Source organism: Lonchura striata, chromosome 30 (assembly GCF_050655825.1).
Source record: "Lonchura striata isolate lonStrDom1 chromosome 30, ASM5065582v1, whole genome shotgun sequence".
Lineage (NCBI taxonomy): Eukaryota > Metazoa > Chordata > Aves > Passeriformes > Estrildidae > Lonchura > Lonchura striata.
Window position 1 is genome coordinate 131,692 of NC_140732.1, and position 72,089 is coordinate 203,780.

The following is a 72,089-nucleotide window of genomic DNA, read 5'->3' on the forward strand; positions in this document are numbered from 1 at the left end:
TCTTCTTTTGCAACGGCGCAGAAAGACAGAGACATTCTACAATCTCTGAATCACCAATACCTCAGATTCTGACACTTAGAGCTTTTATACACAAGAGCTCAGTAGTGGCTAACAAAGAGTCCAAGAAAACACGTGTCTTTGTTACCCAGGTTAGTTTCACAGATAGCAAACTTAGCATCTCCAACAACTACGCTTACCAAAACTTACGCTGGGATAACTCCCAGAGACATACCATTGCATCACAAGAGTTGTAAAACCATACACGTGTCTCTGGCAGTCCCACAATCTCTCTACAACACTGTGCAGATCTCAGACCTGAATTTATTTTCTTGTTAATGCATGCACAAACTGCCTCGAGTTTACCAATACCTTCTACACATTTTGCACTCCTACACATTAACAGAGCAAGGTCTTTTAAGAAAAAAAAAATGTCACCATAATTCTTCTTTGCTTTTTCCATTGCACTATCCTAGTCCAACCGGAGACCCAGAAAGAATCTTACCCTACAATCATAACAGGAACAAACAAAATTCCTATAAGGGCAGATCTTCTTTCATATGTTCTTTGACATCCAAGCAAAATTTCTAGCTGCTTTAGACAGCCCAGGACCTCACCCTTGTTTTTGGAAAGAGTGCCAGTGCTGCTGAGAGCCTACAAAGAAGATCTAAACAACAAATACAAAAGAATGAGAGAGAAAGAGTAGCTTGAGAAAACGTGTTACAGCATTTGAAACCAGAAGTATTTTCTCATGACAGAAGGGCACCAGCACACTGTGGCACTCAAACAAAATCAACACCAGAGCCAAAGGATATGGGATAATGGAGAACGGGAATTTGGGACCTGGATTCCCACATCTAAGGCCCTAATTCTGTTTGCTAGCTCCGGTGTAGTGTGCGCAAAGCAGCCGCTTCTCCTGCTCCGGGAGCCGGACAGAGCCGTAGCTTGTACGAGGGCGAAGAACGAAGCCGCAGACCACCGGACTTGTGTGCACAGCCTACGGGCTGCTAGAGGAAGGTGGCTGCAGCTCCCTAACCTATCAATTCACAGCTGGCATGCTCTATGGAGCTGTTCCAGGACAACTTTCATTGCTTATTGGTTCGTCCTGATACAACCCCTCCTGGGAAATTCATGCTCGTCCCCTGAGGCTCCGACATGGAGAAACATCGATGGCAGCTGCAGAAAAGAAGGGCTGCGTTGAGTTGTCGAGAAGCAAGAACATAGCCAGCGCCTAGCGTCTGGGAGTCAGCAGCTGCTGGACTTTTGCGATTGCTTTCACTGTGCACTGAATGTCGAGATATGTGCACGCTAAAAAAACAAGGTGGGCAAGAGGAGGAAGAGAGCACGGGCATCAGAGAGCATCTGGCATCTTGCCCTGGAAAGAGCACTGTTTTTGGAGAGTGCAGCAAATCCGTGTTTCTGGACAAGGGAGGCATAAGTGCGCTGCGCTCCTAAGCTATCTCCCTGCTAAGACACACTGCCAAAGCTTTTCGCTATGATGCAGTCCAGTGCAGACGCACACTACGGCTCTCCGAAGCTGTCCGAAGCCAAGCGCCGGTCGCCGGCGTCTTTCGGCTGAAGCAGCGCTTCGGAGCGTACGGCTGCCGCTCCGCTGTTGTGTGCGCGAAGCAGCCGCTTCTCCTGCTCCGGGAGCCGGACAGAGCGGTAGCTTGTACGAGGGCGAAGAACGAAGCCGCAGAGCACCGGCCTTCTGCGCGCACCCTAAGGACTGCTAGAGGACCGTGGTGGCCGCTCGCCTGCTTCTTCAATTCCATTCTAGCATCCTTAGGGAAGGTGTTCCAGGACAATTTTCCTGAGTTTTGAATTCGTCCTGATGATGCCCCTCCTGGGAAACTCCTACTCGTCCTCTGAGTCTCCGAGTGCAGAGACCTCGATAGCAACTGCAGAAATGAAGGGCTGCGTTGAGTTGTCGAGAAGCAAGAACATAGCCAGCGCCTTGTGTTCGGGAGTCAGCAGCTGCTGGACTTTTGCGATTGCTTTCACTGTGCACTGAATGCCAGGACGGCATGTGCACGTTAAAACAACGAGCTGGGCAAGAGTAATCGAAAGATCACGGCCGTCAGAAAGCAGCTTATATATTGCCCTGGAAAGAGCACTGTTTTTGGAGTGTGCAGTAAAATCGTGTTTCTGGACAAGGGAGGCATAAGTTCGCTGCGCTCCTAAGCTATCTCCCTGCTAAGACACACTGCCAAAGCTTTTCGCTATGATGCAGTCTAGTGCAGACGCACACTACGGCTCTCGGCTGCTGTCCGAAGCGAAGCGCCGGTCGCCGGCGTCTTTCGGCTGAAGCAGCGCTTCGGAGCGTACGGCTGTTGTGTGCGCGAAGCAGCCGCTTCTCCTGCTCCGCGAGCCGGACAGAGCGGTAGCTTGTACGAGGGCGAAGAACGAAGCCGCAGAGCACCGGCCTTCTGCGCGCACCCTAAGGACTGCTAGAGGACCGTGGTGGCCGCTCGCCTGCCTCTTCAATTCCATTCTAGCATCCTTAGGGAAGGTGTTCCAGGACATTTTTCCTGAGTTTTGAATTCGTCCTGATGATGCCCCTCCTGGGAAACTCCTACTCGTCCTCTGAGTCTCCGAGTGCAGAGACCTCGATGGCAACTGCAGAAATGAAGGGCTGCGTTGAGTTGTCGAGAAGCAAGAACATAGCCAGCGCCTTGTGTTTGGGAGCCAGCAGCTGCGGGACTTTTGCGATTGCTTTCACTGTGCACTGAATGCCAGGACGGCATGTGCACGTTAAAACAACGAGCTGGGCAAGAGCAGGAAGGGAGCACGGGCATCAGAGAGCATCTGGCATCTTGCCCTGGAAAGGGCAGTGTTTTTGGAGTGTGCAGTAAAATCGTGTGTCTGGACAAGGGAGGCATAAGTGCGCTGCGCTCCTAAGCTATCTCCCTGCTAAGACACACTGCCAAAGCTTTTCGCTATGATGCAGTCTAGTGCAGACGCACACTACGGCTCTCCGGAGCTGTCCGAAGCGAAGCGCCGGTCGCCGGCGTCTTTCGGCTGAAGCAGCGCTTCGGAGCGTACGGCTCCCGCTCCGCTGTTGTGTGCGCGAAGCAGCCGCTTCTCCTGCTCCGTGAGCCGGACAGAGCGGTAGCTTGTACGAGGGCGAAGAACGAAGCCGCAGAGCACCGGCCTTCTGCGCGCACCCTAAGGACTGCTAGAGGACCGTGGTGGCCGCTCGCCTGCCTCTTCAATTCCATTCTAGCATCCTTAGGGAAGGTGTTCCAGGACAATTTTCCTGAGTTTTGAATTCGTCCTGATGCAGCCCCTCCTGGGAAACTCCTACTCGTCCTCTGAGTCTCCGAGTGCAGAGACCTCGATGGCAACTGCAGAAATGAAGGGCTGCGTTGAGTTGTCGAGAAGCAAGAACATAGCCAGCGCCTTGTGTTTGGGAGTCAGCAGCTGCTGGACTTTTGCGATTGCTTTCACTGTGCACTGAATGCCAGGACGGCATGTGCACATTAAAACAACGAGCTGGGCAAGAGCAGGAAGGGAGCACGGGCATCAGAGAGCATCTGACATCTTGCCCTGGAAAGAGCACTGTTTTTGGAGTGTGCAGCAAATCCGTGTTTCTGGACAAGGGAGGCATAAGTGCGCTGCGCTCCTAAGCTATCTCCCAGCGAGACACACTGCCAAAGCTTTTCGTTATCATGCAGTCTAGTGCAGACTCAAACTACGGCTCTCCGCTGCTGTTCCGGGGGAAGTGCCGCTCCCCGGCGTCTTTCGCCCGAAGCTCCGCTGTTGTGTGCACGAAGCAGCCGTTTCTCTTGCTCCGGGAGCCGGAGAGAGCGGTGTCGTGTACGAGGGCGAAGAACGAAGCCGCAGAGCACCGGATTTGTGTGCACAGCCTACGGGCTGCTAGAGGATGGTGGCTGCAGCTCCGTAACCCATCAATTCACAGCTGGCATGCTCTATGGAAGGTGTTCCAGGACAATTTTCCTGGGTTTTGAATTCGTGCTGGTGCAGGCCCTTCTGGGAAATTCGTTCTCAGGCTGGCTGCTCCCTCTGAGCACAGATAAAGCTCCTGGAAAATAGAAAGGTATCTGCTATCAGCAGTAGACAGACATGGCAAGCTCATGAAGTAAAATTCATATATTAACAGGGAAATGTCCTCAAAACAGGAAAAGATGGAGTCACGATTTTGGGTTTGATCACAGAGTGGCCCACTGGAGAGACTGGCCTGCTTGCAAAAGTTGGATGAGTAGTCAGATTGCAGCTTTGAACACACAAAAGATACTCAGAAATGGGCAGTGGATTCAGATACAGCATCAAATGGGCTTATGTTTTTCTACCAGTACTGTGTGCAGAATAAATGTGAAATAAATTCAGATCACCCCCATTACAGAGGAGAAAATATATTAGTTTCCCCCACTGTGCATCTCATATCTAGATCACTTTGAGAACTGATAACTTCAAAGCTGAGAATGCAGCTGTTTGTAAACAGTTTCAGGCCCAGTTTGCTCAGTCTGTATTTCACATCATCTCAGTTTTTCACACAACATACACGTTCATACTACTTTAGGTAAATACTCCATCCAATCCCCTCCTGAAATTTTGGAACTCTTTTGGTTCCCTCATAAATTACACAGAAAATAACAGAAATTTAAAAAAAAAAAAAATCTGTTGTAAGCATTTGGCTATTGAAACACAGAGCAACCAGAAGATTTACACAATCCTCCAGATGTAATCTTGGTATGAAGATCATGGTAGTTTTATCCATGACAGAGCAGAATACAAAGAAATTGTGTCATGTGTAAGAGAAACCCAAAAGCATTTAAACTGGTCATTGCCCAGCTTACTTCTTCTCCCATTACAGAGAAGGCTTTTCGCGGCTAAAATAGTATCTCCAAAGAATCCAGATTCTTTCAGAGCATTTCTGCATCAGTTTACTGGTCCTCTTGTGATGATTCCACTCCTCCCATGTTGAGGGTTGGGACTGGATGATCTTTAAGGTCCCTTCCAACACATAACATTCTATTATTCTGGGATTCCATGTTGCTGAACTGTGGAGCTCTCCACAGTCATGGTTTCCTTTAGGATGGAAACTGAAGAGTGATGGAGTGGACAGGAAAAAGGAAACAATACCCCTCAGAAGGAAGGACAGGAAATCTGAAGTTGGTTTTGCAAGAGAAAATATAAAAAATCTGAGAATCTAAACACTATATTTTGACAGTATCAAATGAAAATTATCTTGACTGCAGACTCAGAGATCTTTGGCTCTGTCTACATTCTTAAACTTCTACATACATTTGAAGTCTAAAAAGAATGAATCCTGCAAGACTGAGTTTTCAAATTGCAAGAGGGAGCCTTGAAGCTGTCCAGATTCTGAAAAAGAATTGCTCGAGACCTTACTTGCTGCACCTTTAACATTGTCATCCCCAGAGCTATTCAGATAGTGTTCCAAAGCTGTGACTCAGAAAATGAGGCCTCCAGGGAGTTTTTCTCACCTAGTAAAAGCAGCCAAAATCCAGGTTTAGCACCAGAGCAGGCTTCTATTATAAGAGTGTTAGTGTAATGATGGATCCCTCTGAGACACTCTAGGATGACATCTGTGATGATAAGAGCTCTCCCCAGTCAGTTTTTATCTGTCTCTGTTCAGTGACCCTCAGAAAAACAACATGAAATCTGACAAACACATTCCAGGAACATTACTTATGGTACATTTTAGTGACTTCAGCTACAAATATTTCCTCCTGTTTTTCTCATTGTTGTAATCGTTGCATGACAAAATAGCTCTCAGTATTCACTATCACAATTGATTTAACCTATCTGTTTTATACAAGCCAACCTATCTGAGTCTAATTTCATTTTGCTTTCAAAACAAGTTTATAGAATAGGCTAAGATATTTTTTTTGTAATTTATAACAACTCCAGACAACCCATCTAGACTTCTATGTGTGGGAATGCAGAGCTTCCCTCTGGCTGCCCTGGAAGGTCTGGGACCCTGGCAGGGGGTCAGGAATCCCTCTGTACAGAGCCCCCAGAGACACTGTCTGTGATCTCTGTCCATGGAAAAGAGTTTTCAATCCTACAGGATGAATTACAAGCTCTGAGTGTTTGATATAAGTAATAATTAAGTGTGGCATGGGTGCAAAAGTAAAATTTTAGGATTCTAGATTAGGGGTCAAAGGGGACAAGATGGAGGAAATTGGGTGTGTCTTGTCCTTTTTCTTCTTCTTCATGCCCTCCATGTTTCACTGTAGTGTTGGCATTTTTCTATTGGTTTAGGCTGGGGACACGCTATTCAACGTAGGTGACAGATATTGGCACATTATTGTAAATATAGCGCAGGTAGTTTCTGGTATATAATGTTTGTAACATCCCACTGAGGGCAGAGCTCCACACGCTGCCCTGCAGGACAGACCTGCGGCAGGGCAGCAGAACATGTTAGAGATAAGCAAGAATAAACAACCTTGGAAAGAGCACAGATGAATTATGACTTCTTCTTTTGCAACGGCGCAGAAAGACAGAGACATTCTACAATCTCTGAATCACCAATACCTCAGATTCTGACACTTAGAGCTTTTATACACAAGAGCTCAGTAGTGGCTAACAAAGAGTCCAAGAAAACACGTGTCTTTGTTACCCAGGTTAGTTTCACAGATAGCAAACTTAGCATCTCCAACAACTACGCTTACCAAAACTTACGCTGGGATAACTCCCAGAGACATACCATTGCATCACAAGAGTTGTAAAACCATACACGTGTCTCTGGCAGTCCCACAATCTCTCTACAACACTGTGCAGATCTCAGACCTGAATTTATTTTCTTGTTAATGCATGCACAAACTGCCTCGAGTTTACCAATACCTTCTACACATTTTGCACTCCTACACATTAACAGAGCAAGGTCTTTTAAGAAAAAAAAAATGTCACCATAATTCTTCTTTGCTTTTTCCATTGCACTATCCTAGTCCAACCGGAGACCCAGAAAGAATCTTACCCTACAATCATAACAGGAACAAACAAAATTCCTATAAGGGCAGATCTTCTTTCATATGTTCTTTGACATCCAAGCAAAATTTCTAGCTGCTTTAGACAGCCCAGGACCTCACCCTTGTTTTTGGAAAGAGTGCCAGTGCTGCTGAGAGCCTACAAAGAAGATCTAAACAACAAATACAAAAGAATGAGAGAGAAAGAGTAGCTTGAGAAAACGTGTTACAGCATTTGAAACCAGAAGTATTTTCTCATGACAGAAGGGCACCAGCACACTGTGGCACTCAAACAAAATCAACACCAGAGCCAAAGGATATGGGATAATGGAGAACGGGAATTTGGGACCTGGATTCCCACATCTAAGGCCCTAATTCTGTTTGCTAGCTCCGGTGTAGTGTGCGCAAAGCAGCCGCTTCTCCTGCTCCGGGAGCCGGACAGAGCCGTAGCTTGTACGAGGGCGAAGAACGAAGCCGCAGACCACCGGACTTGTGTGCACAGCCTACGGGCTGCTAGAGGAAGGTGGCTGCAGCTCCCTAACCTATCAATTCACAGCTGGCATGCTCTATGGAGCTGTTCCAGGACAACTTTCATTGCTTATTGGTTCGTCCTGATACAACCCCTCCTGGGAAATTCATGCTCGTCCCCTGAGGCTCCGACATGGAGAAACATCGATGGCAGCTGCAGAAAAGAAGGGCTGCGTTGAGTTGTCGAGAAGCAAGAACATAGCCAGCGCCTAGCGTCTGGGAGTCAGCAGCTGCTGGACTTTTGCGATTGCTTTCACTGTGCACTGAATGTCGAGATATGTGCACGCTAAAAAAACAAGGTGGGCAAGAGGAGGAAGAGAGCACGGGCATCAGAGAGCATCTGGCATCTTGCCCTGGAAAGAGCACTGTTTTTGGAGAGTGCAGCAAATCCGTGTTTCTGGACAAGGGAGGCATAAGTGCGCTGCGCTCCTAAGCTATCTCCCTGCTAAGACACACTGCCAAAGCTTTTCGCTATGATGCAGTCTAGTGCAGACGCACACTACGGCTCTCCGAAGCTGTCCGAAGCCAAGCGCCGGTCGCCGGCGTCTTTCGGCTGAAGCAGGGCTTCGGAGCGTACGGCTGCCGCTCCGCTGTTGTGTGCGCGAAGCAGCCGCTTCTCCTGCTCCGCGAGCCGGACAGAGCGGTAGCTTGTACGAGGGCGAAGAACGAAGCCGCAGAGCACCGGGCTTCTGCGCGCACCCTAAGGACTGCTAGAGGACCGTGGTGGCCGCTCGCCTGCCTCTTCAATTCCATTCTAGCATCCTTAGGGAAGGTGTTCCAGGACAATTTTCCTGAGTTTTGAATTCGTCCTGATGATGCCCCTCCTGGGAAACTCCTACTCGTCCTCTGAGTCTCCGAGTGCAGAGACCTCGATAGCAACTGCAGAAATGAAGGGCTGCGTTGAGTTGTCGAGAAGCAAGAACATAGCCAGCGCCTTGTGTTCGGGAGTCAGCAGCTGCTGGACTTTTGCGATTGCTTTCACTGTGCACTGAATGCCAGGACGGCATGTGCACGTTAAAACAACGAGCTGGGCAAGAGTAATCGAAAGATCACGGCCGTCAGAAAGCAGCTTATATATTGCCCTGGAAAGAGCACTGTTTTTGGAGTGTGCAGTAAAATCGTGTTTCTGGACAAGGGAGGCATAAGTTCGCTGCGCTCCTAAGCTATCTCCCTGCTAAGACACACTGCCAAAGCTTTTCGCTATGATGCAGTCTAGTGCAGACGCACACTACGGCTCTCGGCTGCTGTCCGAAGCGAAGCGCCGGTCGCCGGCGTCTTTCGGCTGAAGCAGCGCTTCGGAGCGTACGGCTGTTGTGTGCGCGAAGCAGCCGCTTCTCCTGCTCTGCGAGCCGGACAGAGCGGTAGCTTGTACGAGGGCGAAGAACGAAGCCGCAGAGCACCGGCCTTCTGCGCGCACCCTAAGGACTGCTAGAGGACCGTGGTGGCCGCTCGCCTGCCTCTTCAATTCCATTCTAGCATCCTTAGGGAAGGTGTTCCAGGACAATTTTCCTGAGTTTTGAATTCGTCCTGATGCAGCCCCTCCTGGGAAACTCCTACTCGTCCTCTGAGGCTCCGAGTGCAGAGACCTCGATGGCAACTGCAGAAATGAAGGGCTGCGTTGAGTTGTCGAGAAGCAAGAACATAGCCAGCGCCTTGTGTTTGGGAGCCAGCAGCTGCGGGACTTTTGCGATTGCTTTCACTGTGCACTGAATGCCAGGACGGCATGTGCACGTTAAAACAACGAGCTGGGCAAGAGCAGGAAGGGAGCACGGGCATCAGAGAGCATCTGGCATCTTGCCCTGGAAAGGGCAGTGTTTTTGGAGTGTGCAGTAAAATCGTGTTTCTGGACTAGGGAGGCATAAGTGCGCTGCGCTCCTAAGCTATCTCCCTGCGAGACACACTGCCAAAGCTTTTCGCTATGATGCAGTCTAGTGCAGACTCAAACTACGGCTCTCCGCTGCTGTTCCGGGGGAAGTGCCGCTCCCCGGCGTCTTTCGCCCGAAGCTCCGCTGTTGTGTGCACGAAGCAGCCGTTTCTCTTGCTCCGGGAGCCGGAGAGAGCGGTGTCGTGTACGAGGGCGAAGAACGAAGCCGCAGAGCACCGGATTTGTGTGCACAGCCTACGGGCTGCTAGAGGATGGTGGCTGCAGCTCCGTAACCCATCAATTCACAGCTGGCATGCTCTATGGAAGGTGTTCCAGGACAATTTTCCTGGGTTTTGAATTCGTGCTGGTGCAGGCCCTTCTGGGAAATTCGTTCTCAGGCTGGCTGCTCCCTCTGAGCACAGATAAAGCTCCTGGAAAATAGAAAGGTATCTGCTATCAGCAGTAGACAGACATGGCAAGCTCATGAAGTAAAATTCATATATTAACAGGGAAATGTCCTCAAAACAGGAAAAGATGGAGTCACGATTTTGGGTTTGATCACAGAGTGGCCCACTGGAGAGACTGGCCTGCTTGCAAAAGTTGGATGAGTAGTCAGATTGCAGCTTTGAACACACAAAAGATACTCAGAAATGGGCAGTGGATTCAGATACAGCATCAAATGGGCTTATGTTTTTCTACCAGTACTGTGTGCAGAATAAATGTGAAATAAATTCAGATCACCCCCATTACAGAGGAGAAAATATATTAGTTTCCCCCACTGTGCATCTCATATCTAGATCACTTTGAGAACTGATAACTTCAAAGCTGAGAATGCAGCTGTTTGTAAACAGTTTCAGGCCCAGTTTGCTCAGTCTGTATTTCACATCATCTCAGTTTTTCACACAACATACACGTTCATACTACTTTAGGTAAATACTCCATCCAATCCCCTCCTGAAATTTTGGAACTCTTTTGGTTCCCTCATAAATTACACAGAAAATAACAGAAATTTAAAAAAAAAAAAAAATCTGTTGTAAGCATTTGGCTATTGAAACACAGAGCAACCAGAAGATTTACACAATCCTCCAGATGTAATCTTGGTATGAAGATCATGGTAGTTTTATCCATGACAGAGCAGAATACAAAGAAATTGTGTCATGTGTAAGAGAAACCCAAAAGCATTTAAACTGGTCATTGCCCAGCTTACTTCTTCTCCCATTACAGAGAAGGCTTTTCGCGGCTAAAATAGTATCTCCAAAGAATCCAGATTCTTTCAGAGCATTTCTGCATCAGTTTACTGGTCCTCTTGTGATGATTCCACTCCTCCCATGTTGAGGGTTGGGACTGGATGATCTTTAAGGTCCCTTCCAACACATAACATTCTATTATTCTGGGATTCCATGTTGCTGAACTGTGGAGCTCTCCACAGTCATGGTTTCCTTTAGGATGGAAACTGAAGAGTGATGGAGTGGACAGGAAAAAGGAAACAATACCCCTCAGAAGGAAGGACAGGAAATCTGAAGTTGGTTTTGCAAGAGAAAATATAAAAAATCTGAGAATCTAAACACTATATTTTGACAGTATCAAATGAAAATTATCTTGACTGCAGACTCAGAGATCTTTGGCTCTGTCTACATTCTTAAACTTCTACATACATTTGAAGTCTAAAAAGAATGAATCCTGCAAGACTGAGTTTTCAAATTGCAAGAGGGAGCCTTGAAGCTGTCCAGATTCTGAAAAAGAATTGCTCGAGACCTTACTTGCTGCACCTTTAACATTGTCATCCCCAGAGCTATTCAGATAGTGTTCCAAAGCTGTGACTCAGAAAATGAGGCCTCCAGGGAGTTTTTCTCACCTAGTAAAAGCAGCCAAAATCCAGGTTTAGCACCAGAGCAGGCTTCTATTATAAGAGTGTTAGTGTAATGATGGATCCCTCTGAGACACTCTAGGATGACATCTGTGATGATAAGAGCTCTCCCCAGTCAGTTTTTATCTGTCTCTGTTCAGTGACCCTCAGAAAAACAACATGAAATCTGACAAACACATTCCAGGAACATTACTTATGGTACATTTTAGTGACTTCAGCTACAAATATTTCCTCCTGTTTTTCTCATTGTTGTAATCGTTGCATGACAAAATAGCTCTCAGTATTCACTATCACAATTGATTTAACCTATCTGTTTTATACAAGCCAACCTATCTGAGTCTAATTTCATTTTGCTTTCAAAACAAGTTTATAGAATAGGCTAAGATATTTTTTTTGTAATTTATAACAACTCCAGACAACCCATCTAGACTTCTATGTGTGGGAATGCAGAGCTTCCCTCTGGCTGCCCTGGAAGGTCTGGGACCCTGGCAGGGGGTCAGGAATCCCTCTGTACAGAGCCCCCAGAGACACTGTCTGTGATCTCTGTCCATGGAAAAGAGTTTTCAATCCTACAGGATGAATTACAAGCTCTGAGTGTTTGATATAAGTAATAATTAAGTGTGGCATGGGTGCAAAAGTAAAATTTTAGGATTCTAGATTAGGGGTCAAAGGGGACAAGATGGAGGAAATTGGGTGTGTCTTGTCCTTTTTCTTCTTCTTCATGCCCTCCATGTTTCACTGTAGTGTTGGCATTTTTCTATTGGTTTAGGCTGGGGACACGCTGTTCAACGTAGGTGACAGATATTGGCACATTATTGTAAATATAGCGCAGGTAGTTTCTGGTATATAATGTTTGTAACATCCCACTGAGGGCAGAGCTCCACACGCTGCCCTGCAGGACAGACCTGCGGCAGGGCAGCAGAACATGTTAGAGATAAGCAAGAATAAACAACCTTGGAAAGAGCACAGATGAATTATGACTTCTTCTTTTGCAACGGCGCAGAAAGACAGAGACATTCTACAATCTCTGAATCACCAATACCTCAGATTCTGACACTTAGAGCTTTTATACACAAGAGCTCAGTAGTGGCTAACAAAGAGTCCAAGAAAACACGTGTCTTTGTTACCCAGGTTAGTTTCACAGATAGCAAACTTAGCATCTCCAACAACTACGCTTACCAAAACTTACGCTGGGATAACTCCCAGAGACATACCATTGCATCACAAGAGTTGTAAAACCATACACGTGTCTCTGGCAGTCCCACAATCTCTCTACAACACTGTGCAGATCTCAGACCTGAATTTATTTTCTTGTTAATGCATGCACAAACTGCCTCGAGTTTACCAATACCTTCTACACATTTTGCACTCCTACACATTAACAGAGCAAGGTCTTTTAAGAAAAAAAAAATGTCACCATAATTCTTCTTTGCTTTTTCCATTGCACTATCCTAGTCCAACCGGAGACCCAGAAAGAATCTTACCCTACAATCATAACAGGAACAAACAAAATTCCTATAAGGGCAGATCTTCTTTCAAATGTTCTTTGACATCCAAGCAAAATTTCTAGCTGCTTTAGACAGCCCAGGACCTCACCCTTGTTTTTGGAAAGAGTGCCAGTGCTGCTGAGAGCCTACAAAGAAGATCTAAACAACAAATACAAAAGAATGAGAGAGAAAGAGTAGCTTGAGAAAACGTGTTACAGCATTTGAAACCAGAAGTATTTTCTCATGACAGAAGGGCACCAGCACACTGTGGCACTCAAACAAAATCAACACCAGAGCCAAAGGATATGGGATAATGGAGAACGGGAATTTGGGACCTGGATTCCCACATCTAAGGCCCTAATTCTGTTTGCTAGCTCCGGTGTAGTGTGCGCAAAGCAGCCGCTTCTCCTGCTCCGGGAGCCGGACAGAGCCGTAGCTTGTACGAGGGCGAAGAACGAAGCCGCAGACCACCGGACTTGTGTGCACAGCCTACGGGCTGCTAGAGGAAGGTGGCTGCAGCTCCCTAACCTATCAATTCACAGCTGGCATGCTCTATGGAGCTGTTCCAGGACAACTTTCATTGCTTATTGGTTCGTCCTGATACAACCCCTCCTGGGAAATTCATGCTCGTCCCCTGAGGCTCCGACATGGAGAAACATCGATGGCAGCTGCAGAAAAGAAGGGCTGCGTTGAGTTGTCGAGAAGCAAGAACATAGCCAGCGCCTAGCGTCTGGGAGTCAGCAGCTGCTGGACTTTTGCGATTGCTTTCACTGTGCACTGAATGTCGAGATATGTGCACGCTAAAAAAACAAGGTGGGCAAGAGGAGGAAGAGAGCACGGGCATCAGAGAGCATCTGGCATCTTGCCCTGGAAAGAGCACTGTTTTTGGAGAGTGCAGCAAATCCGTGTTTCTGGACAAGGGAGGCATAAGTGCGCTGCGCTCCTAAGCTATCTCCCTGCTAAGACACACTGCCAAAGCTTTTCGCTATGATGCAGTCCAGTGCAGACGCACACTACGGCTCTCCGAAGCTGTCCGAAGCCAAGCGCCGGTGGCCGGCGTCTTTCGGCTGAAGCAGGGCTTCGGAGCGTACGGCTGCCGCTCCGCTGTTGTGTGCGCGAAGCAGCCGCTTCTCCTGCTCCGGGAGCCGGACAGAGCGGTAGCTTGTACGAGGGCGAAGAACGAAGCCGCAGAGCACCGGCCTTCTGCGCGCACCCTAAGGACTGGTAGAGGACCGTGGTGGCCGCTCGCCTGCCTCTTCAATTCCATTCTAGCATCCTTAGGGAAGGTGTTCCAGGACAATTTTCCGGAGTTTTGAATTCGTCCTGATGATGCCCCTCCTGGGAAACTCCTACTCGTCCTCTGAGTCTCCGAGTGCAGAGACCTCGATAGCAACTGCAGAAATGAAGGGCTGCGTTGAGTTGTCGAGAAGCAAGAACATAGCCAGCGCCTTGTGTTCGGGAGTCAGCAGCTGCTGGACTTTTGCGATTGCTTTCACTGTGCACTGAATGCCAGGACGGCATGTGCACGTTAAAACAACGAGCTGGGCAAGAGTAATCGAAAGATCACGGCCGTCAGAAAGCAGCTTATACATTGCCCTGGAAAGAGCACTGTTTTTGGAGTGTGCAGTAAAATCGTGTTTCTGGACAAGGGAGGCATAAGTTCGCTGCGCTCCTAAGCTATCTCCCTGCTAAGACACACTGCCAAAGCTTTTCGTTATCATGCAGTCTAGTGCAGACGCACACTACGGCTCTCGGCTGCTGTCCGAAGCGAAGCGCCGGTCGCCGGCGTCTTTCGGCTGAAGCTGCGCTTCGGAGCGTACGGCTGTTGTGTGCGCGAAGCAGCCGCTTCTCCTGCTCCGCGAGCCGGACAGAGCGGTAGCTTGTACGAGGGCGAAGAACGAAGCCGCAGAGCACCGGCCTTCTGCGCGCACCCTAAGGACTGCTAGAGGACCGTGGTGGCCGCTCGCCTGCCTCTTCAATTCCATTCTAGCATCCCTAGGGAAGGTGTTCCAGGACAATTTTCCTGAGTTTTGAATTCGTCCTGATGCAGCCCCTCCTGGGAAACTCCTACTCGTCCTCTGAGTCTCCGAGTGCAGAGACCTCGATGGCAACTGCAGAAATGAAGGGCTGCGTTGAGTTGTCGAGAAGCAAGAACATAGCCAGCGCCTTGTGTTTGGGAGCCAGCAGCTGCTGGACTTTTGCGATTGCTTTCACTGTGCACTGAATGCCAGGACGGCATGTGCACGTTAAAACAACGAGCTGGGCAAGAGCAGGAAGGGAGCACGGGCATCAGAGAGCATCTGGCATCTTGCCCTGGAAAGGGCAGTGTTTTTGGAGTGTGCAGTAAAATCGTGTGTCTGGACAAGGGAGGCATAAGTGCGCTGCGCTCCTAAGCTATCTCCCTGCTAAGACACACTGCCAAAGCTTTTCGCTATGATGCAGTCTAGTGCAGACGCACACTACGGCTCTCCGGAGCTTTCCGAAGCGAAGCGCCGGTCGCCGGCGTCTTTCGGCTGAAGCAGCGCTTCGGAGCGTACGGCTCCCGCTCCGCTGTTGTGTGCGCGAAGCAGCCGCTTCTCCTGCTCCGTGAGCCGGACAGAGCGGTAGCTTGTACGAGGGCGAAGAACGAAGCCGCAGAGCACCGGCCTTCTGCGCGCACCCTAAGGACTGCTAGAGGACCGTGGTGGCCGCTCGCCTGCCTCTTCAATTCCATTCTAGCATCCCTAGGGAAGGTGTTCCAGGACAATTTTCCTGAGTTTTGAATTCGTCCTGATGCAGCCCCTCCTGGGAAACTCCTACTCGTCCTCTGAGTCTCCGAGTGCAGAGACCTCGATGGCAACTGCAGAAATGAAGGGCTGCGTTGAGTTGTCGAGAAGCAAGAACATAGCCAGCGCCTTGTGTTTGGGAGCCAGCAGCTGCTGGACTTTTGCGATTGCTTTCACTGTGCACTGAATGCCAGGACGGCATGTGCACGTTAAAACAACGAGCTGGGCAAGAGCAGGAAGGGAGCACGGGCATCAGAGAGCATCTGGCATCTTGCCCTGGAAAGGGCAGTGTTTTTGGAGTGTGCAGTAAAATCGTGTGTCTGGACAAGGGAGGCATAAGTGCGCTGCGCTCCTAAGCTATCTCCCTGCTAAGACACACTGCCAAAGCTTTTCGCTATGATGCAGTCTAGTGCAGACGCACACTACGGCTCTCCGGAGCTGTCCGAAGCCAAGCGCCGGTCGCCGGCGTCTTTCGGCTGAAGCAGCGCTTCGGAGCGTACGGCTCCCGCTCCGCTGTTGTGTGCGCGAAGCAGCCGCTTCTCCTGCTCCGTGAGCCGGACAGAGCGGTAGCTTGTACGAGGGCGAAGAACGAAGCCGCAGAGCACCGGCCTTCTGCGCGCACCCTAAGGACTGCTAGAGGACCGTGGTGGCCGCTCGCCTGCCTCTTCAATTCCATTCTAGCATCCTTAGGGAAGGTGTTCCAGGACAATTTTCCTGAGTTTTGAATTCGTCCTGATGCAGCCCCTCCTGGGAAACTCCTACTCGTCCTCTGAGTCTCCGAGTGCAGAGACCTCGATGGCAACTGCAGAAATGAAGGGCTGCGTTGAGTTGTCGAGAAGCAAGAACATAGCCAGCGCCTTGTGTTTGGGAGTCAGCAGCTGCTGGACTTTTGCGATTGCTTTCACTGTGCACTGAATGCCAGGACGGCATGTGCACGTTAAAACAACGAGCTGGGCAAGAGCAGGAAGGGAGCACGGGCATCAGAGAGCATCTGACATCTTGCCCTGGAAAGAGCACTGTTTTTGGAGTGTGCAGCAAATCCGTGTTTCTGGACAAGGGAGGCATAAGTGCCCTGCGCTCCTAAGCTATCTCCCAGCGAGACACACTGCCAAAGCTTTTCGTTATCATGCAGTCTAGTGCAGACTCAAACTACGGCTCTCCGCTGCTGTTCCGGGGGAAGTGCCGCTCCCCGGCGTCTTTCGCCCGAAGCTCCGCTGTTGTGTGCACGAAGCAGCCGTTTCTCTTGCTCCGGGAGCCGGAGAGAGCGGTGTCGTGTACGAGGGCGAAGAACGAAGCCGCAGAGCACCGGATTTGTGTGCACAGCCTACGGGCTGCTAGAGGATGGTGGCTGCAGCTCCGTAACCCATCAATTCACAGCTGGCATGCTCTATGGAAGGTGTTCCAGGACAATTTTCCTGGGTTTTGAATTCGTGCTGGTGCAGGCCCTTCTGGGAAATTCGTTCTCAGGCTGGCTGCTCCCTCTGAGCACAGATAAAGCTCCTGGAAAATAGAAAGGTATCTGCTATCAGCAGTAGACAGACATGGCAAGCTCATGAAGTAAAATTCATATATTAACAGGGAAATGTCCTCAAAACAGGAAAAGATGGAGTCACGATTTTGGGTTTGATCACAGAGTGGCCCACTGGAGAGACTGGCCTGCTTGCAAAAGTTGGATGAGTAGTCAGATTGCAGCTTTGAACACACAAAAGATACTCAGAAATGGGCAGTGGATTCAGATACAGCATCAAATGGGCTTATGTTTTTCTACCAGTACTGTGTGCAGAATAAATGTGAAATAAATTCAGATCACCCCCATTACAGAGGAGAAAATATATTAGTTTCCCCCACTGTGCATCTCATATCTAGATCACTTTGAGAACTGATAACTTCAAAGCTGAGAATGCAGCTGTTTGTAAACAGTTTCAGGCCCAGTTTGCTCAGTCTGTATTTCACATCATCTCAGTTTTTCACACAACATACACGTTCATACTACTTTAGGTAAATACTCCATCCAATCCCCTCCTGAAATTTTGGAACTCTTTTGGTTCCCTCATAAATTACACAGAAAATAACAGAAATTTAAAAAAAAAAAAATCTGTTGTAAGCATTTGGCTATTGAAACACAGAGCAACCAGAAGATTTACACAATCCTCCAGATGTAATCTTGGTATGAAGATCATGGTAGTTTTATCCATGACAGAGCAGAATACAAAGAAATTGTGTCATGTGTAAGAGAAACCCAAAAGCATTTAAACTGGTCATTGCCCAGCTTACTTCTTCTCCCATTACAGAGAAGGCTTTTCGCGGCTAAAATAGTATCTCCAAAGAATCCAGATTCTTTCAGAGCATTTCTGCATCAGTTTACTGGTCCTCTTGTGATGATTCCACTCCTCCCATGTTGAGGGTTGGGACTGGATGATCTTTAAGGTCCCTTCCAACACATAACATTCTATTATTCTGGGATTCCATGTTGCTGAACTGTGGAGCTCTCCACAGTCATGGTTTCCTTTAGGATGGAAACTGAAGAGTGATGGAGTGGACAGGAAAAAGGAAACAATACCCCTCAGAAGGAAGGACAGGAAATCTGAAGTTGGTTTTGCAAGAGAAAATATAAAAAATCTGAGAATCTAAACACTATATTTTGACAGTATCAAATGAAAATTATCTTGACTGCAGACTCAGAGATCTTTGGCTCTGTCTACATTCTTAAACTTCTACATACATTTGAAGTCTAAAAAGAATGAATCCTGCAAGACTGAGTTTTCAAATTGCAAGAGGGAGCCTTGAAGCTGTCCAGATTCTGAAAAAGAATTGCTCGAGACCTTACTTGCTGCACCTTTAACATTGTCATCCCCAGAGCTATTCAGATAGTGTTCCAAAGCTGTGACTCAGAAAATGAGGCCTCCAGGGAGTTTTTCTCACCTAGTAAAAGCAGCCAAAATCCAGGTTTAGCACCAGAGCAGGCTTCTATTATAAGAGTGTTAGTGTAATGATGGATCCCTCTGAGACACTCTAGGATGACATCTGTGATGATAAGAGCTCTCCCCAGTCAGTTTTTATCTGTCTCTGTTCAGTGACCCTCAGAAAAACAACATGAAATCTGACAAACACATTCCAGGAACATTACTTATGGTACATTTTAGTGACTTCAGCTACAAATATTTCCTCCTGTTTTTCTCATTGTTGTAATCGTTGCATGACAAAATAGCTCTCAGTATTCACTATCACAATTGATTTAACCTATCTGTTTTATACAAGCCAACCTATCTGAGTCTAATTTCATTTTGCTTTCAAAACAAGTTTATAGAATAGGCTAAGATATTTTTTTTGTAATTTATAACAACTCCAGACAACCCATCTAGACTTCTATGTGTGGGAATGCAGAGCTTCCCTCTGGCTGCCCTGGAAGGTCTGGGACCCTGGCAGGGGGTCAGGAATCCCTCTGTACAGAGCCCCCAGAGACACTGTCTGTGATCTCTGTCCATGGAAAAGAGTTTTCAATCCTACAGGATGAATTACAAGCTCTGAGTGTTTGATATAAGTAATAATTAAGTGTGGCATGGGTGCAAAAGTAAAATTTTAGGATTCTAGATTAGGGGTCAAAGGGGACAAGATGGAGGAAATTGGGTGTGTCTTGTCCTTTTTCTTCTTCTTCATGCCCTCCATGTTTCACTGTAGTGTTGGCATTTTTCTATTGGTTTAGGCTGGGGACACGCTGTTCAACGTAGGTGACAGATATTGGCACATTATTGTAAATATAGCGCAGGTAGTTTCTGGTATATAATGTTTGTAACATCCCACTGAGGGCAGAGCTCCACACGCTGCCCTGCAGGACAGACCTGCGGCAGGGCAGCAGAACATGTTAGAGATAAGCAAGAATAAACAATCTTGAAAACAGCACAGACAAATGATTGCTTCTTCTTTGGCAACGGGGCAGAAAGACAGACTTTCTACCATCTCGGATTCATCAATACCACAGATTCTGACACGATGGATCTCAATCACTTGTAGCTATAATAAGATAAAATCTCTGAAGGAACCTTTGTCATGAGAGCATTGTGGCAGGCCAAACTGCATAGATGGAGGGGCTTCAGAGCAATACTTGGCAGAAAAAAAATCAGTGTATTGGAGACTTACAACTGTTCAGTTCAGTATAATAGGACTGAGTCCAAAAGAAAAAGGGGGTGCATTAATGATTTTGGAATTGGAAGGGGGGGGTCTGATTTCAGCTCATTTAATTTGTCAGGATTTCTGATTCTTTAATGGCAAGCTTTTCAGAATGGCAGATATAGCTTTTAAATGCATTTAAAAGCATTAAAATGCAGTGGAATGGAAGCACATTTTCTGAAGGGTACAATTTCTGCCAAAAGCAGAGAGAAGAAGCTATGTCATTTTTACCAGATGATAGCTTTCTAAAGCTACCAAATTATCTTTGCAGCTACAAAAGTAACTCTATTCTCTTCCCTTCAGGGATTTGAAATATTAAGAGCCAGTTTAGTTGTCTTTTATTCCCCTGATTCTGTCTTTTCTAGCTTTTGTACTTTCCTTATTACTCTGCATGTCTCTGAGCACACTTTTTTCTGTACCATTTTCCCAGCTACTGAATGCAAAACTTTGTAAGAAAGTTTCATCCTGGGTAAACTAAACTTTCATCCTGGGGAAACTAAATTACAGATTTAAGAGCAAAACAAAACCGTATCTCAAGAGTTCTTTATCTTTACCAGAAGCATTTCAGGACAGTGTCCAAAATTCATAATGCAATTAAGATACTGTCTTCCGGCATTGGTGCAGTTGAGACTAATCCTCTTCAATGCTTTGACTCAATGATCAATATTGCTAATGGCTATCTTTATTGAAAACTTGGGGCTCCTTCTATCTGGACATGGATTCCTATCAGACAGTTTAAAGCCTTGGATTAACCTTCAAGCAATCAAAGCATTAACTCTTTTTGATTGTGAAGAGCTAACTTCCCCAGACATGAGTAAGTATATGGCTCTTGGAAGAGAGAAAAGTTTGGGCAAGGTTCACAATCAGTAACAAGCTGCAGTGATCGTAACTCCAGGAGAGCCTTGCTCCCCATTCACATACTGCCTTTGGCCTGGCCAGACTGAAGCTGTTTGCATGTTCTTGTTTTGGTCTGAAACAAAAAGACATGAAGAGACCAACTGTGGAGAGCAAGAGCTTGTAGGAAATTGCATGTTTTAATTTCCTGTACCAGTATTCTGCAATTCAAAATGTTGATCGTTTATGTGCCTACATTTTCAAACGTAGATTAAATACATCAGTTGTGCCTGGAACTAGCTGACACAACTGAGACGTACCATTTATTTTCCTTAAATAAACCAAGCTTATTTTCCTCATTTTTTCTTTAAGTTTTTATATGGTCCTATATTGTATATTGTAAAAAAAATGACATGATAAATGGATGCCTCTCCAGGGTGTTCCACTGCAAAGAATGCATCTGCCATTTGGTCATGAAAGAAGAAACAGCTTTTTGTTTCTTCACAAGCCAGATGCAAAAACATTGGATATTGAAACTGCAAATAGAGTAGGGACAAATGGTAGATATTTAGAGGTTGTGCTTTTCTCCTTTGAGGGAAGATTTTTTATTAAATTCTGAAATGTAAACTGAACATAAAAGTCTTTGAAGTACAGACACTGAGGCTGTCATTAAGTGAATCTCATTAGAGTTAAGGAGAGATTCCCTGCAATGCAAGCCCTTGGAATAACATTTTACCACTTCAGTCTGAAGCACAGACCTGTTTACATAAGCGAGTTGATCAGAAATAGTTTCTGGCCAAACAAATGTTCAAGAAGATTAATGGTGAACACATGTTGTATTTTGTTATCTAAAACAACACCCAAATTCTCAACTGAAATCTAGGTTATGTGATGACATAGAGTGTTGGTTAAGGGTATTTCCTGCTTTTGGAGTGTTAACTCTGTCCATTTTTATTGCCTTTTGGAGAATGCAGTTGGGCTCTTTGTAGAAGAATTTCACTCAATTACTATGGAAGGGATGAATTTTCTTTCCTGCTGTAGGGTAAAGACGTGTAGGCCTGAGAGGTGCCCCAAGTATGTACGTAGAGATCACAGAATTCTTTTATCCACAAGGACAACAATGAGATTACTAGCAAAAGCAGCTCCTCCCTCAATTCAAGCTATTCTATAGTGTTAGGATACCAGCGGAGCTTATGGCACAGCAAGAGGTTTGGTATTACCCTGGTTCACCAGAAATCACAGTTATGTGCTGCTGGTTCTAGGCGGTTGACTCCATTCTGCTGAATTGGTCTACAGCCTGGAGGCCTTAGTAGAGCTCCCAGTGTTACTGAATAATTAAATAGAACTGATGTAGAAACAGTCCATGATGTACAACAGACCAGGCATGTTTACCTTTGTATTAAAGAGAAACTCAAGCCATTAAATCAATGAAGCTAAAGGAAGTTGAAACTAGCCATTAATATGGAACTGGACATCAGATGGATATCCTGGTAGACAACAAGTTGAACATATAGAGATGTGCTTTTGCAGCAAAGGTGGCTGCTGCTGCTGTGTAAGGGAAGGGCATGGCCAGTAACTTAAAGAAGGTGGTTCCTCACTCAGCCTGGTGAGGCCACCTGGAGTGCTGGGCCCAGCGCTGGGCTCCTCACTACAGGAGGGATGTGAGCATGTGAGTATACCTCAGCCAGTCCAGGGAAGCAGCACAAAAATCACAAATGGATTGGAGCATCTGACATAGTAGGAAAGGCTGAGGGCTGGGATTGTTTGACTTTGGTAAGAGTAGGAGTAGAGGGAATTCTTAATAGCATGGATGGAGACCTGATATAGTGGGTGTAAAGAAAATAGAGCCAGACTCTTCTCAGTGGTATCCAGTGGAAGGACAAGAGGCAATGAGCACAAACTGAAATGCAAGAGATTTTGTTTGAACACCAGAAAGCTATTTTTTTTTTAACTGAAGGATGATTCAGGATTTTCATAGGTTGCCCTGTGAGGTTGTGAGTCTCTGTCCTTGAAGATATTCAAACCCAGTTGAGTATTGTCCTGAGCAACCTGTTGCAGTTGAGCCTGCTTTGACCAGGGGGGTTAGATTACATAAACTCTAGAGATTTCTTTTCATCCTAACCATTCTGTAATTCTGCAATTACAGACTTAGCCATGCAAGTGAGTGTGATACACTGGGGATTCATTGTCCACGTCTCAGCTGCACTCAATACAGACAGCTGAGCATTCCAACTCCTATGCGAGTGAATATCACCTACAAATTTACTCCTCAGGGTGTCTCTGGCAGCTGCTTTCTACCTTACAGTTCTGTGTCCTATCTGTCAGAAGGAGAATCATGAAAATGCAAAAGCAAGAGCTAGAAGAGTGCTGGAACTCAAAATGTCTCTCAGACATTTTTAGAGGTTCCAGGCCTTGGTCAGGAGTATTTTAGACCTTGGCAGGCAGCTGGAAACAGCTGTGATTTTGAGTTTGAGCCATGGAATGAGTTACCAACTTTGAAGGTGGAACAAGCAGTCACAAAGGGTTAGATAGTACAGTAGAAGTAGTTACAAAACAGAGGGAAAATTTTTTTAGTATTGTACAGGGGGGTTTTAGCACCTGTACAAGGGGGTTTTTATTTTGCACATGGTTCTAAGTTCCAAGAAGTTCTAAGATGGAGGAAAGTGGGCTGATCCTGTTCTTCTTCCTTCTTCTTCCTTGCCTCCATGTTCTTGGTGATGTTGGCACTCACAGATTGGTTTAGAGTAGAAAAGCACTTTGTAATATAGGTAGTAGGTATTGGGGGAAAAGTATAAACATGTAATACATAATGTATCATATAAAAGATAGCAGCAGCCCTGGGCTGGGGGAGAGAAGAAGAAGACAGCAGACAGAGAGGATGTCAGGGTGTGTGTGTCTCTCTGCCTGGGCTGCTGACCAAACAGCCGCAACCCGAGAAGACAATCTTTTAGATAACTCACAAGAAACTGCCTTGAGGCCGAACAACAAGAGGCTGCGGGGCTTTTCTTTGGAAGCACGGGTTGGAGGAGAGACTTTACCAGCACACGAGACCCCAGACCAAACCTGGGGTTCCCACAGAAGAGGTTCTAGGATATGTACCCACATAACACAGACTGCAGCAGATTGTCCTACCTGGCATAAGAATGACCAAATACATCATTGTTGCTGGATCTATGGACCAAAGTCACATTTTCAATTCAGCACGTCAAAAACTCTGCCTGCACTGGTTCTGTCCATGACTGCATTACCTATTTCAGGTTACAGAGCTGCCAGCATTAGTGTTGCCTTTCTATTATGTATTGTTTCTCTTCAATGAAAACTGAAGAAATACTAGCCTTTGGCCCACACCAGCAACTTCAAACAACCTTGTCACACACCAGTTGGTGGCCATCTCCCTTTTTTAGAGGGTAAACCAAAGTCAAAATATAATCCATGGCCTCCAGCTCATGGCTATGGGAGTTTCAAGGAGTGACAGCTGAATGTCACTCCCACAGGTTGCAGCTCTGTGCAAAAAAAGCCAACAGTGGGAATTGGGATGACAAAGGCTAAACCTGCTTTTGTCAGAGCAGCATAGGAAATGTATGGTATAGTGGAAAAAGAACCCAGGGGTGCCTGTTGCTGTATCTGATCTCCACTTTACATTTTGTTCAACAAGATGTCCATCCCTTGCCAACTAAGTTCTAAATGATTCATTTTGTTGCTGGATAGTCATATTTTGTGGGTAGCCACTAGTCAGTTTGAGTTATTCACTTCTACAAAATACTTCCTCTAGAAGGCACTGTAAACAGAATTAATTTTTAAATAGTTTGAGTTTTTTGAAAGCCATGAGCAATGGTTATTAATATTGGCACAGAACAAGTCACATACTGATGATTCAAGGGATAGAAACTGGAACATTTTGGACAGAACGGATGTTTTTATATTCACTTGCCTTATATCCAGACACTCTGGTGGTATAAGTGTTAATTATACCCAAGACAGCAAAGTGAGGAAGTCAGGTACTAATACGTGTGGTAAAATAAATCTTTAGATGAAGCAAACCTTGTATATTCAAATAATTTCGTTTCCATTTCTCAGTTACAACATGCAATTTTGTCATGCATCTCTTCTGCATGACAGAGGAGGAGGAAGGAGTTTGTCTCATTGAAGGCAGTGGAAAGTGTGCTTGATATAGCATGAACAAATATGGACATGAAGTTGTGAGGCTGCACTGCTCACTGCCCTTACAGATGCAAAGAAGCATGCACTCAGATTCCCGAACAACCTACAGTGATGTTTTCACTTGAAATTTTTTTGCATTGAAGCTCATTCTTGTGATAAAAAATGGTCACTCCCCAGCCAGTTAGCTAAACAAGCCAAGAAAACTGGACACTTGGTGATTGCAGCCTAGTTACTGCGAGCACAACTGTGCATTGTTCCGCTTCCCTAAAAAAATAAATTAAAAACTCTCCAAGGCTTGCCACTGTTTGGAAAGAATCTATAATTTTTTTGCACATATCTAGACTGGTTTACTGCTTTTCAGTGTGACTTCTTGTTATGGTATCAGCCAGCTGGTAACAGCCAGTATGTACTTTTTGACTGCTGCTGACCAAGGCAGACTCTGAGAAATCTTCAAAAGCCAAAGAATTTGCCAGTAACTGAGTCAGTTTAAGCAGCCTGCCATGAATTTGTAGCATGCCATACAATCAATTTTTGAGTCACCATCTGAAAACAGCCTTGATGAATAAGTTCTTGACAAGAAAATGGATCTGAAATTTCCAGCTGGTCTTATGCCAGGATTCTGCCATGCTCCCTTTGTCTCCAAAGTCAAGACACTTGAAGTGATCTCAGTATAAATGACTATTAAATATATCCTAATATCGCGTTCAATAAGGGGCTGCACAAGGGCTTTGACAATGCCACCTTCTGTGGAGACACACAGAATCTGATGCAACAAGACACACAAACACACACACACACACACACACACACACACACACACACACACACACACACACATTGCCAGGGACTGCATAGAAATGAGGAGTTGCTTGGGTGTCCGGAGCCATGAGGGTAATACCCACCTCTCTCTTGTTGCAGTCTGACCAAGGACAACATGCCTAAAACACTCGCAGATCCTAAGGGAAAGAGAAATTATTGGTGTTTAATTCACCACTAGGTGTCACGACGTCTTCATTTTTAACCAGACTACTGAGTTTTTCTATGCCTACCAGAAAGAAAAAAGCTTAAGATGAAGGCAGGAAGCCAGTGTATTAGCCAGATACCTAGGCCCGCTCCAATCTAAATTCTTTTAGTAAAGTCAGGTTAGTAGATAGCACATTCAAAAGAAATAAAAATAGAGAAATCAGCCCCATCCCTTTTGCAGATTACTTCTATAATTACTTCTATACTTCACTACACCATAGTGAAACACCAAGAATGTTATGAATACAGATGATTGTAAAGTTCAGCATGCTTAATACATCACAGGATTCCTTTTTATATTTGTTTGTATTACCCTGCCAGGAATGAGCCCCAGATGCAGTAGAATGACAGGTAGATGAAAGTGAAAAAGGTTTTCCCACACTTACAATATGATTCTTAGAAGAGCTGATTATTTGAAAGTCCATCTGTGTTGTTACTGACAAATACTGTAATTTTTTGTGGCTTTGTTGACCAATAAATATACAGACACAAATCTATGTACATATTTTAATATACATTCATGGGAAAAACATGGGTCAGGAAGAGTTAATGCAACTACCCCTCCCATTGCCACGTACATTTCCTATGCTGCCATGCTCTCCAGGGATGTTTCGCCACTTCCTGATCTGCTGGCTTTTCTATTGAAAAAGCTAGTTTCATGTTCTCCATTGAGCTGAGACTTTTATCTCCTTCCTTGCAAGTAGACAAATTCTCTTCAGGGTAAGGTTGGAACATATTGGATTTTCAAGTGTGTGTACTTGAGGCAGCCAGGAAAGGGGTGAGGAGCTTGCTCTCTCTCTCTCTCTCTCTCTCTCTCTCTCTCTCCCTCTCTCTCCACAGTTTCCACAATACCCTTCTAAACGGGATAAAAAAGAGTTGTGGCCTTGTCAGGAGAAGGACAAACAAATGGTTCATGAGTGCTTTGCCCCTTCTCTCTACATATTACATATCACATTTAATGCACAAGGGTCTGGGGTAGACATGAACCCACCAGCCCAGGAAGAGGCAGGAGACCTGATCCATCAGCCTAGATGCTTCTGGGCGCTTTTAGGAATTTGGCAAGAAGAGTGGACTGAAGCAGCTGCCCAGTATGGGCAGATGTTTTTTCCTCTGACCCCTTGTAGAGTACACATTTACTGGATGATGTACAGCTTGTTCTCTGAGCCAAAGGAAAAATCCAAACATTGCTGGCTGCAGTCAGATTTCTTTTGACCTCTTAAGTAGCTTAACATGGTACTGGCCTTCTTTCCCATTTTAGGTCTTTCCCTTCCTAAACAGCAGAAGGGATTTAATGATACAGCTTCTCAGGTACCTACATAATGCCCTGAGCTGGATTTGTGATAATTGTCTTTATATTTTGTTCACTTTTTGAGACATCCTAGAGAAACAGGGAAATACAGAAGGGAACCTCACAAGTTACTTTTTCTCTTCTAGGTGCAAAGGGTGTTTTTATTGCAATGTGCTATGAGTTTCCATCTTCCTATTCTTTAAGTTAGGAAATTGAGAATCAGCATTTGCACGAGAATTTAAGACTCTACAGTTTCCTGCATCCTTCAAAGTAAAGTCGCTGGGTGGTCTTGGCACTGAGCTCTCATATGGAGCCAGTAAAGGTGACTTTTAGAAGTGCAGAAACCAAGAGATCTGATTCACATTAAAAATATGTAATTAATCTACTCCATAAATTAAGATTGATTCATATTCCATATTTTGTGTGGAAGCAACACGAAAGACTTCACCACTTAGGATTCAGTGGGCATTTTGGATATTTGTTTAAAAGGGAGGCTGTTCCACTTTTTACTTTTCTTTTCATAGTTGTCTCTTAATTTAATAACATTGCCTTAATATTTCCTTTGCTATTACAGAAATTCATATAAAATTTTCTTACTATTTTTCCAGTTTATTTGCCTTGGGCTTTTGACAATATCTTCTGTCTGTCTGCTTCACTTTTGTAAAATTGGAAAGTGTTATAGTAAAATCACAGAAAAGCAGGGGAATTCAACAGCAGGTGCTGGGACTAAGAATATTTTCCACCCATTCTCTAAATTAATGGAGTGTATTTCAAACTGCCATAGTCTTTAATCTATAGATTTAGTTCATTAATCACCATTCTTAACAAATACAGGGCAAACTGAATGTCATTATTAATTAATTAATTTATTTATTGCACCTGATAGGAAATGGGAATATAATGCCTCAATTTATTTTCTGACCCCTCATTTTCAGGTCCTGAAACAAAGCCCATGCCTCCTAGATTGAAGAACCTGCCATTTCTGCTCTTTTTCCCGTTTCCCGGAATAGGAAGAAGTTTCCCATCCACATCTGTCTGTGAGTGACACTCACTTGCGAGATGTTTCCCTCTCCTGCACCGAGGGCAAAGGTCTGGTGGCTTGTTGGGCTTTGAAAGTTGTGGGCAGTTCCTTTTAATATGTCCTTGTGCCCCACACCCAAAGCACCGTCTCTCTGCATTAGGGCTGCTCTTTGTATAATTTGCAAGAGCTTCCCTAACACGTTTTTCAATTTGATCCCCCAAGTGTTCCTCCATGATGGAAGCAACATGTTGTGGTGTCCCCACCTTGCTGCACGCCTCGATCATGTCTGCCAAAGTGGCCTGGTGCGGCATCATGCTGATGGTCCGTCTGCACTCCGGATTGGCATTGGAGAACGCGAGGCTTTTGATCAGGTGTGGTTTTGCTCCCTCCTCGCTCACCTGCCGCTCCACCACCTGAGAAAGACGATCCACGAATGAAGAAAACGGCTCTGCAGGACCTTGTTTGATCTCGGTGTAGATTGTGTCCTGGACCCCCGCTGGAGCAATTTGAAGAATCGCCCTCCGTGCTCCGTGCCTCTTTGATGTCGCTGAGCACGTGACGCGGGAGCCTCACCGCCTGTTGAGTTGGATCGTCCTCAGGAGGATCACCAGCAAGCTGCGCCATGGTGAGGTTCGCATTCGGCCCGCCCTGGTATCTGGCTCTCAGCTCCTCCAGGGATCTCCTCCATGCCTTCTGCCACACGAGAGCTTGGGTGTCTGTAAGAACTGATGTCGCAAGATATTTAAGATCATACGGTGTTAAATCATACATTCCAAAAATACTTTTTAACATTTGCTTGAAATATGGTGATGACAACCCATTGTCCCGAATGGCCTTAGCTAAATCTTTGATTGCTCCACGGTCCAGGCGTTCCCATCTCGGGTTTTGGCCCTGAGCGTCATAGTTCACTGGCATCATTATATTTCCCGAGCCCTGCAATAAACCTTTCTCTTTCTCCAACTCTGCTCGAATGTCCTGCCAGTCCACTTTTGCGCTCTGCAAAGCTGTAAATTCAGTGGGTACTTGCCTGTAGAGTGGAGTCATCTGTTGTGGCTGCAGTTCTGGTGCAGCAGCACTCACCGATACCAATGGTGTCTGCAGCATCTGCGAAGATGAAGGCTGGAAGCCTCTGGAGAAAAGTGAAGCATCTGCTGTGGAGGAGAACACACGACTGCCTTGCATTATTTGGAAAATTTTTGGAAGATGAACCAACAGTTCTGGCTGTGACTCCAAGGCTGTGCTTAAATATCGTAAAAGAAATTCAACAACCCCCTTTGATATTAAAATTTACTCTCCCTGCCCTGAAAGTTTGGCAGACCTTGATTTTGGAATTGTCCAAGCTGGGACACCCTCCAAAGTGGTGATGCGTATCGTTTCCTCCCGTTGCTGCGCCTCAGCAGAAGTGTCCTGAGTCCCGCACTGTTCCGGTGTCAGTGGAGGTTCCTGCTGCCGTGCAGATGTGACTTTTTTCACCCTGGATTTTTTCTTATAAGAAACTGGAAAAAAGTCCTGCAATGTTACAGTCCCACCACTGGGTGGCGCAGTGCATCGACCGGACAAGTTCTGTGCCGCCTGTTGCAATGTTGTGGTTCCGCCGCTAGATGGCGCTGCCGCCTGACCAGCTGAGGTCGGAACCGCACTCTGCTCTTCAATCTGCACTTCTGACAAACATTTTAACACCTCTTCTGTCAACTGATTTACATTTGCAAATCCCGCACTAATTCCCGATAAACCTTTGAGCATTTCTCCTAACAACTGATTCACGTTTGCAATCCCTGCAGTTGATGAAACTGACTCTTGTTGTAACAACTGTTCTAATTCGGTCATGTCAGAAGCAGACAGGGATTGGCCGTGGGCTTGGGCCGTCTGTTGCCATGGGAACGATCCCTGCCTGCGTCATCTCAGGGGAGTGAACGCTCCTGCTCCGACCCTGGCTATGCTTTGGCCTCGCTCCGCCCCGCACCGCCTCCGAATCAGAGCCACTGCCGTCCCCCCCAAGGCTGACGCAATCACCTTCCTGTTCCCATTCCAACCCTGATGTTTCCGTCTCACTTTGCCCGTCTCCTGGCTCCATGCCAGCACCCACAGCCTGCGCGCGCCGGCTCCGCCCCCTGTGTGCCCGTCCCGCGCGTTCGAAAGGTGAGAAATCCCCTCCACCCGTGGCTGTTGGGTTTTGCTCGACCTTCACGCATGTGCCCGCCATCTCAGCTGCAGTGAGGAATGCCTCCCGCTGTCCCTCTGCCGCTTCCTCAGCAGCCCTGGCTGCCGCGGTCAGGGAGCTAAGTTCCCACGCCCTTTGGGCGGCCGCTTCTGCGGCCTCACGGATTCTCGACATTGAACGCGTCACCGGGCGCTCCGAGCGTACCACCGTCGCACTCGCACCCCCCGCTTTCGCCCCGATCCGTCCCGCCCCCGCCGCTCTCCCCGGCCTCGCCTTCTGCGCGGGCTGTTTTGAACTCCCAGCCTGCGCAGATGTGGAGGCGCTTTCCTCTCCCTCCTCCCCCTGCTCTGCACTCACGTTCGCACCTTCCCCCACCGGAGCTGCTGCCGCCGCCGCCGCCCCCCCCCCACCGTGGGTTTGGACTTGGGCAATGCCTTCCTCCCACTGAGGGTCGCGGCTGTGCCTGGCTCACCCGCCTCCGTCTGGGGAATTTCTGCGTCGGAGGAGCTTAGGGACTCTTGGGAAACTGAGGAACAGTGAGAACCCGGGGACACGGGACGCGATGGGGTATCATCTCCCTGATTTTCCACAGAAAGCAATCCTGCCTGTCCTGTGTCTGTGGTGAGAGGATCTGTCCCAAGCTGCTGGCCGGACTGTCCCCCCTCCTGTTTTTCACCAGGAGCCGTAGCTGCCTGGCTTGAGCTGCCGCGTTGTGAGAGTGACTCTAAAACTGTTCTTGCTGAAGATAAAAGTTTTGCGGCAAGCTTATTATTTTTTATAGCCTGATAATATAATTGCTTGTTAATTTCCTGCCAAAAATTTGGCTCATACAATAAATCTGGATCTGAGTGTGGGAAGTTACACCGCACCCATAATAATAAATCTTTCAACTCCTTTTGAGCAATCTCTACCGGATGGGCAGAGATGATGCCCTGGAAAGCAGATACTATTTCTTTTTCCTCTTGGGAGAATTCCCCCTCCATGTTCTTAATTTTGACCGTTCTCACCAAAAGCTGTGTCGGCTCGAGGTCAGTCCGGAGATGGCACTGATCACCGTCCAGCAGGTCACAGGTGAGAGATCCCAGGCGCGCTTCTGGGTCGTCTCCTCCCTGGAAAGTCCCCGAGACGAGTTGTTTCGTTGAAGGTCAGGTTCTTATCTCGAGCTGTCCGCTCCCTCTCGTCTTGGAATTTGCGGCGAGTGTGTGCTCTGCTCTTCTCTCTTTTTTTTTTTTTTTTCCTCCGCTGATGCAGGTTGGAGGTTGTTTGATGTTTCTTTTTGGTCTTCTTGCTGGTGCCCACCCACAGGGACGCCAGTTGTGAGAACCCCGGGTTTGGCTGGGGTTCTCGTGTGGTGGTAGAGCTTCTCCTCCAACCCGTGTTCCCAAAGGAAAACTCCGCAGTCTCTTCTTGTTCGGGCTCAAGATGTTTTATTGCTAGTTATCTAACAGATTAAGTTCTCGGGCTGCGGCCCTTTGGTCAGTGGCCCAGGCAGAGAGGCACACACTCCTGACACCCTGACTGACCGGTGTCTTCTTCTCCTCTCTCCCCGCCCAGGGCTGCTGCTATCTTTTATAAGATATATTACGTATAACATGTTTACAATTATTCCCCAATACCTATTACCTACGTTACCAAGTGTTTTTCTATTCTAAACCAATCTGTGAGTGCCAACATCACCAAGAACATGGAGGTAAGGAAGAAGAAAGAAGAAGGATGGGTTCAGCCCACTTTCCTCCATCTTAGAACTTCTGACCCCCATGTACAAAGTAAAAACACCCCTGTACATGCACTAAAACCCCCCTGTACACTACCAAAAGATATTTCCCTCTACTTTGTGACTACATTTACTATACTATCTAGCACTTTGTGACTGCTTGTTCCACCTTCAAAGTTGGTAATTCATTCCATGGTTCAAACTCGAAATCACAGCTAAATCCAGCTGCCTGCTGGGGTCCAGACTGCGTCTGACCACGGCCTGGAACCTCTAAAAATGTTTGAGAAACATTTTGAGTTCCCACAATTTCTATAGCTGTATGCTCCTTCTCTTCCAAATCTCTTCTAGCTATGTCTTCTCTTGTGCGGATGGGTTGTTTCTGGTTCAGTAAATACTTGTTGACTTGCATAAGGACAAATTATTTTGGAGCATTTTTGCCCTACAGGAAGTAATGCCTATCTAGTGAGAATAGAATGGAAACACCCTCAGGATATCCAGATGCGTTGCTTTAGCCAATTATATCTGAACATCAAGTATCATCTGAAGAAAAGAGGTACATAATTTTTTCAAGAATTTCACATAAACTAGATTACACACTGAGGAGGAAATGTTAGAAATTTCCTAATGTTCCTACAGAAACATTATTAACACTACCAATTGTTTTGATCTCCAATACAAAATCCTACCAATGCCAGTTTGCAAATTGTACTCAAACTGTAGTAGAAGGCTGTCATGGGAATTACCAGAGACCTCAGATTAAACTCTTGAACAGCAGATCTAGGAGTTGATGAATCTTGCCAAATCAGAAGCTCTTCTGAGCATATGCAGAAACTTGGGTTTGGTGCCCAGGAGATCCCTTCTTGTCAAGGCTAGAGGATGTGAGTGCTTAACAGAGTCAGTTTTCCACACCTGGATTTGGCATCTAAACTCTATTTAAATCCCACTTCAGAACTAAGAAAGGACATTATATACTTGGTCTGCACTCCTCTCTTTTTTGCTGTTGGAAAACAGGGAAACTGTTTCACAGTGCTCCTCGAGATATACTGCTAGTACCCGCTTTAGGAAAGGTAGGGATTGTTACCTGTGAGCAGAGATCACACATCAGTGAAGGAAGGGGAGCTGTTCTAGGGACTATGAAGTACTTGTACACTGTGACAAAGGGGACAATGACAAGGACCTCAGACTTACATGGATCTGCTCTTATCTTCTTCTCACACATAACAACCTGAACTTGAGGAGTTGAACTTGAAGAGGAGTAGACAAACACCTAGAGGGCAAATAGAAGGTTTCCTTGTATCCTTAAAGATAGACCAGTGATGATTCTGAATGAGAATTTTGACTGCTTAGGAGCAAATTTGCTTTAAAGTAGGAGGTACACAAACATAGAAAGACCATTTTATAGACAGAAGTCCTTGAAAAGCTATACCTTAAAACAACAGACTGTAGGAGATGAGAAGCTGTAGTATTTTCATTAGACACAGAGGGATCTGAAATACTGTGAGATCAAATGACAAAGAGAGAAACATAAGAACATGGCATGGATAAACTGAGTGGAACAGCAGTCCCTGGAGACTTTGAGTAGGCAGCTGGACTGCTCTTATCTTGCAAACTTATTCAAGTGCTGATTGGAGATGTGTGCATCTCTTCATGAGATGGCTGCAAACTAGGACATCACTCTGGCTTGTAGAAATTTAATGAACAATATTCTCTTGTTGTTGTGTAATGGTTTTTGGCAGATGAACCAACATATAACCCATGGATATGGTTCATTACAATGACTCTGAAAAAATGAAAACTAGTCAGGATTGAATTGCTAGAACACTGCAATCTGTAACATGGTGAAATCAGAAAATGTCTTTAGGAAGCAAAAAAATGTTGCTAAGAGTTAACACCATCAGAAGGGATGTATTTCAGGGAGCTAAAATAAACCCACTGAAGTAGTTTGGTGACCCCAGCAGAAGGCAGTCGGGGCTATGTCTTGGTGGACCCACTTAACTGTGGAACATGTCACTCCATCAGCACAAGCATCTGTTTCAAAAGTGTATGTCATCAAAGAGGCTGCTGAGATGAAATTGCAACGATTAGCCAAACACAATACGTCATAAAATATGCATTCAGAACACAGAACTCAAACTGAAAAAAACCCCAAGTTGTCACTATTGCTCTATAATGTTCCTTAAATAGCAGCTGGGAAAATCAGTTGCATGCAAATCTTAATGAATGAAATCTAAACTTGCTATCTCCAAGTTTTTGAGTGAATGCCACTGATGGGTCATTTACCAATGATACTGTTCAGTTTATTGGCCTTTTTATTCCAGAATTGTGTGTATAAAGCAGTCATTTGTTGTTGGAGGGATGCCGCGGGAGACAAGATTCATGATATCATGATCATCAAGTCTCAGTTTATTGTAACAGATTACACAGTTTATATACGTTCGTTAATTAGCTCATACATATTGCAAAAGCCGAGCTCATGATTGGTTGCTATGTGACTTGTACTATTATCTTAAAAGTATCTTTGTGAATGATACTTGCCTGTCCAGCTGGCCTTGCAGTTTGAACAGCTTAGCACTTCTTTGTTCTTCTCTATCTATTTCTACATACCAAGCAGTTTCAATATCCTGCTTTCTGCACACCATCTACTCTTCAGGGCCATGCGAACTTTGCAGCAGTCACGTAGCCCTCCCTATTTGGATTAATTTTACAGTATCATGTCCCTTGTTGTTCAACCATTCCTCTGTCAGGCTCTCTTCAATTTATGACAATGGCCTCATTTTCACAGCAAGTGTTCCCATATGCTTCTGCTGAAATGGTAGTTTTCAGAGTCTCTAAAACAAGCCTGATTTTCTGAGTGGTTAAAGATGGTTTTTAGTTGTGTAACTTTCAGGCATCCCATATCAGAGAGTTTAGGCTAAGTGGAGAAAGTTAGAGAAGATCTCAGGCAGTTACTAAGTCCTGCCAAACCCCAGGGGACAGCTTCTTCATCACATTTTATATACTGAAAACTTTGTGTCTTTGCTATCTGGGAGTCACACAGCCAGTCACAAATCTTGTCAGGAATGAACACTGCAAGCAGCACAAAAAACAATGTGGGGGTTTTCTGTTTGGTTGGTTTGGTTTTTTTTAAGTCTCCAATCAGCTGGACTAAACATCCTGGGCAGCCCTAATGGGGACTGGTCTCCCTGATAACCACAGAAACTGCTGATACTCAAGCAGAGCACTGAGAAATAACCTGCTGAATGATAAATTGCTGACCAATGCAATCACTGAGCAACTGGTTCTTAATTAATATTTTGGCAGTCAATGTTAATTGATCAAGTTTTAGTACTACTTCACTTTGGACAGTCTTTTCTTGCTTTGATTTTATCTTTTGGCTTTGTAGAGCTGTCTTGTCATATTAATGAAAAGCTATTCAGGGCATTCAGGTGGTATTCACATTATTTGAGATTTCTATGGTAAGTGGCATAAATTTCAACCTGCTTCTTTTGTCCTTAACCAGGAATTTTTCTTTGCACTTTATCTTCCTTCTTTTGTCAAGGAGGGCAAGACAGATGTGCTGGTACCTGAGTTTTAGAAACAGTCATTTGACTGACCTGACTAAGATCAACCTGTCACAGGCTAATGGACATCCATTTGGGAGTAGGTAGTGAAGATGAGATTTACTGTTTTCAGACTTTTTTGGGTAGCATGTTTTTGCCAGGTTGTCAAAGTTTTTGCATGCTGAGCTTACTGTAAAGGGACTAACTCCTAATATAGCCTGAGAGCAATCACATTTTTAAAGTAACATCTCTGATTTATTTGGCATACATGTAGAGATGTCACTTTGGAGCTGGTGTCACAGTTCTGGGATATGAGCTCCTATTACTGCCAATTTGCTTCTAATTGGATAAACACCTTACTTACCTTACCTTCTCACACCGTTCTGTCACAGTCTGTAATGGTGAGTGCCTATCCATGGATACTCCTGGGCTGAGCAATAACAGCTCCAATAGGCCACCAAAATCCTGTACACACTATCCCAAATTTAATGGAACATGAGCTGAAATTTGGCAAGCTCTGTTTGATGTATTTGACAGATATCATGTGTTCTGTCCCTTAAAATGCATTGAATTGTACAATTCAATATATGGCTCTGATGCCATTGGGGGAAGCCAAAGGGAAAGGAAGTTACTCTTTTCACAGAAACACAAAGACTTTGTGATTTCATTCCCTTATGAAAATGAGGTCAAAGAGATCGTGTCAGTGAAGAAAGTGCAGAAGCTGTCTTGAATCCACTGGGTGAGCACCCACTGACAGCGATGATTCAAATCCCAAACATTTCACTATTTTCAGCAGACTGGGGTTCCTATAATCCCCTGACAATACTGTAATGGATGAATGCCCAGTTTTAAAATCCAGAGAACAACAGTATACAAGAAATGGGATGTATGGGAAGTACTACATGCCTTCCTTACAATTTACCTGCACTATCTTTATGATGATTAGGCAACATTTCCCTGAGGGCCAACTGGGTTGTATGAGGTAAATAATGTATTGAGCAGGGTGTTTTGGTTTTTTTTTTTTTTCACCAGACATTGGCAGCAATAATTGAATCTGACATGTTTTACTAGACATTAGTCTCTGGTTCTCTGGCTCTGGCTCACAAATGTGTCGCCAAGAAGCTTTGCCATTCCTTTATAACTAATATTATTCAGAGTTATAATTTATTGGAGCTTCTGTGCTCTTCTTGTCTTGACTAGAATGAAATAAAATCCAGAAATGTCCATTTCTGTTTATGACCAAGAAAAATATTGTAATGTAGAGAGGTAGAGAGGACAAAATACCTAGAAATAACAGGAGGAAGTTTTAGGAAATTAAATTTATTTGAATAGCTTACACAGGAGTCTTTTTGAAAAGGTCATTTTAAAAAGAGGGGTCTCATATGCTTGAAAGGGCAGGACAAAGTGATGTTAATAATAATGAAACAGATTTGATTTTTGAATCTGTGCTTGAATGTATTTTGTGAGCAGTTAATTCCATTGACGGAGTGTGTCCACAGATTGAAAGGTGAGGGTTTATTGGAAACCTGTGTTTCTACAAAAATTGGTTCAACACTGGTTAAAAAAATTATCTATGTACCCTGTCCTTTACCTTTACTTTCTCAGTGGAAATAGATTTAAAATTGAAAAAACTTGTCTTTTATCTAGTTTGCTATTAGTGTACTACTCTCATTTTTCTTTTGGTGGTAACATTAAAAAAATTTGTCATACCTTCTTAATCAATATTCCTAGTTGTAGGACTGCTTCTGAGCTCACTCTCTGGTAATCAGGTGCATGATTCTAAAGCAGTTTTCAGTACAAGTTGTGCACATTGCTGTTCACATGATTCTGTCTATCCTTAATAAAACCTCCTTGTAGTCAATCTGGAATTGTTAACTTTTCCACATTGTGTAGAGGACTGACTAAAAGCATGGCACAAACAAGAGTTTTACTTCTATTTGTTCCAGGTCTTTTCAAGTATCATCAGAGACAATCACTAAAAGGCAGTTCTTTGAATCCAGGTTTGTCAGCATTTCAGTCAAAATGCTTTGATTATTGCAAACCCTTTGTCAGTCTCTCAATAAATGTTTTGAAGGCACACTCTTCAAAAAGCAAGAAGCTTTTTGCAAAGGGATGTGTATGTTTTTCTCCACATGTTCTCCAGTGCACTGCAGCCGGAAAAAAATACAGAGATTCAGGAAAAACATCAGAAAACATTTCAAAGCATCAAGTCATTTCAGCCTGGGATAAATGGCAAGTAAAAGCAGCAGAGTTTCTATGGCACATGTCTAGTATCAAGCTGGATTTTTTTTCCATCAGCCACAGCTAGAAGAATTACAGTACAGTGTAGTTCATCCTGTACATGATAATGGGTAGGCTAAGCAACCTTCTACAGTCCCTTTCTATTTCTGTGAGTGTGCAATTGCAAGGACCAAGAATGTCTACACATTACAATTCAATCTTTTGAATTCAGCACTAGATTTGAAAATATTGCCATGTGACTCTAGGAAGTGGGGATCACTCAATCTCATAGACATTTCTATGTGTATTCAATGATTCCTCAACCAAACGCTATGTATTGAAAAGAATTCTGTTAGCTCAGACAAAATATGATAGACATTGATCAGCCATTGTTATTATTCCAAAGACTTTGGATTAGACTCCTGGTCAATACTCAAACCAAATGTTATATACATAACTGTAAATTATAGAATAATTTTGCACACAAACAACACACCCAGCATACCATTAAAACCAGTTTTTGATAGGCCTAATGATGGAAAATTAGCAGAACATCTGTGAAGTCATATATCAGGACAAGAATTATGCTCAATAAAAGACTGCAGAGTAACATCTATAAATCTCCACCTAATATACTTTACATGAGCAAATATGAGGAGGGGAAACAAGGAACATACAGCTCTTCACCAGTGTTCTTGGTATTTTTAGTGGGTACCATGGTTAATACATGCCCTATCTGTTCTACAGCTTCTGAGGAAGAGATTAGCAAAAAGTTTGTGTCATACCTCAATACAATTCTAGAGAAAACTTACTGATGTTAATTGTGTGTGATGGACTAAATTTGGTGCAAAATCAAACTTTGGCTCTGTATCTGCACTAAAAATATAGCTGTAGAGGGAAAATAGGACATTTTTAACAACTTAGCATTTATTGGACTGAAGAGAGCTTGACAGAGGAATGGTTGTACAACAGGGGACATGATACTGTAAAATTAATCCAAATAGGGAGGGCTACGTGACTGCTGCAAAGTTCGCATGGCCCTGAAGAGTAGATGGTGTGCAGAAAGCAGGATATTGGAACTGCTTGGTATGTAGAAATAGATAGAGAACAAAGAAGTACTAAGCTGTTCTAACTGCAAGGCCAGCTGGACAGGCAAGTATCATTCACAAAGATACTTTTAAGATAATAGTACAAGTCACATAGCAACCAATCATGAGCTCGGCTTTTGCAATATGTATGAGCTAATTAACAAACATATATAAACTGTGTAATCTGTCACAATAAACTGAGACTTGATGATCATGATATCATGAGTCTTGTCTCCCGCGGCATCCCTCTAACATTGGACAAGGAAAGGTCTAAATAGTGCAGAATGGAAAAATGGTAAACATCTTTCACAAAAATAAGAATTACCCCTCCTTCATAGACCCAGATAGCTTGCATGTGTGTTACAAAAATGTGTAATGGAAACCTGGGAAACAAAAGTCTTTTCAGGCTGAGGATTCCAGCTGTTCGCAGACTGTGGAAGAGAAAACAGAGTTTATTCAATGTCTTCAGATGTTTCCAAACTTTCATAGTTCTAAAATTTAAAATCAGTTACCTAATCAATATTAAAGATCTGAGGGAAAATATGTTGACTATTGGATACAATTTAGGTGGTGAGGAATACAAAGGATTCAAACATTCTCAGGCAGAAAGATCTGGTGGCTTAGAGGCAGCAGCAGTTGAAAACAATGCTGGGAGACAGCTCATGTTGGAATGATACATGAATGTTCATTTCTCAGCTGCCCTGATGCAACCTCGTTGGCTTTACTTGGAATGTGGTGTAACGCAAGTGTAGTTTACCTACTAGGCCTGATCATCTGGAAATGAGGACAAATTCCAACTTCAGTGGTGCTAAGATGTAATTCTGTGTCTACAGGATTCACAGCTGACAAAATACCATCAACAATGTGTTTTACAAATTTGGCAACAAAATCATGTGCAGCCTGAGATTAAAACATATGGATTTTATGCTGTCCACTCAAACAGGCATTACGTTTGACATTTTACAGGCAGTAACTTGACATTTTCGTATTACATCAGTAATACAAACTTGTTTTACTGAAAAAGCACACATGGAAGCAGTGAGGCCTCTTTTCATCTGACAAGTAAAGGTATTTTTGCCTGGTGTGCACAACATCCCATTGCCACATATCTGACTTAGATTTTCTGCCATGTCTGTGCTGAATATTGTTATCACTGTTCATCCCTCAAACATTTGGTTTTTGAAACACTCCATTTTATAGAAACAATTAAAGCAAATCCCTTTGCTAAATTATTCCCAAGTGCAGATGGTGGTCCATTAATAAAAGGGGCCTAAATATATCTCACATCAACCCCAACACACTAGGCTGCATTACAGGATAGAAAAAATTCTTTCCTCTCTGCCAGCTCACATGAACAGTCTCTGTTCTGATAAACAAAAGATGGTAACTGGTGCCCTTAGCAATTTCTGAGATTTTTGGTTGATAGTATCATGGAAACTAAAGAAACTTCAGCTTCATTGGTTCTGAAAAGGACCAAGTACTACATGAGTTAAAGCCTCTGGATAAGAGCAGTGCAGCTAAGTAGATGTTCTTTGGAAAGCCAAATTCATATGAGAATGAATCCAGAAGTTTTAACATAATCTAGATGAAGTGGTTCAGTAAAACACTACAGGCTCACTTGGTCTCTTGTCAGTTTATTGTCAGTTTAAACATTTTGAATTTTCTTCACGTGTAAGAAAAATTAGTTCAAATCACCCATATCTGGATTCAGTATTCAAATCAATACTATATTGCTGAAGATCAGAATTGTAAAAATATTTGTTATAAAATAACAGAAAAAAAATGACAATGCAGAAGTATAATGCTGGGGATTCAGGGGAGATTAAATGAGGAGAGAAATCAGAGTGTGCTGTTCTGTACATGGATAGGCAGATAGTTTTACATGCCTGGCTTTTAATGATGGTGTGAAGCATCTTTCTGCCTCATCACTATGTAAGAAGGGAGGGAGGTAGGGGAAATTTACTTTATTCTCTGTCCAAGATTGATTTAGCAAACACTAGCTGCTAAGCCTGTGAGGAACAGACTTCAGCTTGTCTGACTTCAAATGTGTTAAAACAAGTTCTGTATTATAACTGGACAAACCCCAAAGCTGTAGTGCTTTTTGGAGAAGGAAATTTTTCTTCTCTGTGTTTGTATAAAACCTAGTGTGCCCAGAAGTAGCACTTCCTTCTAATAATGAACATGGAAACATGTAACCAGTCTTAAACCAAATCCTGAATTACGCGACCTCAGTCCAAGACCTCTTCCTGCAGTCTTCCCTGTGTCCATGTATGTATTACTCTCTAAAAGTTGCACTCAAAATTGTACTTTTTTAGAGCAATCAATAAGAAAGCCACCACAACAAAATCCTTGTCCTGCAGAGGTCATTGATGGCTTTGTACGGCACGTGACCTTTTGACGGAATAACCTCTGTCCAGCTGCCAAAAGTATCTGATGAGTGAATTTCTTTTGTTTCTAGTGGGCTCCTTATGGATGAAGGTAGCTGGGAACTGAAAATCCTGCCGTGGTTAAGATAGCAACATACTTTACTTATTGTATCTTCCCAGATCTTAGAAACATGTTGATTTGCTTCTCACATCAGATGGCTTGTCTTACATCTCATCTTCTGACAAATTCTCCAATTCCTAGGCATTTTTGGGCCATTGTTTAATATATTTTTATAGTGTGACTAGCTCAAGACCTTCCCCTCCTCCCAAATCTAAATTTTCTTACTGCTTCACAGTCCAGGGTTGGCACAATTATTTCAAATTATCTGCTTTTCAGATGATTCCCACATCATTCCCAGACTGTGAGACAGCCTGTTTATATGATGGAAGATACCAGAGGGAACCTTATACTGATAGGCTAATTGTTTACATGAATGAAAAAAAAAAAAAATCAAAGTAATTTGACTTTCATACTCTGCATGTTCCCATGCTTCTGTCTGATTGTATCATCCTTGGTTTCCTGTGCTGAGCATCTCTCTGTCAAGTTCACTTCTTCCCCTTCACCTCTTCACTGTGGCCTATACTCCCTGTACAGGACCACCTTAGTTTCTGGAAGATCTCTTGCTTTCTAAGACTTACTATCTCAGTATTCTTGTGGGCAAGACAGGATAACCATAAGGAAGTAGCAGAGTGATGACTCTGAATGGAGAACGGATGATGCAAGCAAAAAAAAAAAAAAAAAATTACTGAACCATGTTAGGAAGCGCAAGGATAGTGCATTTATGCAGCTAGAAACAAGAAGTCATTGTTAGCCAGCCAGCCTAAAAGTCAGGTACCTGTATGTGCCCCAGCTCCTTTATTGGATATCATGGATTTCTCTGCCTCATCCTTTGTTTTTTCAGACTGTTAAGTTCCATGTGAGAGGGATAATTCCTCTGCTTGTGAAAAGCACCTTTTTACACTGCTGTGATATTCTGCCCAGGATATTGGGCTCTGAAACTATTACAGTTTAAGCAAACTGGGAATCTCCCACTCGTGTTGCTTGAAGTTTGTGTTACAGAGTGTCTGAAGGAAAAAATTCCCAGTCTTCCTCTGTAGTCTGGCACGTACGTTTCGCTCTTCACTTGGAACTGTTCCTTTCTTATTTACCTACTTCCTTCATTCTCAGAGCTAAATTTAGTTTATCCAGATGTTTCTTTTCTGAGACTACTAGCCTATCTCTACTTAATCTGTCACTCATTGCTTATGGAGTTGGCAAGGAACATCTAGAAAGTGAGGTACTGCTGAAGAGGATAAGAAAGATAAAGCTAGACAATACAAATAGCAGAAACCTGTCCTGCAGTGGAACAAAATGAGTATCAGTTTAAGTTCTATATTAAATATATGTTTCCGTGAATGTTTAAAAACAAAAATGCAATTGATAGTACATTAATTCTTTTATTTTATAGAATTTTAGGACATTTTGAGAAAACGTGCCCAAAAAATACTGTTGACACTCACCTTATATGTTTCTCTGTGTGGACTCAGCTGTTGGTAATCTTTGTTTGGTTTGCATGTTTGTTCTTATTTTTTCAGCACTTACATAATTTTAGACTAAGCTTTATAAATTACATGAGTGCTGAAAAGGTAGAGGAAACAAAGTTGTCTTGGTATGGGGGGAAGAACCATTTCAAAAGTTCTAGTCCAGCTGGCTTCAGCCCTGCAGTGCCTTTTGCATTAATCAGCTTCTCTGTGGTAAGGGGAGAGAGAAAAGCAAAGGAGAGAACAAACATATTTCAGCTGAATTAGTCACAACAGCTGAATATGCACCCGGTTCAGTGAAACTTAAATTGCGTGATTCCATTCCATGTACGACTGGAATCCTCAAAAATGCTCAACCTCCCAAGGCTCGCATAAACTTCTACTGTTCAGGTGCTAATAAACAGAATTGCACCTTGTTGACATACACTTTCACGGGAAAAAAATTAGCAAAATGGGTTTCATTGATCAGTTTTAATGCCCCTTGGTGAGGTTGGATTTTTGTCCCATGCCTGGAGCACAAAGCAATATGTAGCAGCAATGCTGTAGTGGCACAGCAATTACTTTCTGGGGTTCCTCTTGCTCTTTATAAGTAATAACCACAAGTTGCCCCACTGATTCAGTAAGCACTGTCATATTAAAAAGAAACAAAAGGAAAAAAACTGGCCAATGAAATTGTCTGACTTTCTAAGTTTCACAAGTAAAGAGTATTTTCAGTTGCCAGGAGGGCATTAGTCTTCCTGAGCTCTAGCAGCAAGAAGTCTCTAAGTTCTCCATATGGAGCCACACAGCCAGGCAGGCTGGAATGGTTCCTGTGGCAGGGCAAGTAACATCTTCTATAGTAGACAAATGGATCTTAGAGAAGACCCTTTTGTATCATTCCTAGCAATTATTGCTTTCTGAGTCTCTGCAAAATGCTGTTTTGAACTGAGTACAACTTTTCCCAAGCTTTTAACAGACACGACTGGTTTGTTACTGTAGCATAGCTATTATTTAGAGGCTTGTCAAAGGCTGTTTTATCTAGTAGATTCTACAGACGAGTTTTGTGATAAACAGGAGGAGGTATAGAAGCAGCTCTGACTGATGGACACTGAGTTCAGTGTCTCGCAGGTCTGACTGTGTGGTGACATCCCCTGGGAAATGCTCATCTGTTTGCAAATCTGCCTGCATGTCTGCCTGCCTGCAGACAACAGAGATGTGGATGGAAATTACTGCCAGAGACTGATGAATTCCCAGTTAACACAGGGCCCTTGATTTTTCTTGACATAGTGAAGGGACGGCTCTGCTGGCATGCTGACCTCCCTCTCTGGTGATTCAGACTCATATATTCATAATGATGGGCAAACCTCCCATGCTTCTGTTTTGAGCTTAGAGACACATCAGACTACTTTGAATTGGTGAACTTTTTCTTCCTGATTTAAACATGTTTGTTTGCTTTTCCCTGAAGGGAGGTTCAATGTGAAATAGAACATGTTCTTTTTCTAGCTAATCAGAAACATATTCCTGGTGGTGTTGAATGAAGAACATACCCAAAAGGTAAGCAGGTACAAGTGGTCCTTTTGTGCACAGACACAGAGATGCACTCTCAGCAGGCTTCCTCTGGTCTGGAGTCAGATGGAGTGGAGATTAGCAGGAGGAAAGAAATGAGACTTTGGATAACTCTCAGTTTATCATGTGGACTCTGAGTAGGAGAGCTATATAGGGTAAATACCCTACATTTACATTGGGGAATTACCATTTCCTTGTCATCTCCCTCCTCTTTCTCCTCCCCACACTGAGTTTGATTCTCTTCTCCCTTTCTCTACTTGTTTGCTTCATTCACATGCTTGAAGCATTTCTTGTTTGGTCCCATGTCCATCAGATGACCTTTACAACACACAATGTGAGTTAAGAGCTGCGTGAAAATCTCTGCATGGTCGTTGCTTTCATACAGTTGCATAGCATGTAGGTAGCATCTATTAGTATTTTAAACATGCTGAAAGGATTATGCTGGCTTCATTGCACACAGAGCATTTCACTACATTTATCCTCTGTTTTTCCAATAAGAGATATGAACCCAGTGATTTCAAAAACCTGTCTTAAAGGATCATTTCTTAGACCCCAGAGTTCACTTACTCAGTGGGGCTGTTTCCCAGAGAGGCACTAATCCTGAAAGAACCCTGATGGGAACAGTGGATGATAAATTTCTACAGCTGTACTGTAATATAAATTCAGGACAAGAAAGTTAAATGCACTTCTGTCCTGTTTTTGCAGAGGTACCTCATCACAGAGCAAGGGAAAAATAGCCCAAATTCTTCTTGGCTCCCATACATGTGGGCTTTGAAGGCAATTCTTAGTTCCACATGCCCAGTGATCAAAAAGATGGCAAGACTTCAGAGAAGCAAAAAATGGCTGGGAAGAGCAATACCCAGAGGAAAATGAAGGTGATAACATATAAACTGGTAAAAGAATGAGAAATGTTTAAACACAAAGAGTAAGATGGGTAATATTAATATAATACGCAATATAGAATAGAATCACCAGGAAAAAAAAAAAGACAAGAAAAAGGTTGGTATTAGGGAAAACTTCATTAAACCGAGCTCTGTTTGTTGTTTAATAAGTAGATGGGCAAATGCAGTAGTGGAAACCCTGGGAGATTTAAAATGAGACAAGGAGAAGTACCATCAGCATGCAGAAGGGAAGATTATTCTACTGCTGGGAGGTGGAATGAACCATTCATTAGAACATTCATCTGTAATATCTTAATTGGCAAAGTGACAGCAAAAAAAAAGAAGTGGGAGGTAGAGGCTGATGCTTTATTTTAATTGAAAAGAAAAAGGAGTTACACCAATTAGCTAGGAAAAGACAATGGGGACCTCCCTGATACTAATTCTAATTAATTCAGTCTATGACAACTCAATGAAATATCTTCTGTCATTGTGTTATTCAGAGAGAATATTTGCTATTAAAATTTTATTGCTATCCTTTAAAATTTTAGATTTTATTCTTAGTATGCTAGAACTTTCTTCACAAAATATTGACAAAAGAGCAGAATTTTCTGAGAATCTGAGAATTATTTAAGTTGAAAAGAACCTCTGAAGGCCATCTAATACAAGTCCCTGCTAAACGCAGATCCTTCTTTGAAGCTAGAACAGGTTGCTCAGGGTAGTACACAGCCAAATCTAGAAATATTTCCAAAAATTAAAATGGTAATATTTCCTTGAGCCTCCTGCTTCAGTGTTTGATCTCCTTTGCTGTGAATTTCTTTTTCTGGAATCAAATCAGATTTTCACTTGCTATGTCTCTTCTCTTGTGCCATTAAATTGTCCCTTAAAATGACACCGTAACTATAAGATATATAAAATGAAAGTTAGAAAACAATAAGGACAGATTAAGGCATATTTTAAGATTAGGAAGTCTTTACAAGAATTTGAATTCTTCAGAAATCTCTCAGCCATTCTAGAAACACTTTTCTAGAATGAAAATTTCTGCCTGCCTGTAGTTCTGTAATAATTTGTGAAAAATTTCTTTTAGTGGCTTTCTCTGACCCCAAGCTCATAGTAGTAAATTAAAACCCCAAGTAAAATACCAGTAAACAGATCCTTGAATAACACTGATCAAGTAATGCATGTCTAAACATTAACTGAAAATAAATTAAGAAAAAAAATGGTGTATTTAAGATTACTAAGAGGGTAGCACAGTGTGGCATGGTGACATACAGGTAGTAAACCTAATCAATTTGTAAGTCAAGTTGATTTACAAAAAAAATATAATGAGACTGAAAGCAGGCAGTGAACAGTGGCAATAATTATGAAATTCCCTATTGAGACAAGTCCTATTTCTTGGCACACTGGTCTTGGTTAAATTGGTCCATGGACAACCTAAACAAGAATCACCAGACAAATGTCAATATTTGAAGTGAGAGAACAACAGGCATTTTGGATAGCAAGCACATTTTCTTTGGGTCACCCACCTTTACAGCTCCATGTTGTTCAAATATCAACAATATATATTTTAAGAGAATATGTATGTGTCAGACTAGGAGCACAGGTCTGTCAGAAGGATCATCCAGCAGTTTAGAAGAAGTTGCGAGTCTTTTCTCCAGCCTAAAAACTGAGGCATCCTAAAACCAGATTCTTTCTTTTTTTGTTTCTTTCTTTATTTTTTTTTTTCAACTGTACTGAAATACTGTGTTTGTTCTTTCTAAACTACCTTATGACATTTCTATATGAGCTATAATACAATAGGTTTTGGACACATTGATGTAAGCTTACTCTGGTTAAGAATATATCAAATTCTACATTTGCCTCCACTATTCATGTCTGTGCCTCAGAATTTTTCAGGGGCTTCACTCATATGTTACTGATAATTTTCTCCACTTTCGTTTGCAGGGAGACAGCCCAAGGAGCTTGGCCAGATAAGTGTCTCAGGGATATTTACAGGGGTGCTCACAGGGAAGAGACACGGGGTAAATGTATGGAGATGGTACTGAAAACATCTTTGTCATTTTAATAAGGAATAAAGGAGTGCTCATGCTCATCTCTCACTGACTTTCCCCACATTCAGTGATTTAATTCAGATTTTGTTCGTATCAGTCTGGGGATTTAATAATCTGTCACTGCCTAATGTCTCTGCATGCAATCAAACACAGATATTGTGCTATATAGAATTCGCCATAAAATTTTATGCTGGTTATTGTTACCACTGTGTCTGTCAGCTTGAACACCTGCTGTTTGGGGAAGCAACTGCCAGTTCTGACATCTGAATGCAATCCGCAAAATTATAACCACGCATCACTCAAAACATCCATTTCCAAGACACAGTCCAAGCATCATCATTTCCTTGGTTGGTTGCCTGTTAGTATCATTTGTACTAAGATCTTGGGGATAAGTAGAAAAAGTTTCCAGATCTACAGCCATATACCCTAACTCTCAGACCACAAGAAAAAGCATTACAAGTGAGGGGGTGAGGGGGGGAAATTACATTTTTTAAGCTTTGAAATGATTCTAAAGGTAGGAAAAACAAAGCCTTAGTTTTAGGGAGTTTGTCCATATGTTGGGTAGAACAAAGCAGAGAACTATCTTGATTATCTTTTTGTTAAGCAGCCAGCTAAAATTTTGCATGAAAAATCATAAAGCCAATTTTGCAATATTTTCTCAGTTTTGTGTGAGGGGAAAAAAAGAAAATTCTCATTTAAAAAAACCAACAAATCTCAGATTTGTTAAAAAGTTTTCTTTCTCTTTTAAGGACACATGAACAACACACTACTTTGAATAGACCTTCAAAGCAATACCTAAATAAGAACATTTGAGTGATTTTGAGAGTTAAAGTGAGCCCCATGGATTTACTTGGGGAAGGTAACAAGAAAGGATTTAGCACCCATTTGAAATGTGGACAATCCTCCATCATGTGACATGGCAACAGAGGAAAATAACTTTCAACCCAAAAGAGACGTATTTGGCCTGTGAAGTTTCCTACCTTGTCTAAAAGCAGCCCTTGTCCTAAAGCCACCCCTGTGTATCTGCTAATACAAATAATGCAGATAACTTTGTACAGAAAAGAGGTTTAGAGGGTTAAAGGTTTTGAGCAACAAGGAAGAGCCTTCTTATTTGTAATCATAAAAGTAAAAATCTCATGTTCTTAATCCTGCTTTGGTTGAAGCTTTAAAATACTTTCATGCTGGTTTTAAGGCTTCATTGCTACAACTTATTGTTGCAGTTCTGCCCAACCTGTTAAATACAGGCTTAACTGCAGCTGCTAAAATATTTGTAAAGTCTTACCTCACAGCAAAATGGACTTGCACAGATGAAGACCAGGAGGAAGGCTATTAGTGATTCAAATTACAGGTCTCCAGTCCCAAATTCACTAGTGAATAAACAATTTGGTAAACATCAGAACTACATAGGCTGCTGAAAATCCTCTCTTTTTACTAGCACTAGGATGAATGAAGGTTTGTTAACTGCACCCTTGGTATGGATCTGGGTACTCCAATTACTCTGGCATTGAGTTAAATTACCTTAAGTGAATTGAATCTGCTAAGTAGAAACTCAGCATCTTAGCTTGGGTGACTAATCTAGTCTTCTGCTTTCTGGACAAACTGAACATTGATGTCATTCTTCTGAAATTAATGGCCTCAATTATTTGGGGTGGCTGCTGGGCCAGTGATTCAGCTGGACTTCATCTGAAATGTCTGTGAAAATGAAGTTTTCAAAAAGCATTTATTTTAAGATAGACATCATTATGTCACCTAGTAAAACTAAAAAAAAGCACCCACACATCTCTGCAAGAATTAACAATGAGATCGTCCTTTCAAGCCATCACATTGTAAGAAAAACTTCCTGCCAGGAAAGTCAGGAAACATTTGGCCAGAAAGACATATCTTATGCTGAAGTCTGGGAGCTTCTTTCCAAGTGGAATTAATTCCACTACTCAAACCTTTCAGCTACTCAAGAGTGAATATGTAAGCTAAATCATCATCATCATGTTTCCCAGCTGCCCAATACATTGAAATCTCTCCAGCATTTCATGGAAGAATGTTTTCTCTTGTCCATACTGAATAAAGTTCTCATTAGTTAAAAAAAAATCCCTTTCTGAAAATATTCTGCCTGAATAATTTTAAAAGCTTTTTTACACAAGTCCTGGGTTTCACCAGAAAGCCCGCAGCAATAATTTTTCACTACTTCAACACAGAGAATTTCAAATGTTTTGTTCTTTCACTGAGACTAGGAGGACACAGGTTCAGAAAATTGATTTCATTATATTTTTCAGCCATTGCAACAAAAATGGTTAAAAATCCAGAACAGGTTAAATGTTCATTCTCAAATAAATGAGAAACAAGATAATAAAATACCTCAGACTAAACATTTACACATTGTCTGCTTGGGCTGGAGTGCACGGACGTTTGAGTTCTTTGGATTTCTGGTGGAGTCTTATGCTACAGCAAAGCATTTGGCTGAACTGCCAATGGCACCAGTTTACTCAGGAGGTTGCAGGCATCATTCCATCATTTCAAGATTCACATTGTCTGAACAAACATAAAAAATGTGGAAAAGAAGCTGAAGAATGTCAATGCAGCAGAGAATGAAACTGGACTTTGTGCTAGCTGGATGCCAAAGCAGCATATTTCCCATCACACCCACACCTACTACTCAGATTGCGCAACATGCATTTTCTAGGAAGTGCATGTTCATCTGCTGAACAATTCAGCCTGAAGCATTTGGATTAGGAGGTTATAATGCCTATCAAAAAGGTTGAACTGCTTCCTCACATTTTAGCTGGACTAACAGCAAAATAATTTTAATATCAGGGAATATTCATCTGAATTTCAGGCTACAAACTAAGGCAGCTTTCTTTTCCTGAGAAGTAAACAACATCAGAGACTTAAAAAGTCATAAAGCTCAGTGCTACTGATAGTTCCAGACTTCCTAGCAACATATGAAAGAATCCAATTCTGTTGTACTAATGACGGAGGAGACAAAGAAAGGTAAAAATCTTTTTTCTGTCTGCAGGTTGGATGTAGCAAAATTAAATTCTGCATAAACAGTAGAGCTGCTCCCTTCTTCCTCTCTGTCCCCTGGCCAGGTCTTGAACCCTTCCTCCAGCTTTCAGAGACAATGCCAGCCCAGGAGACAGGAGAAGGAGAGAAACTTGCTGTAAGAATTGGTGATATTCCCCCTATAACAGGGTGCCTACCAGGATCCCCCTCAAAAAAGAGGCAGGTGGGAACTGGACATTACTGGGAAGCAGATCTTCCTGAGGCTGTGACTTCATTTTGGCTTAGTGCCCTGAGCATCTCAGTGAAAAGTGCTTGGTATATTGATCTGTTTCTAATGCTGAACCAGACCTAGGCTGAGATGGGTGTGCAGCCCTGGGGTGTCTTATCTCAACGCAACGTCTAGACTTTGCTGTTCATGTCATCATTTAGCTGCCATTACCATCTTCCTTGACCAGCGTGGGACATTTATTGTGTCCATTGGAATTGACCAACTGGCCAAAAGGGCCTGTAAGCTGGATGTTTGTACAGGGACTGTCTCCATGGGCCACTGTACCAGGGGCTGCTGTGTGTTACCTCAAAAATGCAAAAAGTGAATAAAGAAAAATTGCCAAGAAAAGGTTAGTAACACAACTGGGTCTACATTGTCCAAAGCCCAATATTACCTTGCTGTAAGAAATTGAAACCAATGCGCTTCTATGAGGCAGTTGAGCAAATGGGAGTTTTCATAGGCTGGATAGAGACTTCTTGATGCTGCTCAAGAGGAATTGCAGGAAAATCCCAAGTGGATATAAGAAAATATAGACAAGGCAGAATTTACTGAGAGACACCTTAGCTCCAGGACCTCTTCCAATGATACCCACAAATTAAACTATGGGTGATTGGATATCTCATTTTCCTTGTAGAATCCTGAGGGATAATACACAAAGCCATCAAAATACTTTATGCCCTGGTGTCAATAAGTGACACATCCCTCTGTGGATAAAGTGAGATGGAGTAGAAGTGCCAGAACACAGAGAGATCCTTGGCTTAAACACAGTGGATCCTCCCCACATCTATTTCTCTTCCTGGGTAGCTAATTATTTTGACTAGAATAGCTCTCACTAGTAACAATAGTTATATTTCCTACTAATATCTGTAGTGTGAAACAAAAATGGTCAAACATTTCAATTGCTTTTATCACACAATCAGCATGCTTGGCAACAAGCTGCATGTAGATTCATAAGAGCATTCAGCTACTAACCCTCCTCTGAAATACTTATTTTTAGTGTTAGTTTTAAATGCAGTATGTACTGACCAAATTCTTGTTTTGTATTTTTGCATTCCCTCTGAAATTTCTCTTGCATATATTGTTACTCCTTCTGTTCTCTCCTAACCTATTTTGAAATGTTATTGTTTGTCATTTTATAGCTGCTGTATTTCACCTCAAAATTGGCTGCATTTCAGTTGTGGTCACTCATTACATCTAGTTTATCAGTCTCTGAAAGACTATGGGGGAAAAAGTGTTGAAAAGGAATAAAAATCACTATTATTATTTTGGATGAATAGATCTTTCACTATAACGACATGCCATAAAGAAGACTAGGATAATTAAGTTTAATGAAGACTATTCACCATTTCTACCCACACTGAAAATAATAGAAACATTTATTTTCTGAGAATGTGAGAATGTTTGCTGTCTCTGGACATTAGGCCCAAGAGATGCATGGCTGCAGCTAAGAAAAGTGCTGGTTAATAACTTGAGTCTTGAAAACATGATGTGCCTGATTAATAAGCCATGAGATTTTTGCTGTGACTGTTTGAATCTTCAGCAACTCACATATTTGCTACACACAGCCCCCAAAGAAGAGTGTTAGAGGCTAAACCATAGAAAAATCAGTCAAATTTAGTGCAGAAAAGCCAAGAAGATCTGGCAAGAGATCCCACACTTCTCACATCCCTCTGCTGCTAAAACATTCAGCCTATGTTCTACTTCCTGCAGCTTCCTTCAGGCTGCAGAAAGGACCATTTTTTAAGTGCTGAAAATGTAGGTCCCTGAAGAAAATTTAGATGCCAACGAGTTAGCAAATTTGTTGAAAAATCCCAAAATGGGATTGGACAGCTGATCACGAACAGCAGGAATAACAATGCCCTTTGCCTCAATTAATTTAAACAACTAATTTAAACTCCTGTCTGCTTTGGATCATATTTTTTGTTCTGAATGAACCCATGGTCTATGAATGTATCCTTTTCTATCCTATTCTGCCAATAATTTGTTGACTGCCCCTCCTGGGGGCAGGGGACAGTTGCATCTCATTTCCTTGGCCAGGGAATTTCCTCTTTTCCAGCAGTGCATCTGCCAGCAGCCATCACATGAGTATTTCAGTAGTCTGAAAGATTGCATGTCACAAGAGTTAGCTGGCCTGGATTTATCACCCATCAAAATCCTGATTAATTATTATGTAAGCCTGAACTAACATGTATACTGGCCTCCATTATGCATTAGATATGGATAAAACCCATTAGAAATAACCCTAACAGTTCTCAGGTAATCAAATTTTAAGGATGATCTCATTACCAACACACAGACTGTTTCATCACTTATTAGTGATTTTGTTTTAGGCAGTGTTTGGGGAGAGTGTTTTGGGGATCCATTTGGGCTATGGAATTCTTTACGGGGGAGCAAACCAAGTTTTAAGATCATGTAGGTCAAAGGAATAAAAAGGCCACTTCTTCAGCCGAGTTATCTTCAAAACCAAACCAAACCAAAAGCAAAAGAAAGCAAAACAAAACTGTCCTTTTGCCTCCCATATATTAACAATGACCATTTCATCTGTCCACAGGGGAAAACAGATACTGCTTATTAGTACTTTACATATGTCCTAACACCTGCTGAATACACTGGCATACATTTACAGTGAATCATAGACACTTTCTTTATCATTTTTGCAAACCAGATTATTTTCTTTGATGCTATCAGCAGCTTTGTCATAATATAATACTTCTCTATTCTCATTTTTCAACATACTAAAAATAAACACGCAAGCCAGAACTAATAAAAAATCCAATAGAAGTATAAATAGGAATACATTTTTCAGAAACTTATCCATTCTTTATAGAAAATAATTCTGTATGCATCTGGTCAGAGAAAGAGCATGTTGGTGGTCTTGGACTCCCCCATTGCCTACCTCAAAGTACAAATAACAAGAGAAACTTGATAAGCACCTATTCACAAAGAAATGGCTCAAACCGAAACAGAGTTGTGGCAGATGGCTTGCACATTTCAGAGGAAGCACAATGAATGATTTCAGTTTGGAAATTCTGCATGGGACTGGATGTGTGCTGATATGTACAAAGCGGTGAGAGGAAGGGATTCAGACAAAGTCCCTGTATCTCTGACTTCTCTGGTGGTTGGTAATGTGTGTGGTATTCAGTAGAACATCAGCAATCATTCCAGGCTACAATGCTTTCTGGTGCCCCCAAGCAGTGCTTTGTAAACCCTGGGAAGATTTCCTCATACATCTGTTCATGGTTGTCACACGAATGAGCTATTTTTGTCATACCTGTGGACAGTAGTTATTTTCATTCTAGTTTATTTACTGTGTAAGTGGAAAAGGAATCCTTTTTTAGTCACTATTCAGAGCAACATTCTAAATTTTTTTCCACACAAGCCCTCTGCCTATCTTGGTATCTGGACATTTTAGTTCTCTTTTAGGTTAAAGGCAATTACATTGCTCATAACTTCAGCATCACTACCATACATACCATACCTTACATAGATCTTCATAAGCAGAAAAAAGAACTTATTTTCAAAGGTGAAGAGCTACAATGCAGACCCCACAACACACTCCCACATGCACACGCGCATACACACACTTGCCTTTAAATAGAAGGCTTAAAATATTTTTCATGAAGCATTATTGGGATTTGGAACTTCAAGCAAACGTTTCTGAAGACAGGCCAGCTTTTAGAATTCTTATTAGATATTCCTCATCAAAATCTAGGAAATCTGCTTCTATTGTCTTTGCTGCTTTTTCTTCCTCAACTTTAATCTAGTCTCTCCCACTTTTACATCTCGTGAACTGTGGAACAGACCTTCCTAAGTCATGGGATTCATGATATAGGATAGCCAATATAACTGAAACATGCTGGGATTTCTCCTGTTTTGCAGGCTTTGTAACAGTCTGCAAATTCAGCTATAGTTTCAAGCCGACTTTATTTCCTTACTCCTCCTGCCAAGTGTCTCCTGTGAGACAGCACACTGTCTTTCATAATAATGGTATGTTTTCCCCAGTGAGCATCTTATAATATGCTGGAAGCTGTATATCACATTCCGAAGTGCTGACAAATTAGTTTGTGTGAAGGAGAACACCATGCAGAGAAAATCAGGAGGCAGTAGTCCTGTGAACAACCACTCTTTCACAGAGATTTTCTTTTCATTTTTGGAAGAAAACAAGTTCTGAAGCAGAATTCATTGGCTCCTATCACAAATCAGATTCAGAATTCCAGGGTGATGTGAGGTGAAGTATAAAAGCTTTGCCATTTTTAGGCTATAGGAAGCATTTACACATCAGAATTAGGCAACTGGCATACGCATGTAAGTAGAAGCAGACCTTGCATGCTTTCTTCCAGATTTATTTAAACATGTCACCATGCAGAAAAGCTGCAGCCTTTCTTGACCACATTAGGGTTTTACAGTGTCTGTGGTCAGAAGATAAATGGGCAGAAGACCGTGTCCTTAGTTTGATTTACAGGGACATTTTACACTATTCCCTTACCAAAGCAGGGTTTAAAAGGGGTCTATATCTGCTTTAAGACCAGACAAATGCACTGCCAACTTTAAATGCTTATGAAAATCAGGGCATTCATATTTGTGTCTCCAATTTCTCTAGCAGATATAAAATATTATTTCTTTTAATTCCTTTATCTCTTATCTTTCTACAAGTCAAACTATGCTTCATTACGTGGTTTGAATTACTGAATGCAGGAAAATCACCATCTTAGCTTCATGTGTGAGATGGTGTGACAACAAGAACACAAAACTGCAAAAGACCTTTGTACAGACCCTACTTAGATTCAGTGTTTCTACTGCCCTTCCAGTCTGACTTAATAATGTATATGAACAGTTTAAGATCATAAGCAGCTCCTGAGAATATTTTTGTAAGGTGTGTTCTGAATCATGCCTGTATACCAGCCAGCAGTGCTGACTCTCTGCTGCTGCAAGTTGCCTCCCTTTCTCTGCATCTCCTCAGGACTGACAGAGTGTGGGAGGAGAGTTTGAGGCCAGAACCTCCCTGCCCTCTTGCCTCCTCCTTTAGGGGCTGGAGGTGGGAAAGCCCTTCTCTGGCTTCACTGGAGGAGCATGGGGAAGAATTGGCCTTGAATCTACACCTGTGTATCTCCTGTAAGATGTCTGATGTAGGAAGCAAAGCTTCCCATCTCAAAGGAGGCTGTTAAAAGGAGTCTGGATCTCAAGGACAAAGAGTAGTATCCCTTTGGGAGAAGGCACAGTGGATACTAATAAGTATTTAAGCAAAGTTCAGGGAAAAGGAGCTAGCAGGTAAAGGGAAGAGCAAAGGTGGAATATTAAGCTGCACAGTGGCAGTCTCAATCACCTTGTGAATTATTATCCGAATCAGAAATCAGTGGGTATTGTAAGTCATGTGCTATTAAAGAAAGGCAAAGTTCATTCTTCGTTATGGCCCTGTGTTGAACCAGCAGTGGTTCCATGCATAGTTCTCAAGTATACCTGGAAAATATATTGTACATTCCATAGGGAAAAAAAAAAAAAAAAAAAGGAAAAATAAAATAAAATGGATACAATAAATTACCCACCAAACCATGTGCACAAAGAAAATAAAAAGACTGTTTGAACAGCTGGAATTTAAAACTTGTTATATCCCTGAGTTATTTATATTAATAAAGGAACAGCTACAATTAAGGTTAAAATTATCATACACACAGGAAGAGAAACAGTCCTGTTATTATGGCTACCAAGAACTCATACCCTGCGACTGTGCTGGCAAAGGGCTCTGTGTTATTGGTGGTAGCTTTAGATAGACATAAAAGTGTTTTTAACCACAACCACTTGAAGCACATGAACCGCTGTCCCAGCCCGTGGGGATCAAGAGAGTGCAGGGCTGAGGCTGACGCATTTCTGCTTTCATATTCAGTCCCTTAATACTTTTCTGAAGCTTCAGTATTGAAACCAGACTAATGACATTCTCTGTAGCAGCCGCAAAAGTGGCTAGAAACAACCTAACCAAAATGTACATAGAGGGGTTTTTTATGTTGCCTCTGCAGTTGTTTCTGGACAGAACTTTACTTAAACCTAAGGGAGAAAATGTAGCCTTAAGTCTCTTGGGTTTTTTAAATAATAATCGTCTATTATGAGAAGTATCCAGGTTTTCACTCCCAGTCCTAAAGGAGAAAAAGCAGGTCACAAGGCAGCTTAAACCTTTTAAAATGTCATGAAATCTTTCCAATCTGCAGTTGGAAACCCTGACTGTGAGGAGCAGAGATTGTGGATGTGGATCATTGTAGCTGCACAGAGCCCTTGGAGAAGGTAGTAGAAATTCCTTAGGCAGAATCAAGCACAGAGAAAAAACCCTCAGTATCTGCAAGATCTTGATAAGAGAGATGCAGGAATTCAGCAGAACTGCTTGAAGTAAATACATTTGATCTAATGCTGTCTGAATTCTGATTCCACATTGCCAGTGGAGTCGGTATGTAGCATGCGCAGGGAAGCTCCTCACTTTGGATGAAATGCTCTGGAGGTAGTAAACACTTTTATGTGGACCTCATCCAAGAATGACTGAAGTTAGTGAGGGCAGGATTTCAACCTCAAAGTAATTTATAAAGGTCAGTGAAGTAAAAAGAAAGACTGTTATTGATTTTTATGGGCTTTGAATGCACTTGTTTTTCACCTTTGGGAATTTCAGTCAGATCAGAACTTTGTAAGTCTGATCTGAGCAACAAGAAGTTGTCCTTTTGTTAGGTATTTTCCCACACCCAAAACCACTAAAAACTCTCCCACATTTCAGTATGATTAGCTGTTGCTGTTCAGGTCTGTGGAGAAGGTCCAACCAGAATAAATAAAACCAGGAGAGAAAGCTATACATTTTGGAATCATATTTCATCACTTATGCCACAATATGCATTTTTTTCCAAATGGCATTTAATTGCTTTCTTCTGAGGAGCTCCATTTAAAGCAAGGTTTTCCTAAATAAATCCAGAAGTTTCTACATCTCAGACAAATGACACATCCTGCATTTAATCTGATTTCAAATAATTCCACTTGAAAACATGTTTTCTAATTTTTTTAGGTGAGTAAAATTAAGATCATCAGAGTTGAGAAAAAGGATTATTGTTTCCCAGTTCTTTCAGTCAAATTGCATGTTTGCTTTTTTGATTCTCTACGGGGTCTTTTTAATGGTCTGTAAATGAAGCACAAAACTCATATATTAGGGCAAGAAATGAAGGAGATACATCTTGTGCATATGCTTAATAAGGGCTCAGGAAAGTAGTAGATATTCTGGAAAACCCTATCTTTCCTATCCCCTTTCTGCTTTCCACACACATGGAGCAAACTCTTCAAATGAGAGAGAATGGATATGCCAAGTCTAGGAAACACCTCCTATTTCCCACAGAAGGGTAGCTGAAGAACGTTATGCAATTTGACATGCTGCACCTGAAAGTTAAGAACTGAAGAAACATTCATGGTACAGCATTCAATGACAACTGCAGATTCACTTGTTTCAGCTAGAGTAGCCAGTTGTATGGACTGTGGTCTGTCCTCCTTCAGACAGGCAGTGGTCCCAGAGAGCTCGGCCAGGCACCGTAGAATTTTCCTGTGGAACAGACCTTCCCATAAGTGCTGGTGTATTTCTTATGCAAAACATTCACTATTGCCTTAAGTCCAAGGCTGCCTTCTTGTGGAGTCCATTATTGTCCTCCTGTGCTTCCATTCCCTGCATGCAATTCAAGGTCATTGACTTTGGTGGATGGGCAGTTGTTGGATCAGAGCTGCTGAGGCTCTCAGCTGTGATGCAGAGCTCTGGTTAAGCTCCTCTGTGGAGCCTGTGTGGAAGGCAGGAGCTGCCTGCCCCTGCACTAAGACTTGAGAAGTTTCAGAGAAGCTGCTTGGATCCTTTGGGTCATGGAGCAGGCTCCTGTATGCAGGAGTGCTGCAGCTTTGCTCAAAGGTAACTGGGGTCTAGACCAAGAGGGAGCAATTATCAACTGCTGCAGGGAATCTGCATTACCAGAGCACATAGTACCTGTATAAGCGTTTATTTTGAATAGAGTTAGGCACTTATTTTCCTCTTCTTTTTCCTTTTTTTTTTTTTTTTTTTTTTTAAGTGAGCAGTAGATGTGGTAAAAGAAATGGAGCTCTGGAGGCAATGAAATAGACAAAAATTTGTTCCAAGATCAACTGAAAGAATTTTGAAGGCTAAAAGGCAATTTTCCTCATTCTCCTTGTATGAAACATTTGTCTACGGAGACAAATGTGCCAGAGTAGTCTGCTGTCGTGGTTTGACACGGAAAAAGAAATTTTCTTAGAAGGAAGAGGTCAGTTTGGATATTGACCAATTGAAGGTGGACACGCCTCTGAGAACACAGAGGGGTTAAAAGCAAAATTCTCAGGAGAACTCGATCTCTTTAGTTTCAGTCAGCATGCAGTGCAGACTCTCCCCTGCCCGGCGACGAGCTGGATGGGGGAGGGGAAAAGCCATGTGGCCTTGGGAGGTAGGCCCAAGGGTGCAGGGACTGGGACCAGGCTGGCCCCCTGCAGATGGAAGGGTGGAGAAAACTGAGATGTCTCCATTCCCCCCGCACCCCGTCAGAGTCTCTCTCTCTCTCAAGAGAAAGAGACAGAGGCAGTTTTGTCAGCAGTACGCTGCAGGGAAGGAGAAGAGTGGGGGGGGGCCTCAAGCTGCCCAGCTGCCTGTGGAAACCAGAGCCTGGGCAGTGAGCCATCCTTGGGAGTTGGGACTTTTAACCCTTCCTTGAGAAATGAAAGCTTTGTGAAATTTTTCTCCTCCTTGACTTGAAAGAGAGGAAGAGAGACAGCTTAAACCCTAGGATGTCAGAAAGAGAAATTCTAGGTGGGAGGAGATGATGGAGTAGCTTTTGGCTAGACTTTGTCTTGGTAGTCACAGACTAAACCAATCTTCTCCTCCAAGAGAGACTGTATTTTAAGAGGATGCTGGTGGGCCAAAGAGACCTGCTTCAGCTGAGAAAAGACAGAAGTAGAGCGAACAGAGAAAAGTTAGGGAGGTTTGTGGTGGTACCCCCTGTCTTCAGAGAAGAAGAAGAGAAGATCTCTGTTCTTAGACCCTCGGCCCAGGGGAAAATGGGGGGGACTGTAGTCCCAAAAATGAAAAACTGAACTGCTGTTTTTTCCCCTCTTGGCAGGGCATCCTTGAAAGGAAAAATCCTAAAAGCAGTCTGTCTATCCATGCATTGGTAGTGAGAGCACTGTGCATGGGAAAGGAAAAGGGTCACCATGGAAAACTTTTTCTCCAGGCGGTGCCATGTGTGACATGGAAACACATGATGTGGCATCTGTGTTTCTTGGGGGGTCTGTGGCACAAGAGAGGCTCCTCTCTTCCTCGATGGACTGAGTATCGATTGTCTGGAGGGTGGAAACCTGATTGGGGTCCAGATTGTGTCTCGCTGTGGTTTGTTGGAGTTAGGTAGTGGAAGGAGGAATGCTTTGCAGAGTTTTCATTTTAATCTTTGTGTGGGGGTTTTTTTCTTTCTTTTTTACTTTTATAGTAGTAGCTTAATAAAGTTTTTTTCCTTGTTATTAAGCTTGTGCCTGCTTTGTTCTGTTCTCGATTTCGTTTCACAGCATTCAATTGAGAGATTGCATTTTCATGGGGGCACTGGCATTGTGCCAGTGTCAAACCATGACATCTGCTTTGACATTTTTACTTCTGGTCCTTTTTCATTAGCATACCTTATAAATAAGGAAGCACAAAAAGCTTCTTTTAAAAGCAATGATGACAAAAGGGTGGATTAAAATGCTTTGTTTCAGAGTAAATTAAATATCTGGAGTTGTCCAAAAATACCTGTTTGTTGTTTCTATTCTGACCTCTCCAAATGGAATCTAAATAATATTTCTCCAACTTTTTCCACTCACACACCAAGAAAAAAAGCCTTTATTCTTCCTACTGTATTCAGAAGTTGTCAACCATACATGAATTATGTGAGCTATCTTGAGGTACAGTTATGTGACCTAAAATCTATAACTTACCAGGCCAAATACCAAGCATTCTGTATGCTTGAACAAAGATTATTTTGCATTTTAATGAAAAATATACTGCAAGTAAGCTGAGGATTTAGAATTTTCTTATTCTCCTACCTAGAGATACTGTGAACATCAAACACAGATAGAAGTTGCAGTTAATAAAGTTTAGAAACTTCAAAAAAAAAAAGAGAAATTGCTTTTTTAAAAAAGCAAATTATTTTTTTAAATGGCATTCTTTTAATTCTTAGAGATTTCTGAGCCTATTAAATATTTCACAGGGCACTGGGGAGCTCCCATGTCTAGTTCTGGTGAGACAGTGGATCTGAAACCTGACATCGGTTCAGACTGGTTTATTGCAGGTGCCACTTGGATATTTATAAATCAATGGGACCAGATGGGATCCACCCTAGGGTGATGAGGGAGGTGGCAGATGTGCTTGCGAAGCTGCTCTCCATCATTTATCAGGAGTCGTGGCTCACTGGTGAGGTCCCGGACGATTGGAAACTGGCCAATGTGACACCCATTTGCAAAAAAGGTAGGAAGGAGGATCCTAGTAATTACAGGCCAGTTAGCCTGACCTCAGTACCAGGTAAGATAATGGAACAGTTCATACTTAGTGCTATCACACAGCACTTACAAGATGGCCAGGCTATCAGACCCAGTCAGCATGGGTTTACAAAGGGTAGGTCATGTCTGACCAACCTGGTCTCCTTCTATGACCAGGTGACTCGTCTGGTAGATGCAGGAAGGGCTGTGGATGTTGTCTATTTAGACTTCAGCAAGGCCTTTGATACTGTTCCCCATAGCATACTCCTGGAAAAGCTGTCAGCCCATGGCTTGGATGGGAGCACCCTTCGCTGGGCTAGGAACTGGCTGGATGGCTGGGCCCAGAGAGTGGTGGCGAACAGTGCTGCATCCAGCTGGGGCCAGTCACTAGTAGTGTCCCTCAGGGCTCTGTGCTGGGACCAGCTGTCTTTCATATTTTTATAGATGACATGGATGAGGGCATTGAGTCCTTCATGAGTAAATTTGCAGGTGACACTAAGCTGGGAGCTTGTGTTGATCTGTTGGAAGGAAGAAGGGCTCTGCAAAGGGATTTGGATCGATTGGACAGATGGGCAGAGTCCAACAGCATGAAGTTTAATAAGTCCAAGTGCCGAGTTCTGCATTTTGGACACAAAAATCCCCTACAGTGTGACAGGTTTGGGACAGTATGGCTGGACAGTGTCCAGACAGAAAGGGACCTGAGGGTGTTGGTCGACAGCCGGTTGGATATGAGCCATCAGTGTGCCCTCGTGGCCAAGAAGGCCAATGGCATCCTGGCCTGCATTAGGAATTGTGTGACCAGCAGGAGTAGGGAGGTTATTCTTCCCCTATACTTGGTGCTGGTGAGACCACATCTTGAGTGCTGTGTCCAGTTCTGGGCCATTCAGTTCAGGAAGGACATAGAGATACTTGAGAGCGTCCAGAGGAGGACAACAAGGCTGGTGAGGGGCTTGGAACACAAGCCCTATGAGGAATGTTTGAGGGAGTTTGGGTTGTTTAGCCTGGAGAAGAGGAGGCTTCTTAGAGGTGACCTCATCGCCCTCTACAACTTCCTGAAGGGAGGCTGCAGACAGGTGGGGGTCGATCTCTTCCACTGGGCAGCAACTGGCAGAACAAGAGGACACAGTCTCAAGCTACATCAGGGAAGATTTAGGTTGGATATTAGGAAAAAATTTTCACTGAAAGAATAATAAAATACTGGAATCACCATCTCTGGATATGTTTAGAAAAAGACTGGATTTGGTACTTGGTGCTATAGTCTAATTGTGGTGTTAGGGCACAGGTTGGACTTGATGATTTTAGACGTCTCTTCCAACCTCATTATTCTGTGATTCTGTGACTGTGATTCTGTGATTCTGTGATTCTGTGATTGCCTGCCTTACACCTTGGGTCAATGCAATTAAAGCAAAAGAACACAAGAAAAGTATCATAGTTTGGTACAACTGAAAGAAAAGGTCTATGATAAGGGGATAATTTGCAAAGTTTTTTCAGGTTTTGGAAGTTAGATGTGGTCCTTGTAGGAGACTGGGAGGACCAGGGACAGTCAAAATATGAATGACATTTACCTTCAGTACATCAACATTATTTTTCATCATGCAAAGTGTTTGTTATTTTAGTGCCCTTTAAAGAGCACTGCTCTTCAGAAGCCACAATCTGCATGAATCAGGCCCCAGAAGTTATGAGAACTTCTACTCTGTGACCTCTACCAAAAGCACAGTGCACAGTGCATACAGGCATTTTGTGTGCACAGCCCAGCAGGCAAAGGGCTGCTCACAGTGGTGTGCCATATCCATACACCATTCATGTCTGCAGGATTTAAGATGCATTCAGACACTGGCATCCTAAAGATAGAAGGTCAGATATTCCCCAGACACATTCTCTGTGCCACAGGGATACTTCAACAGTAACAAAGTGCTACTACAGCTGTCAATGAAAAAGACAACTACAACTGCATCCCTTCTTCTCATCCCTTAAAAAAGGCAGCAGAGACAATGCAGGTATTTTGACATGTGAACCCAACTACTAAGAAAAGCAGGGTGTTAATACATGTATACACTCAGTATGTGTATTTGTGTGTGTGCGGCTGGCATGAATGCTCACAGCAGTCAATTACCTGTATCAGGTGTGTTCCATGGGACTCTTCACAGTCCTGGCACCTTGACTGCTCAGCCTGGTGACCTGGCTCTGATCCCCCTGAACCTGCATTCTATACAAGGAGTTGTGACAGTGTGTATCTCTGAGAGTCAGGATGCAGCCAGAGTAGGTACACAGAGCACACAGCTGAGAAGTTATCCTAGATCTGACTGATGAGAGAACACCTACACAAACAGCCAGCAATGTTAAACCTTGTAGTAAAAACTTATTTTCTCAATTTTCCATTGATACTTTTCACTGAGGTCATGGCACTCATGATCCTAATTCCACAGACCAGAAAGCCATCTGAGCAGTGAGAGGCGAGCAACACTGCTGCTGTCCTCCAGCAACAGTGATGGAAAGGAATCTCATATCTTTTTAGTTCCTAGTCCACTGGCAGCCTTATTGTTGCACAGATTGAGAGCTCTACTCCAGGTCGCTGAGGTATCATGAAGTGTGTTGTACATTAATTACACAAAGAGACAGGAGAGCCGTTGCATCCAGAAGTATGTAATGTAAGACATATTAAATTCAAATATATAATATTGGAAGCACACATACAATTGAAAATGCATAAATTGATATGGAGACAAAAATTTTATATTAATTTAAGTGATTTTTCAGTTACTTAGACCCCCTGAAAAAGGGGATATAAAGTCACCCGGTTCCATGCACATGAAGTAGCAGACCAAAGACCTCCCTAGGTCCTCCCTCTGACGAGAACAGACAGTGAAGCTCTTCCAAGAGCAATTCAGTGTCAGTGCTCTGGGTCAATTCCTCTGGAAGCCTTTCTCTGAATACTGTCAGGATGTATTGGTGAAATTAAGGAAGCAGTGAGTTAACCTAGATGATAAAAGATAACTGGTAAAGGTAACATCTTAATACATCCGTGGCTTTTACTCAACACTAGCTACTAAATTTTTTGCTTTATTTTCTCTGTTACTTTAATGTTTAGGATATACTGACCTCTCAGTCAGAGGTACAGATAAAAAAACCAGAATACATTAAATTGCATGGTCACGATACCATTGTGTCACTTCTAATACTTCCCCTGCCATTAGGTAAGATTGTCTACAGGCATATTGTATAACTTTTTCTGTCAATACTGGACATGTTAAACTGAGTAATGTAATGTTACTCTTAGTATCTGTTTATCTTCTGACTTCAAATACAGAGCCATTGAGCTGCTTCTCTGGAGTCTGTGAAAGGTGAAAAGGAAACACAGACAGTGTAAACTACCACAATCTCCATATGAGAAGAGAAGAAAAATCAGTGTTGAAAATAATTGCTCAAAATGAATAAATGGTCTCAGATCACAAAAACTAAATATGCACCCTTACTGTGATGTTTTACAAGAAGCCACTTCACGCAACACAAAATTAAGCGTTTTTATTTTTACTGAGCTATAAGGATACTAACATTTTATTTTGAAAATAAAATCATGCCTTATTATCCTAAAATTGACACTCTTAGTTTCACTTTTTTAAAAACTATGAACTAGATTAAGTGCAATTTGCATTTAGTTTTGCAGAATATTGTATCTTTGCAAAATTAACTCATTTCTAACATACCAAGATGTTTCTCCTGGATATGCTGCTTAAAGTTTCCATTTTTCTTGGGTTTTGAGAGAATATTAAAATTTGCAAATATGAAACACAAATGCGAAGTAGATAGTTTTTACGGTTTAGAGGAAACACATAACAAAGAATCTGAAAAAAACCCCAAACCCAAGACCTGAATCCTTGCCAGCTTTGTTGCAAGATTTAAATTTTTGAATAATTAAGTTAAATTTCCAGATAAGTTGAAACTTAGAGTTAAAACAACATTAAAATGCTATTTCAAAATTATTCTCTTATTCTACCATATAGGACAGTCTGATTAATCTGGATGGCCTTAATTAGATGATTTTTTTTTTTAATATAAATATATATTTGTAAGGAATATCCTGAGCCCTTTTAAAATCCACCTCGACTTCTGTGTCTTTGAAATTGCATGTAATAACAAACAAACAAACAAACAAACATACATACATTTAGGTGTGTTCTGCACAGCTGGTGTAAAGAGACTCTATATGAAAGTTATGCCATTGATAGCACAGTTCCTCAGATTATATATACAGAAGACATTAACAAGAGAGCAGTTGCCAGTGATTCTCACTCTAGTATAGATCTCTGTACTGTTCTGAGAACAGCTGGTGCAGACTCAAAATTTTAAAATTCTTAAATTAGCTAGTGTAAACAAAGGAAAGCTCTGGACTGTGATTTTTTTTTTAATGCTTCACTCCATTACTGAACCTGTTCTGTCACCCCAGGACAACAAGAAATCAAGAGAAAGAAGCTGAAAGAAGCCTGAAATCATCCATACAACCTGACCAAACCTGGGCTAGGATGCCAATTTTGTTTTGCTTGAAGAAGAGAACAGAGTTCTGATGATGAGTGCTGTGTATTTTTGCAGTCTATTCGGTGAACAGAACATGTGCTTAGTGGACATCACTTGGGGGCCACAAGGTGTGGCCTCTGCTGTCTTAGAGCATCTCTCTGACCTGTGTGTGTACTGCAGATCAGTAAATTTAGTAGGCTGACTCCTCAGACAGCCAGTGGAGCTCTTCAGCAATATGGTAAACTTGTACATCAAATCACAGGAACTCCCTTACCTGGCTTGGGGCAAACACCTTACAGGAAGGAGGTATGTTTGCAAAGGACAAAGGAAGATTCTCATGGTCAGTTTTCTCTTAAATGTGTGGCCTCACTGTGCAACTAAACCTAGAGAGTTCAGAAACTTCATAGCAAAAGTACCTTCCATATTCTTTGGTGTAAGACAGGACTTTTGCAACATTGCAGGAAGAATTGCAGGCTGATGTTCTTGAACAAGCTGCACACACAATATGAAATCTCTGTATGCCCATTTGTTGCTCACATGCAACACTACTATCACATTTAGCCAGAGCAAATTGGAAAAGGCATTAGGCTTTCAAAAAGTGACTACTCTTTGAAATAGAGCTTCACAAGTTCCTAAAAAAGCACATACAATTATCAGGTTGTAAAAGAGACTGAAATGCAATTGGTGTTGATATTTCTTCTGAGACGGTCGATTTATAGAAGTGCTTAAATATGTGTTTGCTGGACAGATCCCAAGAAGAGATGCCAGTGGAACAGAAGTCTCTCTTCTTTCCAATTTTTTTCTTATACTCCTCTACCTCCTCAAGAATACTTACTGCCCAGCTTCTAGACCAGATGTGTACCTTTTCATTGTAAATATTAAAAACTTGCTAAGAAGAAAATGCAAGTTCTTTACTATACACAAACTGAATTTCCATTATAAAACTGATGAATGTATTAGCCAAGCTTCTTGGCAGATAAATATAATAGGATTACATACAGAGAGGTCTTCAATGTTCCCAGTTTAATGAATGGCATCAGGTCATTCAGAGATAGTAGTTTTTTACTTCATTTAGCAATTCTGATACATAAATCTCCACTGTATCCCCTTCTGTGAATATGTGGATATAAAAAGTGAATTAGGAGCTCCTCTTTTCAGCTATAGCTTTGTGCCTTCCAGAATATTACTTAAAGTAGTTCAAAATTTGTATCCTGTGCTCTGACCTTTCCAGTTGCCAATGGAAATACATATTGCTGTTTCCAATAGAATAATAGATTCCTAGAATATTCTGAGTTGGAAAGGACCCACAAGGATCATCAAAGTCTAGCCCTTTGTCCTGCACAGGACACCCCAAAAGTCACACTATGTGCCTGAGGGCATTGCTTAAACACTTCTTGCGCTCTGTCAGCTTTGGTGCCATGACCATTTCCCCGGGGAGCCTGCCTGGTCCAGTGCCAAACACTCTCTGGTTTAAGCACAGCTTCATATCATTTCCTCATGTCCTATCACTAGTCACCAGAGAGAAGAGATCAGTTCTTGCTCCTGCACTTCCCTCATGAGGAAGCTGTAGACCACAAGGAGATCTCCCTTCGATCTTTTCCAGGCTGAAAAAACCAAGTGACCTCAGCCACTCTGCAAATGACTTCCCCTCATCCCATCAGCATGGATGGTCCAGATTAGAAAGGTGTGAAGGTGACAAACTGCAGCTAGGATGTGATCTCCTTGTCATGACTCTGAGCCCCAGTGTCCCTGGGACTGGGAGCTTTCTGGCTCTCTGAGCTCTACACCTAATGGAATCTTGGGGCAGCAGGTAAGGTCTCTTTCACCATGGTTTTCCTGGATTAGAAAAGCATGGAGGCATAAATGTGGGTGTCCTGCCGTGATTCCCTAGCAGGCCTTTTCCAGTCTCAAGTGTCCCCTGGCTGAATCCTTGCTAGTAGATATACACAACTTTAAATCAAACATAGGGAAAAAATAAGGAAAAATATCAGAAATGCAGAGTGCTTAAGGTTTCAGATTTTGGTCTTGCCATCTGAACCCCAGTTGAAACCATAAAGATATTGGCCTCTGCACTCCAATTCACTGCACGTCTGAAGATGGTTGAAGCCAGCAGCTGGTTTTGTTTTGGGTTTGTTTGCGATTTTTTGAGATTGGTTTTTAAAACAGAAATTTCTGTTCCACTTCAGCATACTACCTTGCATCCATTTTGTTCAGAATTCCCAAACTAGAAATAAAAAGGGTGCAGAAACAGCATATATTTTTATGGTTGATACAACATAAGATGTGAGGGCAGAATGATGTGCCCAAGCATTCAAAGAGAACGGCAGAGCTGGACATTGAATATGTCTTTCAGTATAATATTCCTACACTTATACAAGTACCTGTCTTTCTGCTTTCTCAAAGGCTGACACTGTTACACTTAACACCTTCAGGTCTCTTTCCATATGCCTAACATTGGTATTCCAAGAATCAGTCTCTCTGCATGTCCTACACACCTCTAACCATGCCCACCATGGCATACTCATACACATACATAAGGACGGTTCATACATAAACTAGTGTCATGGTTATGTATGAACTGTCCTTATGTATCCCCTTTCCATGGCTGTGCCCTTTCCCCAGAAGGACAACTACAGAACTGCTTTCCAAAAACTGTAACAGTGTACAAACAAAATCTCCATAGCACAAGGTGTACTTCCTACACCCTCATTTCAGGTCTGGCTCTTTTGGGCTGACAACCATGAACATCGATTGGCCACCCAAATCCATTTTGTTTTGTCTGGTGCATTTCTCTAACACCACCACTTTGTGAAACAACACACTTTAAAACTCTGGCTTTTTTTCTGACACAGTGGACCCTTCCACTGTCACTAGTCAACAGAAAGATATGATATTTCTTAAAAGACTTTTCTTTTATACAATACTTTTCTCAAAAAAAAATTGTTTGAATTCATGTTCTATCTCTTTTTTCTGAAACTTTTCTCTGGGCCACCCACTGCCCTCTAGGCAGTGGCACCTATCCAATAACATGCTGAAAAAGCTTGACAAGCTCTGGCTTTTCCTCATCTATAGCCTCCCAGATCCTATTCTTTCACCCACTAAAACCTTTGGCAAAACTCCATATGACTTCAATGGAAGCAGAATCATGTTGCTGATGGATAAATGCACTTCTTCCATCAGGTCCCCATAACAGATATAGAGTTGGTAACCGTATGGGCCTTTTATTTTTCTCTATTGTCTTATAAGAATACTGAAAAGTATCATAAATGTATAATGCTGTACGTGCCTCTAACACCATTTTCTGAATCTTACACAAAGTACTTGGCTTCTTGCTTTTTACTTCTTTCGATTTCAGGTTCACATTCCAACAACCACTTGCAGAATTAAAAAGGACTGACTATCTTGGCCAAATGAAAAAGTACATTCCTGATAGGGCATCCAGCTGAGAATTTGAATAGGAAGCAATATACTCAAAAGGCATTCTGTGTCTTCCTCCAACCCATCATCCCACCGATTTTCTGTTCTCTCAACACTCTCCGACTAAGCAGTTCCTTTACAAGATTAGCTTACTCCAAGATATTTTATTACCTTAACCATTTGTTTGTAATGGTGGTTGCTGAATGCAACCTTACGAAGGCATGGATGAAAAGAAAGGAAAAGGTTTGAATGCAATAAGCTGGCCTGAACGTCAGCCTAGAATATGTGGTGAACTGTTCTACGAACTACAGATTTATGAAGTGTCTCTACATCCTTCTCTCTCAGTGCATTGCTTGGTTACTTTTGAACACCTAGTTCTGCGTGGTTAACGTCAGAACTAGCCTGCTGTAGCAGGGCCTCTCCAGATGTCCTAGTTTAGGGCAAATTTGGGGAAAAGCCTCTTGGAGGGAGCCCCCAGAAAACAAATCCTCACGGCCCCTCCCCACCCACCTGGTTCAGGAAAAAAATTTCACAGAGAGAAGTGGAAAAGAGCCTGTTTATTTAACAAACAAAGCACTCCCCAGCACTAAAAAAAATAACACCACATGACAAAAAAAACTCTTTCACCACTCTGAAGAGATGAACAAATCCAGAGAGTCTTTCCTGGGCGTGGTTGCCCAGGTCTGGACGCTGGGGATTGCTCTCCGGCACTGGGGATGGCTGCTGCAGATCACAAAGCGCAGGCTTTGGGTATTACTTGGTGTTTCCCAGGTCCCAGTCCGGAGCAGGTTGGGTGGCATTCAGGAAAAGGAAAGGAAAAAAAAAACAGTCCAGGGAAAGAATTGGATTGCTTAGCTAAACTAACTAGAAAGCGAAGGCAAAAGCAGAAGCAAGCAAAGCAAAGCAAGTGAAAGCCAGCAAGTAAGCAAAAGCAAGCCAGCCAGCACTAGCCTCTTCTAGACAGCAGACCATGCAGGGAGGTGAACCGGCTGATAACAAGGCAAAACAAACCTTCACTTTCAGAGTCAGTTCTGAAAGTACAGAACATAATATCAAACATAAACAGAACACACAATTGGGGATACAAACACCATAACGTCACCCTACGACACCAGTACACAGCCCTTTTCTGCAATTTCTCCCTCATACTGCTGCCACAGCAGATATTCCTGATGAGACCAAACATAGCACTCCTTGCAGGAAAGACATTTATTTTGTTATGACTGGCAAACTCTGCTGAAAAGGGTAATAAAACAAGTCATATAGGCTTAACACTGGATATAAGCAAAACGGCCATCAAAGTGAGCATAAGCCGTGATAATTAAGACTTGTGCTGTGAGCGTCCACCAGAGAGACTTGGGATCTGGGAGCTCTCTCTCCTCTCCTGTTATGGAGCTAGCCAGATAAACAGGGGAAGCTTGACTGCTGTGGTATGCCTTTAATCATACCAAAGTGCATTTATTATGGAGACAAAAATCAAGTTTGCTTGCCAGAATGTCATTATGAAAAACCTAAAATATGATGGAAGGTAGACTGACGTTGTAGGCTTACTTAATAATATATAATTGCTTTATTTATCAGTGAATTCCAATGAATGTGCTATGATGTCAAATGTGCCCAAGATTTTATAACCAATATTTATGAATTTGCAGTGCTGAGTAATTCTCACTGTTGGTTTTTATTAGCAACAGATCAGTCTGTGCTCTACTCATTTTCATCTTGGGCCAAAACTGTTTTCATTTTTTGCATGTCCAAAGGAAGTGACATCTTCATTTAGTCAGTCAAACAAGATATCATTACCATTCCCTGCACATCTGCAACACTCAAGTATAGCTACATAAAGAAGAATGTGCTGCTTTATATATTGTCATAAGTCAAAGGGAAATAAAAGTACTTGTGTTTTATTACCTTTAATATAATGATTATCTTAGAAGGCTTATATCTTGCAAAATAATCTCTATAAGGCATTTGTTTGGATTTTGGAAATAAGACCTGCAAACCTGACCTGGAGCATAAAGCCCAGAACTAAAAAGCTGCCAAATTAAAACAAGAAAACAAACAAATAAACTTCAAGATTTTTCAAAAGTACTTCTACAAAAGGTTTTACAAAAATTCCGGTTGTGGTAGACATTTTGTTTCTGGCATCCATTTTGGTACAATACCCCATGGGAATGCTAGCAAACAGAATTAGGGCCTTAGATGTGGGAATCCAGGTCTTCCCTCTGGTAGTGCCGGAAGGTCTGGGACCTTGACAAGGGGTCAGGAATCCCTCTGTACAGAGCCCCCAGAGACACTGTCTGTGATCTCTGTCCATGGAAAAGAGTTTTCAATCTTACAGGATGAATTACAAGCTCTGAGTGTTTGATATAAGTAATAATTAAGTGTGGCATGGGTGCAAAAGTAAAATTTTAGGATTCTAGATTAGGGGTCAAAGGGGACAAGATGGAGGAAATTGGGTGTGTCTCGTCCTTTTTCTTCTTCTTCATGCCCTCCATGTTTCACTGTAGTGTTGGCATTTTTCTATTGGTTTAGGCTGGGGACACGCTGTTCAATGTAGGTGACAGATATTGGCACGTTATTGTAAATATAGCGCATGTAGTTTCTGGTATATAATGTTTGTAACATCCCACTGAGGGCAGAGCTCCACACGCTGCCCTGCAGGACAGACCTGCGGCAGGGCAGCAGAACATGTTAGAGATAAGCAAGAATAAACAACCTTGGAAAGAGCACAGATGAATTATGACTTCTTCTTTTGCAACGGCGCAGAAAGACAGAGACATTCTACAATCTCTGAATCACCAATACCTCAGATTCTGACACTTAGAGCTTTTATACACAAGAGCTCAGTAGTGGCTAACAAAGAGTCCAAGAAAACACGTGTCTTTGTTACCCAGGTTAGTTTCACAGATAGCAAACTTAGCATCTCCAACAACTACGCTTACTAAAACTTACGCTGGGATAACTCCCAGAGACATACCATTGCATCACAAGAGTTGTAAAACCATACACGTGTCTCTGGCAGTCCCACAATCTCTCTACAACACTGTGCAGATCTCAGACCTGAATTTATTTTCTTGTTAATGCATGCACAAACTGCCTCGAGTTTACCAATACCTTCTACACATTTTGCACTCCTACACATTAACAGAGCAAGGTCTTTTAAGAAAAAAAAAATGTCACCATAATTCTTCTTTGCTTTTTCCATTGCACTATCCTAGTCCAACCGGAGACCCAGAAAGAATCTTACCCTACAATCATAACAGGAACAAACAAAATTCCTATAAGGGC

The 72,089-nt window shown here is 42.7% G+C and overlaps 1 protein-coding gene and 1 long non-coding RNA gene across 2 annotated transcripts; one reads left to right on the forward strand and one right to left on the reverse strand.

Annotated features, from left to right (window-relative positions):
• Positions 1 to 25,693: 25,693 nt before the first annotated feature.
• On the reverse strand, positions 25,694 to 30,711 carry LOC146764928 (endogenous retrovirus group K member 6 Gag polyprotein-like). Its single transcript, XM_085563379.1, has 2 exons — positions 28,529 to 30,711; positions 25,694 to 28,368 (listed from the first exon to the last, which is right to left on the reverse strand). The coding sequence occupies exons 1-2, from the start codon at positions 29,135 to 29,137 to the stop codon at positions 27,805 to 27,807; spliced, it is 1,173 nt and encodes a 390-aa protein (XP_085419505.1). The 5' UTR covers positions 29,138 to 30,711; the 3' UTR covers positions 25,694 to 27,804.
• On the forward strand, positions 29,958 to 50,725 carry LOC146764929 (uncharacterized). Its single transcript, XR_014950481.1, has 2 exons — positions 29,958 to 30,094; positions 30,709 to 50,725. It is a non-coding gene; the product is annotated as an uncharacterized LOC146764929 (long non-coding RNA).
• The last annotated feature ends 21,364 nt before the right edge of the window (positions 50,726 to 72,089 follow it).

Bases quoted from the DNA above. Each gene is read 5' to 3' on its own strand.
- LOC146764928 (XM_085563379.1), bottom strand. From the start codon at position 29,137: ATGCAAGGCAGTCGTGTGTTCTCCTCCACAGCAGATGCTTCACTTTTC. The intron at 28,369-28,528 runs GTGAGGCTCCCG...CGTCTTTCTCAG, and splicing joins ACGATCCAACTCAACAGGCG to GTGGTGGAGCGGCAGGTGAG.